Source organism: Aythya fuligula, chromosome Z (assembly GCF_009819795.1).
Source record: "Aythya fuligula isolate bAytFul2 chromosome Z, bAytFul2.pri, whole genome shotgun sequence".
NCBI classification, from domain to species: domain Eukaryota; kingdom Metazoa; phylum Chordata; class Aves; order Anseriformes; family Anatidae; genus Aythya; species Aythya fuligula.
In genome coordinates this window covers 73,813,325-73,884,575 of record NC_045593.1, presented here as the reverse complement: position 1 = coordinate 73,884,575, position 71,251 = coordinate 73,813,325, and the positions used below count along the sequence as shown (strand labels likewise).

Below are 71,251 nucleotides of genomic sequence, written 5' to 3'. Positions count from 1 at the left end.
TATCCACACTGGGAAATGTAGGTTATGCCGCTGGCTGGGGGCTGAACAGGCTGCTGAAGTCTGGGTGTACTGCAGAAAGGGCTGCACATATCCTGAATAACAGCAAAATGGATGCACAAGCAGAACAACAGGCAAGGGAAAAGTGAAGAGGCATTTTCACTTTATTATTTTATTTTATTTTATTTTATTTTATTTTATTTTATTTTATTTTATTTTATTTTATTTTATTTTATTTATTTTATTTTATTTTATTTTATTTTATTTTATTTTATTTTATTTTATTTTATTTTATTTTATTTTATTTTATTTTATTTCATTTTATTTTTATTTGTTTTGTTTTGTTTTTCAGAGAAGAGAGGAACAAAAAGCCCTCATATGGAGGGCTGGTCAGAGCCTTTGAAACACCGTGAGTATGCTAAATCTGAGGTAGAGAATAAGAATCCTGTTCTTCATGGAAACAAACTATAACTAACAAACCAACCTTCCAAAGAATTAATTAACTCATGGAGTAACCGTAGAGGGAAGGGACTTCTTGCTGTCCAACCCCCTGCACGCAGCTGGTCCTGTTAGAACAGGTTGCTCCATGCCGTGAACAGTCAAACGTTGAATATTTCCAAGGTTGGAGATCCTAAAGTCTCTCCAAGCCCCTCTTCCAGTGAGACTAACCACCCTCATGGTGAAAAACTTTTCTTAAGAGCTAAACTTTTCTTAAGAGGCTGAAGCAGCCCTGCACCTTCTGTCTTCCTTCATATTTCCCATGCTCCAGCCCCAACCATTGCAAGGACCTCCTGCCATCACCGGGCAGAACATACGCCCTGCCCTTTGCTTACTCTTTATATAGTTCTGCTGTATCCAGTTTTTCATCAAGAATCCACCGAATCACAAGAAGGCATCCCCGAAAGGATGTATCCTCAAAGTCCCCAGGAGCAAAGTTCTTTGCAAAGGCTGTAAAAATACACCTTTTATAAGCTTGAAGGAGTCCAGAGCCTCTCTGTGAATTTCAGAGGTGCCTCCACCAGGGCCTCAGTTTTCACACAACTGTTCCATTACCTAAGCTAAATGACATTCAAAATGCCTTGGCCACGGAGTCAGCAGCACGTACAAGGATGTTCAAGCATGTTTTTGGTTTATTAGTTCTGCTGCAGACGCGCGAGCAGATGAATGTAAGAGGAGAAACTGGCTTTATAGTAAAGAGAAAAGAGACCTACAGCAGTGACAAATTAATTTCCATCCTGTCATGACTCATGAGACAGCGCTACAGTAACATTAACAAAACGTCAGTTAAAGCGGTAGTAATTATTTCCATTGCTAATACTGACTCTGGCTTAACAACATTTACAGGCTTTGTTACACTGTCATAAAATAAACACCAATATAGAAACAAACCAGATTATCCGCTTGTGAAAGAAGGGACTTTTTTTTTCCTGCCTGTGCCCATGACAGAATCGTGCCTTGTGAGGGAAGTCAGGGAGGGAGGCAGGCTTTGAAAGCAGCTCGTGAAGAGACTTTCAGCAGCAGTATTGGGTTCAGAGTCAGAAAGGCCGTGCTCCTGCTTTGCCCAGCAGACTGCAGGCAGCGATGGCAGGAGCAGGACCCCGACAAGTCCCATCCACTCCAAGTCAACCCGGTGACTTTCCTCAGATGGCCGCGTGTGCCTTTATGTGGCAGATTGGCAGGAACTGGTGGACCAGCAGTTGAAATTCTTGTTCTGCTGTTGCACGTCTTGAGTTGCCTTCACTTCTCACAGTGCTACCAAGTGTGTCCTGGTTCTTCAGCCGCTAGGAAGAGCATCATCTGCAGCATCCTGAGAACACGGGATCATGCAGCAAGACGTTAAACAGAACGTGCCCTGACAAAGAAGGTGTCGTAGGAAAACATATTTTTCTTTAGGAAACTTTACACTAGTGACCAATTCTGACACCAAATATACTCACACCAATATTTTAATAGTTATGATTTAATTTGTGTGTCCCAAGACACCCGATATTATCCAGTTTCCAGGAGGTGGTTTCTAGGCAGTGCTTTTGGGCAGAGAATTGGACCTTCAGTGTGGGACTACTGCAGGGTATTGAGACAGTTTGTTCAAAACCTAGATTTGTATCACCCTCTAGACTGTGTAATTTCACATCATGGAAAAATATTTCTTAAGGGCTGCGATCATCAACAGAGGGCAAAACTATGACCAAGCCCCAGCCTTCCCCCATGAAGTGTCTTGAGGAAGCTCAGGCTTGACTCTTTTGGAAATGGGTGTCTTGTTCTCTGGGAGTACAATGAATGCTGAACATTAATCAGTGACTAACCCTACTATTTTAACGAAGGGTATGTTCGAACAAAGTGGTTTATTCCGCATCTATGTCTTCAGTCCATGCAGGGGCACAGACAGGAACTCAAGCGGTAATGATTTTTTTGGGTGCAGACAGATTTTTCCTTCTAAAATGACCCTATTGCACAATTTAACTGCTCACATAACTTAGACTTGGTGACAACCCCCCAAAACTAATCCTCAGCTTTTCTTAAAATGGCATTTAGCTCAGTGACTTGTGCTTCCTCAACACACGGCTTTTGTGGGCTGCTTGTGCCTGCGTCCCTAGAAATGCAGATACCATGAACCACAAAAATGCCTTGCTGAAAGAGGTGGGACACAGTATTTCAGATGTGTGCCTGAAATGCTGCCTTGTTGTGGTGCTCAGAGTGAGTCACTTCAGTGCTGAACTTCAGTTCACACTCGCCACTGCCAGGGATTAAATTTTAGAACCAAACCGCAAGGCATGCTGCGTTTTATACCAAGCAAGGGTATTATTCATATCAGCAAATGGACACTGTGCCGCAGAATCCCATTCTTCTTGCATTTCCTCAGACCTGAAACCCCAATGCAGATGCCTGAGTAGTCCAAACGCAGCTAGAGTTGTACTACCATGACTCAGGCTGTAATTAAATCAAAGGAAGATTATCTGTGGACTATGCCTATGAATTATCACTAAGTTGAATCTGACAGAGTTTTTGTGTGCCAAAAATCTCCTGGGAATTAGTCCCAGACTGTATTTTTCTTTTTAAGGCCTTACTTATTCTTCCTAGTGTTTAGGAGAATTTAACTTGGCAATGCTTAATGATCCTTACTATCTGACTTAGAAAAAGTAATGGCTTTTATATCAGATCAAACACTTCACACAGTATTAAGGAAAGACTCTCTGAAGCCTGGACAAGGATCCAACTGAAAACCAGGAGACTTTCCTTATATTTTCATTGACTGCCAATTCCCTGTGTGAAGATCTACGGGACCAATATTCAGTGCATAGAAATATTTCTGTAGGAAAACACTTCTCTAAATGACTTTCAGTGGTAATTCAAAGCCTCCTGATGTTAATGCATATCTCTGAAAAAGAAGTGGAGGAGATCTGCGTAATTCACTTTTAAAAAACTTATCATTTTTGATAACATTTATTACTTAACTTTTTGAATATGCTTATAATGCATGACTTCATCAGAATCAAGGTACTTCTCCAAAACAAGAATTTTGGTGTCCTGGCAGCTCCTTTAGGTCTATCCAGAAATTCATCCCCTTGTCCAAGTGCCAGGGTTTGCTCACTGTGAGTCCTACTTTGTCTGCAGTACAGCTCCTCCCATCCTGGGCAGCACCGCAGGGCTTCGTACCCCTGTGGCCACACTGCTGGTGGGAAGCACGGCCCCTGGAAAATCACACAGGAGGAACAAGCCATCCAGGCTGGCTCCTGGGTCACTGGGTAGCTGCAACAGGGTTAAAATCTGTGAGACCTGCTCAGTCCTGCTCTATCCTCTTGTTTGGCATCACTGTGAGGGTTTTATGGTGAGGTTTCTAGCTCCCTGCCTTCTGTCCAGCACTAAAACGGCTGCTTGCAACATGACTTACGCGACTGCAGCTAACAAATGGGGAAGCTGTTACTCTGGCAAGATTTAGTCACTGCCTCTTTGACTGGCTGCACAGTCACTCGTCTGCTGCCAGTGCCGAGTGGTGGATATGGATGCAAACAGATGAGGGATTCCATAGCTGAGCAAGGGTTTGTAGAGCATTACTGCACTTCCCAGCTGCAGGAGAAGGGGACCGTCAGACTGCTGGCACAAGGCAGGTGAGAAAGGCACAACAGTTACTGTAGTTTGTGCTGTAGCTGACTTTCCACTGATTTCAGGTGCCCCTGCTTAGCCCTTGCTTTCTCAGCCTGAGATGCCTGTGTTATGCTTTTAAGCGTGTGGGTAGCAAACAAAAGAATTTTTCTCATCTCCTGCTGAACTTTTGCTGAGAAGAGATTAAACTGTTATTTTTGCTCTGTAGTGTTCAGCATGAATTTCTTATCTTTCCCCGTGCAGGCAGCACTGGAAATGTGAGGTGTGAAACCACCCGGTGCTTTTTGTAGCATGGCAGGCAGGTGACATGCCCTGGTGTGGCCAGGTAGCAGGACCACTTGCTCAGCCAGACATCACCAAGCACTGATCCCCTCCACTAGCACGATCCTCTTTGGTCCATGAGACCTACTTCCAACCTGCTAAGTGGCTTCATCTCTCAGTTCTGTCTTCTGCTGATCCCCAATCCCCTGGCTGAGTGCAGGTCTTCTAGAACTGCCCCTTCTTCATCTCCTACAGCTAAGCTTCTTGTTCCATTGCTTTTTTCACTGCTGCATGTGCTGACCATGTAGGGCTTGTAAGCTATGCCACTGGAGGTTGTGATGGTGTACTCTCACACCCAACTTAATGTCTAGTTACAAGGTCCTGATCCTGTCCCCCAACACCAATGCTGGGGTCAAGAAGTTAGAGGATGGAAGCTAAAGAGTGTTTGCTGCCCTGAATGGCTGTCACTAAAGTCTGTGCATTGCAGCTACAGAAAGCATCGGGATCATTGCCTCAATAATGTATGTGAGAACCCAAGTCCTGCTATGTCAGAGGACAGGGTTGATGGACATAAGGTCTTGGCTGGCACGCAAGAAGAGCCACAAATCTTTTACCAGGCCTCCCAGGAACTCGGACTGGGACAAAGCCTGTGTCCTTTGAGCTCACACGAGGATGAGGAAAGTCTAGACATTACCACGGTTGCTCAAGTATCAGCCACACAGAAGAGATTGTGTAATTTCGTGCTTCTGACAAGCAGGGAGCAGCAGACTGGGACAGCTTCAGCACAGAGTGCTGTACTGGCAGCACGTTTGCTTTTAAGGGCAAAGTCTGATGGTGAAGAAGTGCACCCCTTTTCTTGGAAAATGGGTATGTCGCTCCATCTTTTGTAACAGGGTTGTGGCCAGATGCAGCATCACTTGGTGAAGGAATGAAGTGCACTTTCTGGAAACATTGATGCACACGTTCTGAAAAACATCCTGTAAGTTTTTCAGGAAAAAAAAAAAAAAAAAGAAAAAAAAGAAAAAAAATGTGACATATGGTAATTAACTGAGAGTGGGTGGATCTGAGGGGGTAAATGAAAGGTCTGGCAGAAGATCACAGCTGCCTGTGTTCCAGGTAAAGAGACATGTGGGTGAACATGATGTTCAGGGTACGTCAGTATTTCTCCAGCATGGAATTGTTGTCAAATACAGAATCGTCCCCAGACAGATATGGGGACTGTTTCTCCCCACACAAAATGCACAGTGACATCCTCAAAGACTAGGAACGTGTCCCAGGTCCATCATCAGCATCATGGTGAAGAACCAGGGCTCCCACGTTGTCTCCCATACCCAGGGGCTGGTTGGTGGGGAGAGCTCTGATCCGTGCTAGGGGAGGCTGGGCAGCAGCAAGGGTGAGTGGTGGAAGTGTCAGAGACTGTTTTTTTGGTTTTGAACTACATTTTTTTTTTTCAAGAGGTAAAGTTGTTAGTAAATAAATAAATGCTGAACGTTGTCTTACACATGAAGGTCACCACAGTGTGATACACAGGGGAGAAGATTTAGAGGAACGGGGTGCATTTATTGAAACACAGTGGGACTCATCTCAGCAGGTCCTCTGAAGCTCCTCACTTTGTGCTCGTTAATTTGTCACTGCAGAAGCCTGCCCCTCAGGGCAAACTTCTCTTCTCTTATTCAGAGAGGCTTTTTCCATTGACTGGAACAGGGCTGCCATGTGCCAGCTCATTTCTGACAGCCACCATCTGGAAACTGCAGTCTGGGACAATTATGGCCGTGAGTCACCGCACCAGAGCAGGCTGCTCCTGGATGTGGGCTCTTGAACCAGGTCCCAAACCTGATACTGCTCGATATTGCCAGCACTACACAAGTTAGGTTTTTGCTCCAGCGTTTCCAACTGTTGGGATTTTATCACATGATCTGAAGTTCTGCTTAATGCCTCAGCCCCTGGGGCTATAAGATTATGTAAGAATCTCTGCTTTTATTACAAAATAAAGTTCATTTTCTAGTTTTTCCAGAAGAACTTATAAACATGACCCTTAATAGTGCAGTCAACGTAAGGTTACTAGCACCTCCCCCCAAACTATTATATTTGAGCCAAAGATTTTTTATTTTTTAAGACCTGACTCATGATTTTTGAATGCCTGAGGGACACTGTAGTGTACTTTCAAAAACACGGCTATTGTTCAGCTTTCGAGCCTGATTTTTTATTTCCCTATCCTGACAGCATTGCCTAACTCAGGGATTTTTGTTTCCCTGGATGTTTTGAGCGCTGCAGCTCTGTCATGCGTTTCTGACATTCCAGAAGTGAGCCCCCGGGAGCTCTGTCATGCATCTGCTGTTGGAGGTGCTGTAACAAATGTCCTACAGCACGTTTACAGTTTCAAAATCATGCTTGTCTGAAAAAAAAAAAAAAAAAAAAAAAAAAAGTGTGGTTATATATATATCCCTTCTGGCACCATTTTCTAGATGAAACTTTGTTTAGGATGCAAATTCCATTAGTGCTGGGGGGGGGGAGATCTTTCTTATTCCAGCACCTGAAAGGACAGGCACATGGGCTGTGAGGCACCCACATGTGTATTTTCACCCTGTGTACAGCCATCCTGCGTGCTTTTTTACGGGCACAGTCAATCCATCCTTTTCCTGGCACAGTCTCTTGGGGGAGGAAATTCTCCTACTGCCCAGGGAGCATCTCCTGCTTGCTCTGAGGTGGCTCCTGCAAGAAAAACTGTGGCCCCTGGTCTGGCCCCTGGTGATATGGGCCACTTGTAATCGCTGATGGCCTGTGCAATGCTTCTGAAAGGCACACTGGTGTGAACGAGGGCTAAGGGGATGTGGCTGGATGCTACGTCCCTGTAGATTGCAGAGCAGCTGGAAATGCTCCTCACACCAGAAAGAGCTTCCTGGGCCGTGGTTTACAAGTTCTTTGACATTGTTTTGGGTCAGTTATATGAATTTTCAGGGGTGGTTTCATGGTCAGTAGGGGTCCTTGCCTTGGTCAGGAAGCAGACCGCCTCATCCAGGGAACCAAAGAGTTCAGCAGTGGCAGTGTGGGCTGGTGCTGACCTTCTGCCTACAGTGATGTTTGGTGTTACAGACAGAGCCTTCTCACTTTGTCAGGGCTGCTGTGGCCTGGTGAAGAGAAATGGCATTTTTCTCACAGGTGGGATTATCGTGGCACAACAGATTCAGACTTTTACCAGAAAGTTCACATTCAAATTGCAGAGTCTGGCTTCCCAGTGTGACTTGTTATACACCTGGGAGGATACACCCACCAAAGCTGTAATTCAGGTGCTACACAGCCTGTGGGGTACAAACCTTCATGGAGCCTTTGTTTAAAATGACCCTATGGTCTAAAACACTTCTTCTTCAGCTGGAGAAAAGGCACGGGAGAGCAGAGAGGTATACAAACCATAACAGCTGCACAGTGTGGGTGAGACAAGCAGCTGAAGTCTCGGTGATGTTCAGCAAGTCTTAAGCACAGACGCAATTCTCGACTGAGGGCAAACTGGCAGAGATCCACTATTGCCAAGGGAATCATAACAATTTACAGCAGCTGGAAGTCTGCAGATGTTTTGTGGAAACGAGAGTCCATCCTGCTTTTTCTGTCTTGCATCCTCAACAAGCTGACTGACAGCAGTAGGAATTTGTCTCCCACTACCAGCAGAAGTAGGGAATGGGAAATCAAGCCCCAGTGTATGTCTGCTGCAGCCAGAGGAGACATCTCAGGGATGGTTTTGGTCCAGCGCACTTTTTATTCATCCAAACACTCCGGAGCTGTAGCTGGTATGGAAAAAAGGCAAGTATTATGAAAACACTCTAGCCACAGCTTGCCGTGGAAGCTGACATTTACAAACAACTGATCTCAAGCTGTTTTGGGGGCTGGAGTTCAGTGGTGCTCGCCAAGTGTGACGGCTGGGACAGGGTGGCTGCTGCTGCTGCAGAGATGCTCAGCACCTTTCCATGCATTGGGAACGTCTGCTTTGCTAAAGCAGCGTGGGTTTCTATCACTCTCCTGGAGACTACCCACCTGCCGCTGGTAGGGAGAGGAGGTCCAGGCTGGGAATGTGCTGACGTGGTGTCCAGAGAGCCCCTCTCCAGCTGGGAGGGATGGAGGAGGTGGCAGGGAGGAAGGACCCTCACCCGTGCGATGTCCTCAGGGGACAGCACGTCAGGGATGCACCAGGGCAGCTGTGGTGGCTCTCCGAACAGGCTGAAAGCCATCTTATGGGTCTCAGCCTCTCGTGATGCTATCAAGGGTGGCTTCTGCGCTGCACAGTTTTTGAACAAAAGTATTTTGTTTTATGACCATCCTTTCAGGGCATAAAGAAAGCTCTCTCCTTTACCACTCCCTCACCAATAGATGGGTGTTGCGTTGAGAAACAGGCACAAAACAATCTCAGTTTAGGTTTGCTAGAACTCCTTGCCCCCATCTGTCTCACCTCCTGATGAGCTCTGCTGCTGCTCCACTATTCACAAGTCATTCACAGTGCATTAATCGCCACAAGGACACCATCGTGACCAACCTCTTGGGCTGCAGTGCCAGGCCCACAGACCACGGACACTGCCCTTGCTTCAAACAGAGGTATGTCCACAACAGGCCCTGATGGGAGCCTCAGGCCAAATTCATGCAAGTAGAAGGGACTAATCCTATGGGTTTTCTGGAGTTTTCAGTGAGATTTTATGTGCCCTAGGTCTTTTTCAGAAACAAACCAACTCCCGTGGAAAAAGCACTGACCAAGGGGATGTATCCACACATAGAGCTGTGTCCATACTGGTGCTTCCAAGTGATAAACACCAGCATTGAAACGACAGCCAGTGAGATACCGGTAGCAGCTAGACATTGGGCTGGTCCAAAACCCTATGGCCAAGCACTGGGTGAAGTTCAAACCGGGACCTGATCTCTGCAGTTCAAGCCTCCTTCCCATAGAAATGACTGGGATGTCACCACGGATTATGGCTTCAAACGAGCAGCAGGTGAACTCCTGAGAAATGAAGATCAGAGGCAACCTTCTGCTCTCAGTTACACTCCATTGACGTCAGTGGGGTTGCCTGGGGTTAACTGGGAGCAGAATTTAGTGGCTTGTATGCAGTGCGTGCAGTGGAAGCCCCCCAGAACGCTTTTCAGCAAGGCTGCGGTATGGCACGCCACCAGCTTCTGCTGGAAGAGCTCTCTTCCTATCCAAGTCACAGAAAAAAAAAGCAGCTTGTCCAGAGAAAGCGTGAGGAGCTCTTCCTCAGGGAAAGGAAAGGGGATAGGGCAGCTGTGGGACTGGTGCGCTGCACACCTCCTGTCAGGACACAGCAGCTCCATCGCAGGGCTCCTGTTCCAAGCTGCTGCATGGCTGCAGGCCTGTCCGAAACCTGAGTGCTTCCTCTCATCATGCCCATGTGCCATAACACCTCCCAGATCCCGCACGGCTGCGGAGAGCTGCTACAGTGTTCCAGAGATGCTGTAGTGGTGGGTGGGAGACATATCTGCAGGCCTCTGGGTACAAGTTGCTGGGAAAAAATAATTTCTATGCTGTGCTCCTCTGTCTTTCACTCAAAGCCAGTTGTGCTAGGGACTGCATGCTTTATTTTATTTTATTTTATTTTATTTTATTTTATTTTATTTTATTTTATTTTATTTTATTTTATTTTATTTTATTTTATTTTATTTTATTTTATTAAGTGAGTCACAAGAAAAACTCAATTTGGACCATAGATATATATATCTCTCTATATATACTCCTGCTTCTTAGGTTTGGCTCCTCTGCACTCCAAAATAGCAAGCAAGACCAACAAGCGGTAACAGAAAAAAAGTGAAAAACGTTTTTCAATCTGACATGAGGCATCGTTGTACGTAAATTTGTCTCATTGTGCTTTTCCTTGGTACTAGTTTTGATTATTTTAAAGAGGTGGGGAGTGACAGGGGAGTGACATGGCAGGAGAGTGAGGCCTGGGGGGCTGGAGGCAGAGCCCCACCGGGGAGGGGTGGCAGGGGCTGTGATCACACCACTGGATGCAATGCGTGGGCTGTTCTGCACCACAAATGGTCCAAGGATAACGAGCTAATTTCTCTCTTTTACCTTGTCGTGGAACTGAAGGATATGGAAATGCTTGCACCAGCTGATGAAATGTAATTTCCTGATACAGGCCTCATGGCATTGAGGTGTCACAGATGGCTGTGGAGGAAGACTTTTCGCCTCCGTGGGGGCTGATCATGAACCCCAGCCACACCAGAGGTCATCATGATGGGTGACAACATTATTACAAGAGTGATATTGCAGTCCATGTAACAGATATGTTGGACAGTGATGGAATAATCTTACGTTCATTATAATCAATCCAAAATGACATTGTTTCACTCTGTGCACCACCCGTGACGACAAATTGCAATTGCAGGGAAGAATTTCCTCACTCTCCATGCCATACGTACTGGTGCATAGTTAGCTAGCTGCATCACAACATGTCTTACCCTTTCATAACAATATTTACACTATTTCAGTGCAGCAATTACACTGCATTAAGCTACATAATTTTGCCCCTCTGCAAGATGTGAGAACAGATTAGATTGGCCTTTGTCAGTACCAGCAGATCCTCTGAGCTGAAAAATTCCAACAAAAAAAATAAAAAAAAAATTAAGCACAGCTATTGCAAGAAATTAAATCAAATTTTAGATTTCCCAATTCCCCAACATTTCAAGAGAAGAAAGGAAGAATATATTAGATTCAGGCATCAGAACTCAGTAAGTGTGGAAATATTAGGATGATCAGAGGATGGTCCAGATGTCTGAGAGCAGAGGCCAAGTCAAATGCTCCTGAAATCCTGCAACTGAAACGTGAGCTGCTAGGATGGGGCTGTGTTTCTTAAAGAACTTCGAAGGAAAGTCATTCATTTGGACAATTCAGAGGAAAACAAATTGGTGCAGGGGTGGAAAACTGACCTGAGTAGCTTACTTGCAGGCTGCAGTGCTACACGTGGCAGAAGTACACCCTCCAGTGTACAGGCCTCCAGGCACCACCCCGCCTGTAAACCCAACTTAAACTGCAGTGTCTTCAAAAAACTGGGAATTTTGCTCAGCTCTACGATGAACACCTCCACAGCACAGAAAAATCACCTGTGTCAGACTTCTCCCCAAGCCACTCAGTGCCTCCTAGCCGTCGTTTTCCATTTCCATTGTAGGTAGCATTGCCCATGTCAGCCTCTGTTCTTTTTTTCTCTGGTTTTCCAGTGAGACCATGGCTCTGGCTTTCCTCATGGTGACATACAGTGGTAGTTTGCTCTGCTGGTCACAGCAGCAGCTTTTAATCAATGAACTGCCAGGGCAGCAGAGGGAAAAACAGAATCCGCAGTGTGGGAGCTTGCTTCCATACACAGTTATGTTATATATTCCTTATTCAGGTATTTGTGTTAGGAAGGAACCTGTTACATAACTGCTGTCTCAATCTCAACCGAAGGAGAACATCTGCTTTCAGGTGTTTTCCTCTGCATAGTACTGCTCATTACTTACATATCAGACCATATAAGAGTTACTATTTTATTTTATTTTATTTTATTTTATTTTATTTTATTTTATTTTATTTTATTTTATTTTATTTTATTTTATTTTATTTTATTTTATTTTATTTTATTTTATTTTATTTTATTTATTTCATAAAAATGAGACAAAGAAAAGTAAGGCCATTTGACTTCGCATCAAAATGCAGACATGATAAACTGGCTTAGTGCTGACTGTGTTTGTTAAAAACAACTTGCAGAGGCAGAAAAAGATGAATGAATATTACAACTAGATGAATGAATATTACAACACACCTGGTCTTTGTGTTCTGAACTTCATGTGTGGACTTCCTGTGGAGTCCTCTGCAGTGCAGAGAGCTCAGCTGATGGGTCTTTGTGGGAATAAAGCTTGGACTGCAGTATCTGCAAACCAGGGACTGCTTTTCATTAGGGGCTGTGCAGAACCTCATCTCAGCAGAAGCTTACCAGCATGACTGAAGACAACAACAACAATTAGCCATATACTGAATGTATCTTAGCTTTGTTAGGGGAAAAAAAAAAAAAAAAAAAAAAAAAAAAAAAAAAAAAAAAAAAAAAAAAAAAAAACAACAAAAAAAAAAAAAAAAAAAAAAAAAAAAAAAAAAAACAAAAAACACCACACAAACAAGGCAAAGCAAAACAAAACATCACACTAATAACTACTCTGAGTAAAAATTTAAAGAACATTTTACTTTGATAAGCTAAGCCTGAAAAAATTCTTGGATGCAAAGGAAGTTTGGTGTCCCCAGTGTTTCAGTTCCCCTGATTTCACTCTATTCAGTCTCATCTCCCCTTGCATGGAAAGAAGAAACTTCTTTCCTTGATGGACCCGGACGAAAACCAGCTTGCAGTATGTATTATCCACCAGCCATCCAGCTCGTGCAGCTGGAGAAGAAAATAACTCCACCCTGCACAAGTGTATCCTCTCTGCTCACATTTACAGTGTAAATGCAAACCCTTTCAGCTTAGAGCAGCTCAGCTCTCTGGAGTCCTTTATAAAAAAAATAAAAAGCAGAGGAAATGAGAGGTTAGAAGCAATTTGTATCAATATGTAACAGCCACCGCTGCCAATGTCATTTCTAAATGCTGTAATTAGCCAGCAAAAGGCAAAGACTAATTCTTGGACTTGTACAGGACGGTGAAGTTTCAAAGTTCTTGCAACACAGCCCAGTGGGAATCGGTGATGTAGAGGTCCTTGGTCAATTCCCTCCATGGAGAAAACTTTGCCATGTAAGAAAAAAAATATAAATAAAAACTTGCATTTCTACAGAGCAGATGAATTGGATGTGACTGAACTTAAAGAAAGTGAAAGAAATGTTTTTAAGTTCAGCCATAAGTCAGGATTCCTCTGTTTTCTGGGTAGGATTGTTGTTGTTTCATTGTTGTCTTGTTGTTTTGCTTTGTTGTTGTTGCTAGCTCCAGATTTTCTGGAAGACCTGTAACATATGAACATATGGTTCTGCTTTTATTCAAGCTCAGAGGTGCACTTGTCTGGGGATCCTTGTTCTTAATCAGCCACTGCATGCCCTTGAGTTAATGTTGCCATTATCATGTAATATCGAACTGCTGGGATTCGCGCACCTTTAGCTCTTGCCAGCCTTACTCATTTGCTCCTCACAGGGGACACCCCTGAGCTGTGCATGCTCTTTGCAGAAATGACTGCTAGTAGGTGGCTGAAACAGAGGGGTTCATCAAGTAAAGGAAATTCCACAGATCTCAGAGCACCTTTTACTGTGATATGACTGCACATTCCCTTTCCTCAGATGAGGCCTTTTAGTGCTTTGCAGAGCCAAGCTCACATCCGCTCTGCTGATAACATGATGAAAAGTATCTGGAGTCATGTTCCCAGGGCATCATCATCAATTAGATTCTCCCTAGCTAATTATTCATCTTTTTTTTCTTCTCCTGATGCAGATGTTGCCCCCACATCAGCCTTTCTACATGGATAAGACTGATTGCAAATGCTGCTCATATAAATATTTACAGAGTAAAAAGATGGACCACAAAAGACATTTTTTAAAAAGACCATATGATGCATATGGGATAGGAACAGGCAAGACTGAGTCAGTGAGGAGATCTCCTCAAGACTAATGCTCCTTTAAACCCTCCTAGAAAATAAGCTCTGACTCTCAGTCTTTCACTTAAAACGGAGATGGATGCAAAGGTATTTCTGACGGATTAACAACACCAGTAGCCAACTTGTGTATTTTCTTCCAGCATTGCCTCTGCCTGTGCCCAAATCCCCTAGGAAGCTGCTGATGTTGAAGTGGAATACTCCTTTCCTCTCAGGGTACAAATGCCACTCCTTCTGTGGCTATTCCCTTGTTTTAGTCTGTTTCAGAACAAGGATCTGCTTCCCCAGTGCTCTGCAGCAGCTCCCAAATGGGGACAACTGCCTTGGCAAAGGAGGGCTCTTACAGCTCCCCAATGCCAACCGCTCCCGCTGCAGTGAAGATATTTGTTAAGAAAAGAAATGCCATCAGCAGGGCAACAGGTGGTATATATTGCAGCAAATCATGAAAGGGTTATAATAAGACAGTGTGAGAGAGAGGAGGAAAAAGTGAGAAAGAGGGGGCAAAGCCGAAGGAAGACCCTGTGGCAAGCAATTTTTCAGCCACAGCGTTTACTTGGTGCTGAATGAAAAGCCTGCTAGTTTTACAGCGCTGGGGTCATGTATGGCCCTGGAAATGTGCTCGCCCATTGTACTCCTCACTGTTTGCTTAGAAGGAATTCAGAAGGGATTTGCTTTCTCTTGTTTCACGAGCCCCACATTTCCACGCTGCCCGAAGTGGATACGCACCAGCTGGCCACGTCCATCACCACTGCCGGGACAGAGAATTCCTGATTATACTTAGAGTCACAGACTCGGCTCCGTCATTAGCGGGGGAGCACAGCTCGCACACTGCCATCCGAAATGCAGCTGGGGAGCTCCACTCACCTGGCCTGACAGCGCCAGACACTCTCCGGACCAAGGATGAAAGACCTGCTGGTGGTGCCCCTTGGGCACGTCCTCACCCTGGCAGCCCTCAGCCTGGCCGAGACACTTCAGAAAGGTTTGCTGGGAGGGTTTACACCCTGCTCTGCTCCTGCTGAGGGAGGTTTTGCAAAGGGGAAGGCATCTCTGTCAACGGTGGGGTGGGTAGTGTTCCCCCAAATGGGCAAAAATGTACTGGTTTTGTCTCTGTCTGGTGGTCACTTTGATGCTTTTTGGATAGCAGGGAGAAAAATTCATGTCTCTCACTGATTGCTGAGGAATAGCAGCGAGACCTATTGCATTGGGCAGTGGAGAGCTTTGGGTTCAGCGCGGGTGGGATGGACATGTCCTGTGTGGGCTCACACTGCTGGCGGGATGCAGTGCTGCTGAGACCAGGGCTGGTGCTGTCCCGCCTGCCTATGTCTGCCTGTGGGGTACACAGCTTGAAGATGACGCTTTAAGGTCTGTATAGGGCGTACGTATAAATACAAATAAGCAGCTTGTCTGTTGCATGCAGCAGGGTGTTACTACACCTAGTTTCTCTCCTGCACAGACATGCACACACATACCTTTAGCCAATGCATGAACTGAAAAATAATACGCTCAGAAAAGTCCCTGAGGTACAAAGGGGAACACTGTTTTTCTGGATTTGCCGTCTGGTAATGCTGTGGACAAAGGGATTGATTGCACACTGTCAGGAGACATTCTCAGCATGCCAGAAAATGCGCAGCTTCAGTAAAAAAAGGCAAAAAAACCCTACCTGAAGGAGGATATTGGTAGTCACCAGGTAGGCCCACATTGCTGCTCTCATCCAGGTGTACGGATGAGAAAACATAAATACAAACAACAAAGCTGGAAGTCAGGTTGGCCTAAAAATGGGGAAAAAAAAATATTTCCTTTTAATAAAAGCTTTTGAAATCAATATGTCAGCTTCTTTCCAAGGCAGTAACATACGTTGGCGTACCCCGCCGTTGTTCCAAGTGGTGATAGCGTGGGACCGGAGGGACAAGAAAACCAAAGAGGGAGGTGATTGCTTCCCACCCTGGCGGCACAGTGCAGTGAGGAGATAGGCATCTGTTCCTAAAACATCACGGGCAGCTGCATTGCCACGTCCCTGGAGAGAGGCTGTGTGTGCGAGTGCAGCCCAGGGGTACCCCACAGAGGCCCTGCTGGAAGCACCCCTGAGCATGGTTGTAGGCCAGAGGAGCCTGTGACGCTGCAGGGGAGGCTTTGTTGCCTCGGCGTCTCTTGTTTTAAAAGTGTGAATTCAGACACCAAACCAAATAACCTGGTGGCTTCTGGTGGGTGGGGGGCGGTGTGGGATTTGGCTTTCCCACAGGCCCCGTGACTGCCCTTTGGTTCATTTTGCTATCTTGGGTAACTACAGCTGACATCCAGAAAAATGGCACCAGAGCGGCTTTGCAGATGTATAGCTTAATTGATTTTCGGTGTTATCTAATCCCACATGGCTACCTAAAAATGTCAGAGAGCCCCAACGCACGCACACGGAAAGGTCAGGGGCCACTTCTATATACCGATAAATATATATTGTACTGTTTTGGTTTTATTTCCCTGCGTTAAAATCTGGTCGTAAAGGCGTCGTAAGTTTTGACTGCTCTCCTGAGAAGACTGAGAGCGACGCCAGTACCTGAGCTTTTCTGACGCCTCTTGTAAGGAGGCAGCACCTCGGCCATTTTGGGGCTCCCTTGCTGCAGGTTGACAAAATGGCGGTGCGCTCCACCGCTCCCTACGCCCTGAAGATACACCACGCCACACAACTTTTGGGTTTCTGTCCCACTCCCATCGCACAAAGTGAAAGGAGTACTGCCTTCGCCTTCCCTGCTGGCCCCACATTTTAATTTTAGGATAGGAAATGAAAAAGATGAAATGAGAAGATTGCACACTGCTGTTGTTATCACGGTCATTCTTCGAGGCCGTAGAGTTTAGGGTGGTAGGTGTAAAACAATGTTCCTTTTCTGTTTTTTACTACAGGTGATAAAGGGTTGTGAACAGTGCAAATCTAACTTTTTTATTCAAGTGGCCGTTCTCATTGTGACAATGCAATTATAAAACTGGTTGCTTTGAATTTTAGTTAATGTAAGAATTTACATTTCTCAGGGTTAAAAAAGCATCATTCCTAAGATCAAGGCATGTGGACAACAGCAATAAAAACATACAATATAAAATTAGATCATAAAACTCCATTTCAGTCAGGCTTAATTCCACCAAAACCTCATAAAGTCTGTCATGAAATAACAACATCTCCTTTGAAGTAGACAGGATAACCATCGGTGCAAGTTATTCTCCTAAAACAGCTGCCAGTTACAGGAAAATTTAGGCTTTCTGAAAATTTTCCACTTGGTTTTGCTAGAGTGGGATTCATCCGGGATGACATATAGATACTACTTCTATCTAGTGTGACCTAAAATGACCCAATAAATTGCAGCCTGTTACAATTTGAGACAGTGATCTCAAATAGTGAATCTGACAGAGATGTGTTTTAATTAACATTTAGATAGTATAATCATTAGTGCTACGTTAACTGTAGCTTTAAGATCTTTCTGTATAAGTACAGCAATTACCTGCTTTGCAATCTGAAGTCATATAATCTAGAAATGATTATTGAGACATGTTTGTTCTGATGACAGTTCAAAAGTGTCAGGACTTTTGCATAAACCTATTACTGGAAGTCCATAATTTTTTGCCCTAGCTTCATTCCAAATGAACACCAATGACAATCTAATTTTACCCCCATGATAATTAAAAAAGAATTAAGGTAAATGCTTTCTATTATTATCATTCACTTATACTGGAATTCCTTTTATTTAACCATTTTTTTAAAGAGGAAGGTTAAATTCGGTATTTTTTTTTTTCCTGTACCTAAATCTTGTTTTACTGAGGACAGTCAGCAGATACAGTATCGGAAGGATTTTCCTGTGAAAAAACAGACTGTATGCCAGATACTGCTACAGGAAGAAAGGAACAGGAAGATTCTTGCATCCGCTGAGCATTTGCAAGGTGGTGTTTCAGGGACATGATATGAAACTAGTTCATGTCAGCACAGCTGTCAATGAAATTCAGCCCAACAAATATTGGATGCATGTCCCTTGCAGCCATACATTAGAAGTCATTCATGTGTCTTGGGATGCAAAGGCTGCAATGCATACCATGAGCAGGGAGAGTGATTCACTAGGCATACCCTTTGATCCTTTGCAGTCCTGCTTGGAGACTTTTACCAGGGTGATGGAAAATGTTTCTAAAGATACATTCAAATAATGCATGATGACAGGTCTGCGATAATAAGTGTCAGACACAGCTATTGCACTTTTAACCCTGGTGCTACTTGGTTAGAAAAGGTGAGAAAAAGACAGGGTGTGCAGTAGTCATGCCATATATCTGGAAGAACTGATGGGCCTTTAAGAGTCTGGTTTTGGAAAAACTCCCATCTTGTATACCAGGGTGTCTTGTACCCTGTGGGGAAAGCAGAGGGGAAAATGCAAAGCATGCGGTCAATGACAGCAGACTGCAGGTAGCAAAGGCAGGCGGACCTCAGTTACAGCAAGCATGTGAAGGCTGCATGAAGCAAGGAGCCATCTGGTGACCTGCAGGGACACCTCTGACTTGGACACCTCCCTCTGGGGTCAGTGGGAGGTTTTCATATTTTCTTCTCCTTTGTGCAGCCCCCTTTATCAGCACTCCCCTGGAAACTGTGGACGCGCTGGTGGAGGACGTCGCCAAGTTCGTGTGCGTGGTGGAGTCGTACCCAGAGCCAGAGATCACATGGACACGCAACAGCATTCCCATCAGGTAGGGGGCCGCCTGGCCTGCTCCAGGGTCTCCTTCCGAAACATGTGGTGCTTTTTTTTCATGACAAAGGTGGCATTTGGAGGTGGGTCTGCGGTGGGGGAAGAGGTCTGTAATTATTAGTGAATCTGTGTTTCTTAAGGAGTGATAAGAGCACTCTGGGGACTGCTCAGGCATGTGGTTGGCAATAACAGAATGAGAAATCTGCTGTCAGTACTCAGGGCAGGGAGCCTGAGCTCTTGCTGTGCTATGTGCTTTCTTAAAGTGAATGTGAAAAGCCATTTTCTTGGCCACGTGGGCTTGTTTTCAGTGTATCTGTGTCGATAACAGTATTATGTGGCCTTGAATTTTCTCTGAATCTCAGCTCTGGTTATGTTTGAAGTATCTGTCCTTTGCAGCTTCACACTTTGAGTTGGAGACAGTCGGTTTCTGCTGTGAGTAATGCAAGGAATTTGTTCTTCAGCTGCTCATGGTGCAATTCTCTCTCTGTTCCTCAGTTTGCTCCTTTACAAAGGATGCCGTATAATATTTAAACGGAGCATCGTTGCCAGACTTGCTGCCTGAGTGTCTGCAGTGCGCTTGGAAACTGCACAAGAGGGGTTGTATCATGCCATTCTTTGCTTCTGCATCTCTGTGTTGTGAACTGCCAGATGTTAATGTCCAGGCATTGAAGTGCCTCTGAAAAAGGCAGCCTTGGAAACATGTTATGGAAGTTACTACCATTGCTGTAGCCCCGTTGCTGAAGACAGGCTCAAGCAAAGCAAACTGCACCCAGTCTTCCAACTCTGAAACCAATTCATTTTTTTTGAATTGCCAGATGGCTTCACATCAGTTTCTTCTTCTTGACTGCTGTTAGTGACTGTCTCTGTAATGGAAAATTACAGAATGATCTCTACATAACGCAGTTCTGTTCTCCAAGGCTGATCTCCATGTAATGCAGATAGTCACCTTCAGTATGGTTCCCCCTGTTGGGGTTGCAGACCAAGAGCACCCTTCAGCACAGTTCAGGAGACTCCAAACAAGCCATCAGCAGGAAGAAGTTTTGCTGCTAGGAAGCCCATTTTAGAATAGGAAAAGAAAAAAAAAAAAAAAAAAAAAAAAGATTTCTGCATGTATTGCCTTCAGAAATCTGATTTATTGCCTGCAACAGAACCTCATCAAAGCCCTGTTCCTAACACTTTTGATGTAGGGTGGAGGTCCAAGTTTCCACAGATGTTATTTCCACATTAGGTCACATTCCTCCAAATTCCTTTTCCATTCATGACACCATGCCTGAAAATCCAAACTGGCAGAGGAAGCCATTCATGCAGGACCATGGAGATGACAGGCCTTTTTAACCCCATGACCTTTAAAATTTCACTCTTCTGTTGTAGGATCATATGAAAAAATGTTAATTTTTGCCCCAGTCTGCACTTCCAGAAGCCCAACACACCTTTCTAAATCCATCCCATTTTCTCTGAGACACAACGGCTCAATAGCAAAATACCAATCAAAAAGCTCTCCTGGAGAGCCCAGCTGCTTCATTGCTTTCCCACATTTGAGACACCATTCTGAAGCAACATGAATAGCAACAACTACATCACTTTCCCAAATCAGTGCTGGCATTAATAGTTGGTGCTAGTGAATACACAAGCTTGGGCCAAAGACAAGGCAATATCTATCTTTGTTATTTTCCAAAAACGTGGATGAAAGTATTTCACAATAGCAAAAGATCAGATCAGTGGACTTTTTTCTTTTTTTTTCTGGAAAAAAGTATAAATATATTTATGTGTGTGTATCTGTCAGACTTCAAAGGGGCCAACTACAGCAAGCAATAAATAACTGATAGTTATTTTACTTATGACATTTTCTTCTGTTGCCAAGGTCCAAGCACCCCGAACAGACAGCTCAGCTAACCTTCAAAACAATGCAGTGTGTAAACATTCGGCTTCAACGGGAGTAGTGCCAGGACAGAGGCTATTGTCAGCACTATTTTTCTGGAAGCTCCTTTACATGTTCCTTTTGGTGTCAAAACTTGTGCAAGTAGCCTGGTGTGTCCTGGGCTGACCTCAGCCTGTAACACGGCGAGTGGCACACGCAGACTATGCAGTAGCTGGTGTTTATGTTTTTCAGCAGTGAAAGATGAAAGGGGACATACTTAGGCTTCAGGTATTTTATTTGTGACAGCTTGGGAGACAGTCCTCTAGTGATTTTGCTACTACTTGTTGGAGTGAATTGCATGAAAGTCCTTCCAAAAAACAGTGACGGTGTGAAAGTCAAACATGGAGGAACTTATGAAATATTATGCAGATTTTCTTCCTCTAAGGTTTTACTGTATTTTTCCAGTTTTGCAACGAAAATCAGAGAGCAGTCCTCTGCTTTCTCACCATCTGTGCTTCTCTCTCTCTCTCTCCCTAACATGCACATGCACACACAGCATATTCTCATTTAGAATTTGTCTTTGATCTGTAGATTTCTCTGCAAAATCCCGTACCTTTGCTGATCAGACTTCAAGGCTTTTCTGGACTTCTCAGAAGTCCCCAGGTTAAATCCTGCTGTCATTAAATTATAGCTATCCTTACATCTTCTAATCTTTAGATGGATTATTTTCTTCAGTACATTTCTTTCTTTCTCTCTCTCTCTCTTTTTTTTTTTTTTTTTTTTTTCCTCCATAACAACAACACTTCTATAGTTTCAAACAAATAAGCAAAAATGCTCCCAGACACAAAATAGACGGAGATAAAAATGCTTGGGTTTTGGTTGCTGTCTTTTCTTTTTCACAAACAATCAAAATATTGCCAGAAAATCATACCTTTCACGGAAAACAAAAATTCTGAAGAAAGTTTCTTTAAAAAGCTTCAGCCACAGCCATTTCCTGCACAGGCAGTCCTTCCTTGCACTGGGTGATTGTACCTAAAACAGGACCCACCTGGATTAAGGTTACTTGTGCCAGATAGGGTGCCAGAGAGTGAGCCCTCCTTGCTTTCCCAGACATCTGCTGGAGGCAGCATCGACACCATGCTGGTGTCCATCAGGAGCTGCATGGCCGAGCGAGGACCAAACCAATTATTAAGCCCCGTCTTGATGTTCTCAGTGCTTTTATTTGTCTGTATTTGTCTGCAAATTATTTTTATTTGTCTGTAAATGGGAGGTACAACTTTGTGGTGCCACCGGTCTGTGGACACAGGTGCAGTGCCCTCTCCAACCACCCATGCTGTGCCCCGCAGGCTGTTCGACACCCGGTACAGCATACAGAGGAACGGGCAGCTCCTGACCATCCTCAGCGTGGAGGACAGCGACGATGGGGTGTATTGCTGCACGGCAGACAACGGGGTCGGCGTGGCCGCCCAGAGCTGTGGGGCTCTGCAAGTGAAGATGCGTAAGTGGGAAGGCAGCGGAGCTGACAGCAATATCTCCTCGCCAGGATTATCTGACTGTGGTGCTCGGCCTCTGGTTTGGGGGAAAAATTGCAGTTCTTGTGCCTTAAAATATAAATTCACCTAAAGATGAGGATGAGACAGCTGGCAGCAGGGGAAGGCACAGTGTGAGGGTGCAGCTGAGAGCCCGAGCAGAGCTCAGGGTGACCCACCTTCCACGAAGGGCTGTGCATGAGCCTGGCCAGCTGCAGGCCCCTGGGGAAAGACATGGCATGTCACACCATGTCTTTGGGACGTGCCATCCGTGGCACTTTGAATGGCACCAGAACTGTTTGTGTAGCAGGGGATTAAAAAAAAAAATAATTCTTTGTTGAACGCCTGTTGAACAAAACTTGTAAAAGCAGCACAGCTTGATAGATTGGCCCTTTGTTGCAACACTGCTTAAATCCCCTGTGAATTTTAGACACCAGATGTCACCAATCAGATCTGTGGCTAAGGATGGTAAAAGCGAGTACACACTGTTCAGATGTTCTTAAGTGAAGTCTTGAAAGGTCTGGAGCATCATTGTGTAAATCTCATCATCCCCTTTGGGGAGCAGGGGCCTGGTTTTTGCCAAAGGCCATGCACGCTTTGGGCCTGGTCAAGCTGAACTCACGTGACTGTGTTCATTTACACAAATGATGAACCCTCCACAGAGGAGGGCTGAAACACCTGTTTGTATAAAAGGGCTTGTTTGTGCTTGTGAGCCTGATGCTCTGGATTGGGCGGTCCTGAGGCTCTCAGCCCCCAGTCGCCTGCAGGCAGGTATTGCTCTTTGAAATATGATTTTCTGCTGGTATGGTAGTGCTCCAGAGAAGCAAAACTCAGATCTCCCAAAATGCTGAGGTGGAGATCTTTTTTACTGTAAACACAGTCTCTTTGGGTAAAAGAAATTTAAATTTGCCCCACGTTAACTTAAAGGGAGTTTTATTTTTTTTTTTTCCTCTCTGTAAGGATCCTTTCTGCTTTTTACTGGCATGGTCATTAATTCTTCAGTTAGCAACATTGAGTTTACATGCCCTTCTTGGTGACCTAGAGACAATGTCAAATTAAAACCATTTCAAAACCAATTCACCCCATATATGAGCTTTCACACAAGGCATTGTTTATGCTGAAAAAATGTCAAAACCTGGAATGCAAACATTCTTCAATATTGGAAATACTTTTATCTGGATCTGGATTTCAGCCCAGACCCTAATTCAAATGACTGTCAAACTCCACTCCTGAAAACAAATGACCCATGCAAGATAGGTGCTTTTGAGTCCATATACTGACACTCTGAATGCTCCACTTAAGAAAGCTTTTGCTTGTCAAAGCAGCTCATGCCCTACCAAGGCCTGTCTGTCCTTTAGCTACAGCAATATACAGAGAAAGCAATAAGAGATTTTGTTGACATTTCTGAATTTGACCTATTCTTGTATCTCTTACCTTCAGTTCAAGTTTAATTTTTGCCTTTTCAAATTTTAGGACCAAAAATAACCCGGCCACCTCTGAATGTGGAAATCATAGAAGGGTTAAAGGCTGTTCTTCCATGCACAACAATGGGAAATCCAAAACCTTCTGTTTCATGGATCAAAGGAGAAACCGTTGTAAAGGTGAATAGAGAATGAAATTTCAGTATTGCTGGCTATTTGCTAAAGGTACTGTGATAAAATATTATCATAACTTGCAGCTTTTCCAAATTCTACTTGCTGGGAAGAAAGCATTTGGAAAATACTTGGCTCATCTCATAAATGCCAGCATTCACCATAATTCTGTCTATAAACAAAATATTTTCAGCGTCTATATTTTACATTACTTTTATTACTACTAAGCATGGCCAAATGCTGCAAAATACATTTGTGAGTATTTTCATAAATAAGATCTAGGGAGCAGCTTGGCTAAGATTGAGGGCCCTATGAAAGCTGTAATTTACTGGTCTGCAAAAATAAGCACGGGCCAGTATATTGTAACAGTGCTGAGCGGGAAGAACTGTCCCCAAATTCTTCAGTTGCAGGGCAGCACAAATCATTTTTATGCACACAAGCCCAACCTTTGCAAGTGGACATTTGGTGCTGTTTGTGGACAGGATGTACGTAAAGCCCTCACCTCGGTCCCTTCTTCCTCTGCCAGGAGAATGCTCGCATTGCTGTTCTGGACTCGGGGAATTTAAGGATCCACAATGTTCAGAGAGAAGATGCGGGGCAGTATCGGTGTGTAGCCAAAAACAGCCTCGGCACAGCCTATTCGAAACCTGCGACAGTGGTCGTGGAAGGTGAGTAGAGCTTGCACCGGGATCCAGCTCTTTGCACTGACCTTGCAAGCATACACAATTAACTTGTATGAAGCTGAAGTACCAGCTTGATGTGGACAAAATCACCCTAGGGTGACTCAAGAGGCAGAAGAAGGGAAAGGAAAGGAAATTACAGTGAGAAACAGGAAGTTTGTCCATTGCTGGTGGATGGTGAAAGAGTCATTGGCTATGGCTGCTGTGGCTCTGGTGGGAAATTTGCCTGAGTAGGGACTCCAAAATCTGTCTACTGATTTTCCCTTTGGACTGAAGCTTTCCAAGAGGGCAGCTTGTTTCTTGTTTGGAAGGTCTCACCAGAACTGTCATGGGTTATACACTATGGCTTGTGGATTGAACTAGTAGGAAGCTGATGGCTCTGGAAACTGGCTGCAAGGAACCTGGTTGGAGTCAGCTGCAGCTCCAAACGGTGCAGCTTTATGTGTGTGTCCCTTCCATTTCCCTCTGATTTTCCATCTGAATTGGTTGATTCTTCACCTAAACAGAGCTGTTCTTTTTGAGGACTTACACATTTTCTGCCCGCTAAACTGAACACCAGATTGATTTTTCAGTTTCTGGTCTTTATGTGCTCAGTATCCTTATTTTGTTTACGGAAGATGTTTGCTCTCTGGTATAAATCATAGCCAGTTTCATAGTGCTGAGACCAATGGATGGCAGGGGCAACCAAATGTAGGCAATGAAGCATTCATGGTTCCTGGATCCTGAAAGAGAAGTTGGGTTAAGCAAAGTTTTGCAGAGTGGGAAGAGGAATGACCAAGTCAGTAGATGAACTCTTTTTTGTTTCATTTTCAGAATGAAATAATGCAAAAAGTGAAGAGAAGGTCTGTTTGCCTAACAAGCTTCAAAAGATTGTTATGGTTACATTTGGCCCGAGACTATCAGAGGTTATTCAGGGCACAATCCCGTTTCTAAAAGGACCATTGACATTCTTCTGGAAGGAGGGTCAGGTGTATTAGATCTGTCTACAAATTACTGTAGACTTGCTGTTTTCCTAAAGAATGCATTCATTTTCCTTTCTTTTTCTAATATTTACATGTACAGACTTCAAGTATGTTCGAAATTCCTTAAATAGCTAAATACAGGAAGGTAGCTGTTCCTAATCTAGATTCAGGACTGTGTTTCTTCCCAGCTCAGAGTGATGAGGCAGGCAGACGGTACTCAGGTGTGGCTCAGTACAGCCTTGGACCTAGGTTCTGATTTGGCTCCACTGCTGAGGGAGTGGCCGAAAACTAATCAAGAAATGACTAAGGAAATTGCTCATTGCCATGCTGGTAGGCCCCCCAGTTCCATGCAGAAGAGCCACAGGCACTAGGGCTTTATTGCTTGGATCTGCTAGACTGGGTAAGGGAATCTTAAAGTGGGCTGGAACTGCACCGAAATATGGCCTGTGAAGGTTGATACCTTGTTTTGTCCCTGTCTCCAGAATTATACAGACGAATGTTAATTCAAGGAAAGGTAAATTAATCCCCCAAATATCCTACTTGCAAAGGAGAGTCTGTGTGTGCTCTTTTTAAAAGGAAAAAGATTAGTTCTTAATTAATCAATGGCATCTCAGTGCTCCCGTACAACCTATCCCTTCATGTTCCCTCCATGTGTTGTGTTCACAAAGCAATGCTGTTCTCTGGGCTCGCCTTGGTTTTTCTGGTAGGGCACCCATATAATACACCTTGTTTCAGGCTACCACCCAAACTAGACTGATGCATGTTTGTTTTACTTTTTTGGCTCCCAAAATCCAAAGGTAATAATCCTGACTACAGCTTACTGTGTACACAGATCTCTTCCCCTCACGGTATTTTGGATCAACTCTCATGAATATTTAAAATACAGACCTACTCACATAACCGTGTATGCATGCGTGTGCACACACACATGCTCAACCCCTTGCACACCTCTTTTATAGGCTGGCTCACCCAGGTTATCATTATTTTTAGTATTCCTTCCTTTATACCCCCTTAGCATCAGCATGTTAAAATAGATCCATGTCAATAATAAATTAAAACAACTCAATGCAGGAAAATCACAGTTCAGTTGGCCTTCTCTGAGCATTCATTAGGGCCCTGTTTTCATAAAACTTAGGAAAACACACTGTTTTCTGCTTCTCTGTAATAGCGCTACAACACTTTTCCTTAAAACTTGCTGTTACCACTCACTGGAGTTACCACCCTGCATAGTGTGGCTTAATATTAAAATAAAATGACTTACATGGCTTGTTAACTATGACTATTTAATCCTGAAGCAAATGCCCATTCAAAGAACTGCGCAAATATTTACACCTAGCTAAATCAAGATCAGGCGGGCCCTGATTTCTGAAAGAAGTTTCTAATTTTCTGTTGTGAGCTTCCATTTTAATGAGTTCAGCTCTAGTCCTGCAATTAGTTCAAAGTGTGGAGGCATCCAGCTTTGGCAAGGCACCCTCTGTGATCACAGGTACACTCTGACATGCTTTTAAACGACTTGGTGAAGCAGTGCCCAGAAACAGCAGCGAGTCTCACATATATGAGACCCTCTGCGCTGGGTCCACCAGCTCAAACAGCTGATGACAGCCTTGGCCCCCGTGTTTGCACTGGTGAGGTGCCTTGCAGTCCTGCTTCTTGGCTGGTTTCTGCAGCCCAGGGCAAAACAGCATGAAAAATGCTACTGTTTTGATTTCCCAGATTGTTCTTCTCTCCATGAGGTTTTTCCTCAACCTTTGCAGTACTGGCTTCTATTTATTACTTTTAAAGCAAAGTGGAAATACTTTGAAAGCTTTGTTATTTTCAAAGTGAAGTGTAAATAACTTGAGCAATGGTTTTAGGGGAAATTTCTGGTGTGGCTCTGGTCACAAAATGGAAGGCAGTGAAGGGTTTTCTTAGGGGAACTGATCTTTTGGTTGCTTCTGATGTCAGCCAGGGACTGGGAGGGAGGCGAGGGTCCTCTGCACTCTTCCTGATCCCAGCAGCCTGCTCCCTCTCCTGGAGTGGGCTTCGGGCCCCTACATTCATGTGACGAACCAGTGAACTCTCATCATTTAATGAGCCTTCATACCCAGAACTGGGTCAGGATTTTAATTGAAAGGGTTGAAAAAGCCTGTCCATTCAGACTTTTTTTTTTTTTTTTTTTTTTTTTTTTTCTTTTTCCCTCCTTTTGCTCCAAGTTCAGGGCAAACCCATGTGCATTTGGACAAGTGATGGTGAAATGTTTTCTCTCCTTAAAAGGCAAAATCCATTAGGGGCAGAAACATGAGGACAACAGAGGTGGCTGCTGACAGCAGTGAGTGGGCAGGGGAGGAGGGGACCATGGAAGCCTTCTCCACAGCACTCTGCAAAGCAAAAGAAATGAACAATGGCCTGTTTGCTGGCCCTGTTAAAATTGGCATGTGAGGATGAATTCCTGTTGCTCACGTACATTTGGTGGTGGCTACAAGAGGTAACATGTCCACTGAGATAGAGGAGCGATATTATCATCTCGGCCGCTTGCCAAGAAATGTGTTTTTAATTTCCTGGAGACAGCATTTCTGGCCAGCAGTTTTGTATTCATTTTCTAACTTAATCATTTTTCTAACTAGCAGTTTAATCGCTGCATTATCTGTTTTGATAACGAGCACTTCTGCTAACCCTGGAGTAGAAGAGCATTTATATACTGCAGTATATAAATGAAGTAGTAGCTTGCCAAAGGACAGGTCAATATTTATACAAATTTCCTGTTGATTGCTGTACCAATGAATAAAATGATTCTGTGGCCGAAAGGTTGCTGGATGAATTCAGGATTCAGGGCTGTGGTAGTACAGAAGTTTTCACTTGCTTATGTGACTCGCAGTTCCTTCACATATTCAGAGGATGAACCTTATTGACAAGATGTTGGCTGAAATAGCTAAGGGGTTTTATCCAGCTTTACCAAACGATCTCTGCTGTGGAAATAAATAGGAGAACAGCTATTGCCTTCAGCAACGTTGAGAGTTGTCCTCAAGTGCAGAAATTCCCACTGATGTCAATGAAAGCTAAAGGCAGGGTGCAGTCTTAGGCTGTGCCAAGAATGTATTTCTTGGCCCTTGTTGGAGCATTTGACATCTGTGGGGTCTGCATGGTAGGCAACATTAGTGAGACGTCCATGGTTTTTCCCTTCATGTACTGCACAGCTGTAACACACGCTGCAGAGCAGGAGGAATTTTCAGTTTTCATTGGTATTTGCTGTGACATTGATCCAGGCCATAAATAGGACCAGTCCAACAAAAGCTATGTGAGGGCTCATCAGGTTCAGCTTCTGGGCTTACTGCCTAAAACTGCACACCCTCTGCAGTCCACATGGCTTGCCATGTGTAACAATGATATTCTCCATACCCATTGTGGATAAATTGCATGTCACTGAAAGGATAAATTTAAAGCTACAAGCTCTTGACCAGTGAGAGGCATGAGATTATTTCCATTTGGGCACACTTGTCAAACAGAGAGGGAAGCTGCATTTTTTCACTTTTATTTTTATTTTTATTTATTTATTTATTTTTTATTTTATTAACACATGGAATAAATTCCTCCAAATGGTTTTGCTTTACTGTCTTGCAGTCTTTTTCAGCTGTGGTGCTTATAACCATTATTCAAAGTATATATAATTCCTGCATCAATTAAGAAGCCTGTATGGCAGAACAGCAGGGAAACTATACATTTTGTGATGAGTTACAGGCCAGTTGATCTGGCTCTGTGTTCTGGCAGTTTTTTGCTCTGTTTGGGAGAATGCTTACTGTTCTCCTTGGGAGAAGCAAAGTGTCACTTCATGAATAGGTAGAGAGGACTTCTCTCCTGCATGGTCTCCATTCTTAAAAGCAAAAGTTTCAAAACAAAATTGAAAAGTTGACCATGAATTATGTGCAGTTTAGAAGGAACAACTGTTTTTAGAAAAGGTGTAAAAATATAAACCAGATGCTTCTGTAACAGGCTAATTTATTTCTACAGCACCAACTGTGGAAAGAGCATCTTCTGGAAGCGAATGGTGTCACTGACTTTAAAATGTGCAAAGGCTTGTGGTGGATTATATACTGACTGAATTCAAGGTTGAGTGCTCTGTGGAGAGGTGTCCATCCATTCGTACAGCAGCATGCATGTGGAACTCAGGTCTTGTAGGAAGGTGATATTGGTTCAGTTAGTTTTTTATCCTGGCATAGTGTTTTTTTTTTGTTTTTTTTTTTTTTTTTTTTTTTTTGTGTGTGTGTGTGTGTGCATAATTTCTGAAAAAAAAAAAAAAGAAAAAGAAAAAGAAAAAATGTTTTAAGGTTTTTCTTCTCCTGAAGGTGAGCAAACCTTCCTTACCTTCCTGTAGTGCCTCTCTAGGTGTTGTACCCAGCTACTGAAACCTCCGTTATTCCCAGTTTGCTCAGTGATGCCTTTTCAGTTTGATACCCTGAATAGAAAGGAAAAAGGTCATAAATTCATGGACTGTCATGTAAAAGGAAAGATCACATGGGTGGCTCTGGTGGTTGTATACTGAGTTAGATGTACCTCCATCTTGTGATTTGTGTGAAGTTGATGTTGATCTCCAGCCTGTGGCACCAGAGAGTCATGGATTTTTGGAGTTTTGGAGTATACTGTGTGATGAGGTTTAGTTTTTGAAGTCATCACTGCACAAAGGCAAGTCTAGAAATCAACAACCTTAAATCTATCAAGAGAGAAAGGAAGAAAGAAACAACAAAAAATAGCTAGAACAAGTGCAAGAATATCCAGTGTGCTTGTCAGGAAACTAACTGTATCCTCCAGAGTCTTCATGATATTTTTGGATCTAATCTTTACAGCTTCCAGTTGGCATTGATTGAGGGCTACCGATCCTTTATCCAGGCAGTCTCCTTCATCCCTCTTTTGAAATGTTCCTACACAAAATGAAATGAATCAAGAGCAGAAGCGATGCTCCTCAGGCTACCCTGACTTAGATATTTGTTTTTGTGTTCTAGCTCTGGTAGATAGAAGTCTTTTCCTGCCCGCAGCTTATTGCTTATTACTAGCTACTAAAATAATACTCTGCCACAGGCCACAAAAATGTTCCCCTATAAGCCACTTGTGAGAGCTGCCTGAGCCTTAAAAATAGGAAGGTCTTCCTTGGAGAATCATCCCTTCAAAGGGAAGGATCTACTAGAGCATGTGTAGACTCAGTCTAGATTTTTTTTTTTTAATTGTTTAATTATTGGGCACAGTGAGGGGACAGCAGTGTATGTGCCAGCAGAAAGCAGTTCCTTGGCTATATATTTAACAGGCTGCCCTCAGTAAGTGTAACACACTAGATTCCTTTAGCTGTTTTGTGCATCTCTTCTGTAGCCTTGGGACAAATTTGCATCACCTGTAAATCAGCAGATGAAAAAGTTACATCGTATTTCACGTCACAGGAACGAAAATGTGCATTTAGTCTAAAGGACCCCTCAATTCAGAGGGACCACAGTCTGGAGATGGGTTTGATTTTAGATGAGAACTGACTCTGGATGTGCTGTCCAGAAAGCTTTCTACACTTTTGTGTCGACACTTCTGCGCTTGGGTCAGAGGAGACAGAAAAGGGAGGTACCAAGATATGACCTCAGCAGCCGGCTGGGACATTTCAGGTGAGGTGGAAGTCGACCCATTGCCAAGAAGCAGACTGACAGTGCAGAGCTGACATTTTGTACTTCAACACTGGGCTCAGTTTCCCCAGGGAAGCTCTGATACTGATAGGGAGAAGGAGCAGGCAGGGTCCCGTGGCAGTAAATGGGGAATACTGCAGGTCATTGTTAGCACTGCGAAGGGTCTGGGGGGAGGGAGCACTGCAGGGAAAGAAAACAGAACCCAGCTGGCCTCTAATTGCACCAGAGTAATTGTCTGGCCTCAGCGGGGTAGCGTGGGTGTAACTGAAAGCCCAGAATATCCCATTAAACCTCCTCCTGCCTGCTGCAGTCACCGTCGTCATCCTGAGGTTCTCAGATGCTGCAGATACGACCATAGCCCTAATTACAGGGTAACGGGGCAAGCCACAGGAGAAAGAAAACAGCCACAGACCTTCTGGAAAGGAACACGCAAGCACGAACCATTCAGCGTGCTCCTACTCTGGTGTGGTGTGGGCTCAAGGTGTCTCCCACCTGCCTCCCAGTACCTTCCAGTACCTCCCAGTGACTGTCAGTGGCCTCCTCCGTGGAGGAGATGCAAGGCAGGCTTCCTAGGAGCATTTGGTTTTAACAAGTAATGTACCAGCAATCCTTCTTTAATGGGCTGTTTCCTTCTGCAAAAACCTCTCTCTCCTAACAGCAGACCTCTGAAGGACACTTTAAAGATACATCAGTTTCTCATATAATGGCATGAATTGTGTTTTAATGAAAAAAATTAAAAAAAAAAAATCCCTCTATTCTGCAGGCTGTGTTGGGTAGCTGGGAAGCACGCGCTTCCTGCACAACAAGGAGAGTCAAGGACAGAGAATATCCACAGCTGCCAGGTAAAGGGGGGCAGAGCAAACAGAGACGATTGTCCTGAAGTGACTGTCTTTTCAAAATGAGATAACAAAACACAGCTGAAGATACAGAAAGGAAGGTTTTCCAGGCAGTATGGAAATTTTGTAGGATCTAGTTAAATATCTACTTCTGATAACGTGCCTGTGGGCCAGTATCCCTTTTACTCAAGGCTGTTGCCCCCTGTCTCCCAAGGACCTCTCCCACCTTTCTCATTCAGGGAGCCTTGTGGGAGATGAACGCACTAACTTTTTTTTTCCCACTATAACTGACTCTTCCAGATAGTGCAGCACTAGATTTTGGTCCTAGCCAATTCTAGAGTGTTCTAGTTTTATTTTTAGGGTGCCTAGGGTATGAAACAGTGTGCCGGCTGTTGTACTGCTGTGCAGAAATGGTCCCTGCACATCCCCCAGACTGAATGCAGTTCCTTCTGGAAAGGACATCTCAGACTCAAAGATAAGGAACAAGGATAGATCTCTGTATTTGGAGGATCCATTAGAGTTTTCAGCATTGAAACCCAAACAGATGTGAGAGGGAGAGTGCTAGGATCATAAACACCACGGATGAGGTGAGCAGGCCATTTGCTGCTACCCGCAAACAAGAAGCATCCTAGCAGCCAGCATGAGCAGCACTTTAAGACAGACAAAAGGAAGTACTTTTCACATGGCATGCAATTAAATTTATGGCACTGCTGTTACCCGCCGGTGGAGACCAGATGTCAGGACGCTGCAGGGCTTATCTCAGCTTTGGGTATCCCAGCAGTGCCTGTCATTGCCTGCTGCAGGAAGACTTTTTTGTTTTGCCATGGAACTGCCCGAGGTGATCCCACTAGTTGTTCCGGAAAGGCAAGCACCTCTTTCCCTCTCTGGACTGGTGTCCAACACAAATGGGTGGACAGAAGAGCTGCTGTCTGATTCAGGAGACCAGCAACTTCTGTTCTGGTCTTGCAGGCGGCAGCGGGTAACGGCAGAGTTAAATGGCGCGTGGTGTGTCTCGATATGGTGGAAAGCCAGATCATGGAGAGATCTGGAAGGGTCTTTCCTTCAGAGAAACCAAACACATCTATAAGACGAGTACTGACATGAAAAGAATTTCCTCATTCATTTCCTTGGGAAGTAATTTGAACACATTATCCCCGCTTGTCCTTGAATCTGGTGTTTGCTCTGTATATAGAAAAGAACACTTGTACAGAACAGGTTTTATATAGTTACACAGGATATAAGCTATCTATTTACATTTTACTCCTCGTTATTATAGCTTTGCATATTTGAATGGTCTGCTTCTAGGATTCCAGAGACATCCACATGCGATGCAAAGTCTTTCAGAGATGAGAAGTTCCTGTGCCGGCCAGTGCATTTAACGTTCAGTGAGTCCTTCTGCTGATGCAAATTGTCCCACTATCCATAAATCTTGGCGCTCACCCTAGAATAAGGTTACCTTGGAAAGCTATTGCCTTGCTAAGAAAAACTTGCTTTGATATTAGATACCAGAGCTGAGAGTCTGAAGGCATATGCTTCAGGATGGAGATGTGGTGGTTTCCTCCACCTCCCTGCCATGCACATCTCAAATTGTCCTGGCCGTCCACCTCATGGGGTTGTTGTACAGCCTCAGGCCCAAGGTTGCACGTCTGTACATTGCTGTGCTGCCTGGCCTGTGTTGCACGAGGTCCTAGAGCTACTGCAAGCCCCAAACCTCCCAAATCACACATCAGGAGCCAGAACAGCTTGGAGATTTCAAGATTTTGTAGAAAGTGTTGAAATTTCAAATGCATTGGTATTCCTGTCCCAGATTAGCATGATAACCAGCTGAAGGGCAGCAGTACAAATGGGGCGGGCTGATGAAGCACTGCTTGCTTATGGCTCTATGCAGGCTCTTGTGTAGGGCCAATGCTTAATAGTGCTGTTGCTTTAGAAATAATATAGGGGTTGTATGCATTTCATACAGCATTCGTTCTTTTTTTTTTTTTTTTTTCTTTTTTCCCCTTGGATAATTTCTATGCACATGGTTCTCTGGCAATAAGCATATTTGGATGAGGATTAAATAGAAAAAGGTAAGAAATTTGATAGAGATAAGTGGAAGTGTCTCATATCAGCTTTGCCTGTGGTGATTTGTTCCTCTTTGTAATTACTTGGTAGGCTTGCAACAAGATAAACTTTGCAGGGTTTGATGAGAATTTCTCAGAGATCAAAGCGAAACTGACCTCACAGTTATCTTGGGGTTTAATCATCAACCTCTCAGCTTCGGTCGGGGGTGGGAGGGTGGCAGCAGGCTGTGAGCAGCAGCCAAGATACACCATGAGCTGTTCCTGTACAGAGGTGTGTGGTGAGCCGTGCGTGGAGCCCGCCTCTGGAGCCGCTGCTGGTGCCTGCTGAAAAATTTGTTTGTTCTCTGAGCTGGGATCCAGCCCCACCGTGTCAGCTAGCAAGACTGTGCCTGGCTTGTTCAGCCCGGTGCCTGATGTGCCACAGGCTGCAGCACACAGAGTTCATCAATGAATGCAACGTGCAGTGGGTTTTCAGGCCTGGTATCTCAGGAATTGTTGGGATTTTGCAGGGACTAATTTGAAATGTCAGAAAATACAAATGCTGCGGCTTTCTGTGTATTTATAAACATATTTTCAGACATCCCCTTATCTCTCGAGAGCGGGAAGGAAACCGTAGCCCCTCTGCTTAGTCCTGCTCCTTGGCTGTCTGGCTTAGGTTTGTCAGGAGGAGTGAATGGATATGAAAGGAAGGAATCTGGATGGAGATTTAGACAACTGGCTTTCTTACTGGCACAGGCTCCAAGCATGTTGGCACAAGCTTACGGTCCTGCAGAGCACATGGGTGGCAAGCACAGACGATTTCATGCAGATTAGCAAGCAAAGTTCCAGCCTGGAGAGCCCCTCTGCAGGGAAGGAGCTGTTTCAATCTGTCATGCTCCAGGTATGAAACAACTACAGGAACATTGGCAAACAGAAACGAAAAAGTGCTTACAGACTAGTTACCAGGTGTTTACATGTGAACAGTGCGGAGGACAAAGGATTAGTGTGAGGGAAGTTCCCAAGGTGATGTATACCACACCAGTTCTCCCAGCAGCATGGACCAGAGGAGAACGCTTTTAGCTCATGGGAGCTGCCTTAACCCGCGGCATCGTGCAGCACAGCTGGCAAGACTTTTCAGCATGTGGCTTCCGTAACCACCGCTCCCAAGGAGTGAATTCATGCCCGTATTTACAGGCTGGGTTAATTCACGTAGGTTGGCAAATACTGATTGTGTTCTCCTGGAAGCCAAGGCTCAACCAACACCGGCGGAGGCATGAGGAAAGCACCACCACCTCCAGCCCCTGTGCTTGGCGGGGCCTGGTGCATCACAGCCAGCATCAGGGCCTGCAAAACCCACCCACGGTGGGTGTCCTCCCACGTTGGGCCTGGGGGTGAGGGTTTCGGTGGGCTGGGGGCTGTGGGCATGGCTGGGCCCTTTCCCAAAGGCGTCTGCCAGGCCTCAGCCCACCCGTGCTGCTGCTGGGGTGCCAGTGGCCCGATCCAGCCTGCTTTAATGGAAAAACAGGCCTGACCCAGGCAGGCGGCGGCATCTGCCAGGACTGCTGGATGGGGCTGAAATCCCCTGGAAATGAAAGACAGCTCTGCCAAAGGCAGAGGGAGGGCGAAGTCACCTGGAAAGAGTTAGCTGCCCAAAGCGGGGGGACCCTGCTTTCATCTTTTTATAGCACCAAAAATTTCGTGACTGGGTTAAAGCCCTACTGTTTGGACTGGATGCTGTTACCTAATTCTCAGAAACGAGAGCAGCTGGCCAGGGTACAGATACCTCCTAGCAAGCCCCATAGCATGCAGCACATCATTTAGCAGGGCTGTAAAAGAAAGGACATTTATTAGGGGGCTTGGGAGTGAAACTGAGCGTGCTGGCTGGGCTTTTAGCTGGCCGTGTTTCATTTCCAGCTCCTCTGAGTGAGGCGCTCTGTTTCACTTTCTGCTAAAATAAGTAAGTAAATAAATGGAGCACTCTCCTCCTGTCCTTCCCACCCCTGTTTTGGCATACCCTTGTGTAAATCCCATGCCCAGACCCTGGGAGTCTCCACATGGATGCTGTTAACCTTGTGGTGATGCTGCTCAGTGGGCGAAGGTCCGGGCGAAACCCACATTCAGGAGGATCCGAACAAGGCAGGCTTGTAGCCGAGGTGTAAGAAGTCATCTGATTGCTGGGGATTTTCACTCTGAGGCACAGTGAGAACAAAATGGTGCCCCGAGCCCAGCAAATAATGTGAATTTTACAAGCATTTATTGCCATCCCCTGTTCCTTCCTCTTCCTGCCTTTCATCCGCCTATGCCTCCTTAGGTTGCTTAGCCTGGCACCACCAGGGTCCCCACTTCTTCCTCTCCTTTGCCTGACTTCCTCCATTTATCTACAGGACAGATTTTGTCACTGGTGCAGATGCCACGATGGACCTCGAGCTTGTTCTGGTGGCCGTGCTCTGCTCCTGGTGGAGTGTGACACGGGCTGCTCACACTCAGCCCACCCTGTTTTCCCATGGCACCTGTGATGGGGCTGCAAAATATGGTCAAGGGTCCCACCACATCCCCTGGCTGTCAGCGCAAAGCAGTGGACGCAGAGGGAAGGAGGAAAATGCTCAAGGCTTTTGTTTTTTTCTTGGTGGCTTCCCAAAGACAGAGACCTTTAGAAAACGTTTCCCTGCGTGTGCCTGTCAGTGGTGCTGGAAAGGCTGTCAGGACCTGAGGAGCACAGCCCTTGCCCTGGGGAATCTCTGATGAATAAAATAATGTAATTTTCTTTTTTTACAGTACTTCTGTTAAATATCTAAACCTTAAGTAAAACACTTTAAAAAAGCAAGTAAATATAAATACGTTAAGTGCTAAATTATGGAATTTATAAATTGTTGTAACTACAGAAATGCACACAACAGTGCTGAGGGAGCTTCCAGCCTTCCAAGCCGTGGAGATCAGCCTGTTCCTCTGTCAGCCTGCCTGCAGTCAGTCAGCCCAAAAGCCATCCTCCCCGTGCTGGGCAAGACACCTCTGGTTCTTGTACGTACCACAACAGAGGCAAAGGGCCAGAGGCCCTTTCCAAGCCATCGAGGTGCCCAAGAGTGGCCTGGGGGAGAAAACCCATCCAGGGGGAAAACACATCTTTAACAACAAGTCTGCTTGATGTGCCTTAGCATAGATGAAGCTGACACTAGAAACACATTAATATATATCTTCTGTTGCGATTTTTTCCCCCCATATTTGTTCCTTTAGGTTGTAATGGTGTCATGCTTTGCCTCCCCTATGCTCAAGCCACCAGTGCCTTGACTGCTGAGACAAGTACTGTCCTCAGTGCATGCCTGGGAACCAGAGGAGCAGGATCCAGATTTTTGCCATCCCCCCCTGATGGGGACCACACTTGATCTTGCTGTGGCTTTGCTCCCCATCCATAAACCTTCCATGTCTGTTGAAAGGTGCCTATTTTTTTTACTGTCTGACAACTCCATGCAGATTTTGGGAGAGCAGCAGGTACAGGGGATAGCACACATGCCAGCATCAGATAATGGCTAATGGAGTGCTGGTAACTTTGGCATTAACGAGGCTGGATCAGAGCAGCAGGATCAGAGCAGGCAGGGTGCTGGTGACATGCTGTGTGTGTAACAGCAGCATGAGAGGAGCACGCAGGGCCATATTCTGGCTTTGGGATTTGATGTGCTGGCTTCAGCAGGAGCCATGTGCACGTAGCCGCTGCCAGAGGACTGGCCAAAAGTTTAGTGTTTCTCCAAATGAAGTATAAAAGTAATTATGAGCTTGGCCCACAGCGCTCGGGGTGGAATTCACAACCATCTGGTGCTAATGGCCTGGAGCGAAACCTTGGGAAAAGGCTTCATTTCACTTGTTATTCTTCAGAGGAGTTCCTGGCCATGCACCAGGTAAGTGGCACCTGTGGGGCAGTGTGCAGGGGGAATCAGGGAGCTGAGATCAACACGTGTCCTCCTGCCCTTTCACTTCACCGATGCTGAATTCAGTCTTCCCAAAACAGCCCTGCCCACTGACTGAATGGCTGTGCTTCCACAGAGGCAAAGTTTCTAGGCTGACATGTATTCCTGGTGTTGCCCATCCACTAAAAGAAGCTGGCTTTAGGAGCTCTGTTAACACAGAGCTCAGCTTTGCACAGGCCGAGGCAGGATGGAAGGAGTGTGTAGAAAGTGAATGCTTTTTTCATCCCATCTGACATTTTGCAGAAGAAGCCTTCCCTGCTGTTGATAGAAGACATCCCAAAGGCAGGGACAGACTTTCAGTCTGCCAGGGGACCCTCACTTGTCCCCTCACTGCTCTGCTTTGTAGATTGGGCAAACAGAGACACAAAAGAGTGTGATGTGGCCAGGTATTTTGGTGAAAGGAGCCATACAGGTCGCAGAAGTGGCAAACAGAATATAATGCTTGCCTCAGAACTCCAGGAGAACCTCCCTTACTAAAATCTCTGATGGAGATTTTTAGTCATTGCTGTGCTTCCCAGAAGGTAGGGAGAGATCATTACTCACTAAGCATGAGAAACTGGAGTAAGAAATGGCACAGAGCTATTCAGCCTGCTCAGTCTATACAGACTTTCAGGCATCTCTATGAAAAATTTTGGGTCAAAACTCAGATGTTCCACATGGGAAATGCCTCTCTTCTCTGCTTTCCTCTATGTGGTCCAAATAGTGCATCTGAAATACAGCTTGTGGAGGCCATAAGAGCTGTGTTTCTGGATTAAAACACATTTGCAGCAAAAATACTTAAGGTCTTCTCCTCAGAAAAATAAAAATAATTAAAAAATAATAATTTTATTTTCTGGGGAGGGGAAAGCCTTGTCTTCAGACTCTCCAGTAACCATATAGCCATAAAAGAAGCAGTGGAGGTGCAAAGTGACTTTAAAAACCTTATTCCTCCCTGCAGTCTCAGCTTCCCAAAGCCTTTGCAGGTTGTGCCCCCATATGATGGATGCTCTCCCCCCAGGACAGGCACTCATGGCATGGAAAATGCCAGGGTTTGTGGGTATCCACCGTCAGTCCTACTTGCCACGACCATACGGAGGAGCATGTCTGACCCCCAGCCTTCACATTAAGTGGCCACCCTGGTGGTCACCCTGGGTGCTTTCGAATCGTAACTCACCTCATATTCAGCTTTCCCCTTGGTTTCTGCACAATGGGACTGTGTATAGATTTCCAGAGGTAAAGTTTTGTCTGTAACGTGTGGAATACAGCCACATTGCCCTCTTTCTTTCTCTACCTCATCCCCCTCCCAAGACTGTCGCTTGCTGGGAAGCCTGTGCTCTGCTCCGCTTTTATTCGCAGGGATTTGGCCTACTTCAAGGCCTGCTGGGGATGAAACACCCCCACATCAGAACACCCTCAGCCGTTCAACTTGGTGCCTTTGTCTTCTCCCGCAGTTTTTGCCAGAATACTGAAGGCTCCCGAATCCCAAAATGTCACCTTTGGCTCCGTGGTGATGCTGCGGTGCACGGCGGCAGGCGCTCCAGTGCCCACCATCACTTGGCTGGAAAACGGGAAAGCTGTAAGTCCTCCTTTTTTTTGGCCCTCGTTTCTGCTCCTGCCTTTCTCAACACTTGCTGTGTGATCATGCCAAGGCTGCCTTGTCTGCTCTCTGCAGTGTTCTCGCCTGCGAAATGCTCTCCCTCGTACCCAAATGTTGCACAGGTTGATTCACTGGGATCTGGAAAGCCAGAGATGAAGGATGCTTGAGATGCTTGCAAGCTCCTCCTGGGATGGGTGTCCCAGAGGACTTCATAGTGGGATTAAGTTTTTCTGCAGCCACCTTTCCTGGCCTTTCTCCTAACGTGCTAACAATAGCATGACAAAATGCCTTATTTGACAAAATCACATAAACCAAGGCAGTGAAGTAGAGATAACTTCTCTTGAGCATACTGCCTTTGGCCTGTATGTGCCCACTGCTTCTTACAGGGAACTGATCCGTGGATTAATTACCCTGACCATTTAATGTGGGTGCCTGCTTCGAATTTGCCTGGCTTCAATGTCCATGTGTAGGCCACTTGGCACCTGGTATTGCCCCCCCAGGAGTGCAGCTGCCCACCACCCTCACAGCAGCTCTCCAGCAGGAGGACACTGGACTCCTTCCAAGCCCCTCTTTGCCATGAATTTCCTCTAGTCCTCACATGATTTTGGTGGTTGTGCTTTATATTCTCCACGTTCCTCCAACAGCGTTTTTAAAGCTGTGTGGCCCTGAGGCACAGTGCTGCAGAGGCAGCTGTGTGCCAACCAGTGATTTACCTCCGCTCTTTCTCACTGCTCTCCCCACAGCCCTGGATCCTTCTGGCCACCAGCTGGCCATGGCCATTCCTGGTGGCTTGCTTGTCCAACAGGACCAATGAATCCTCTCATGGAAGTTCTTTCCCTCAGGAGGGTACCTCCATCCTGTCCCATCTCTCCATGTATGAAGACATGTTATTAAGGAGCCTGGTTTACTATGCAGACTCTCTCACCTTCTTCATCTCCACTAAACCTTATTGTATCTTCCACTCTTATTAGGGGTCATTTTCTGTATTTTAGCTATTGTAATATAGCTAGATAATATTCTGTATTATATTCTGTGCTCAGACTTGCAGGCAGGTCCCTTCCCCTGCATCCATCCTCCAGATATCCTTACTCTCCACTGCCATAGTCCTCTGGATTGACTACACATGTCCTTGAGACCCTTTTTAGCTGCCAACGACTATGCCAAAGGACATGCTTCTGTTTGTAGTCTTCACAGTTGCCGAGAGAACAAGAAAGTTGAAGAATTCAGTGGTCTCTTTCTGGAAAGCTGGTGAAGGTCTTCTACCCTTTCTCTAAAAGGGCCTGAATGCATTGAGGACCTGTGTTTTGGGACAGCTTGTTTTCCTGGGGTTCTGGTGGGGTCTGTAGAAGAAAAGCATATTGGATGAAGGGGGAGGAATCATTTCAGACCACACCAGGCACTGCTCAGTGCTGGCGAGGTTCTGGGGAGAAAAAAAAAGTAAAAATAAATCTGAGCAACACTACAATTAAAACAAACAAACAAACAAACAAACAAACAAACAAAAACATTCTGAGTTCTCATCCACCTGAATTGACTTGACATAATTGGCATAATTGGCATAATGTAATGTGTAATGCGAAAAAATATACCTAGTCCCCGCATTTGCACGGTGACCAGCATACCACCCATCTCTGATGCCATATTTACAATAATGATGTTGGTCTGTTGATTAAGGGATTTCTTCCCATGCATGTTCCCTCACCCCACATCTTTGAGTAAAGCTTGATTGAGGCAGAACAAATGCATTACTTTATTAATATGTGTATTTTTGGAGACAAACCAATGTGCTTCCTAAAGACATGACACAACACTGCTACATCCTTTCTTACTTTTCAGTTATCGCCACTAATACCTTTGGAAGCAGATACAGATACCATTGAAATAATTTCTACTAGCTTCCAGGAAGGTCAGGTTAATCTGTCTCGTCTCTCAGCTAGATGTGTCAGTAGAGTGCTTTGCTAGGATGGATCCAGTGATGCAAATCTCAAGTGTCCTTAGGGCCAAATTGCACCAGCAGCATCCATGGATGACCACATCTCCTTTCAGTTATTCCTGCTGCTTCCTACTGGTGTGAAGAATAGAGCAGGCAATGCTGCTTGGTGCTACTGTATTTGCAAGGCAGAGTCTTTGTGTGCCCTGTCCTCTGATTTAATTTGTGCCAAATGAGCATGAAGGACTTGAGGATAATACCAAGTCTGTCTAGCCAAAGTCAGCAGGCTCCAAGCTCATTCATGTAGGAAAAGAGCTGGCCAATGTCACCACATCTGCAGCCCGTTCCACATTTCCAGGTGTGAGATCAGAAAATCTGTTGGGTATCTGCTGGAGTGTGGGAGCCAGATCATTTGCTTGGCACACCACTGCTCTGGAGGTGTGGCCGTGGTTGCGTTAATCCAGAATTAATGTCTTCAAGACTATTTTCTTCTCTCCATCCGTAGACCCAGCCACAAAGCCATGTTGTGTCCTTCCTTGCTAAGGCATGAGTAGGCAAACAATCTGCTAGCAGAGATCCTGCAGTAAGTAGCCACAAAAATCTGAGACCTTCGGAACTGAAAATTAATTGCAAAAGCATTGTTGAAGCGTGGACTAGGTGAGGTCGTCAACATTTGCTTTTGTCTGCGAAAGCTATGAAGGCAGCAAAATGGTGCCTTCTGGTTCAGCTCTCTGCCACTTCCATCTGCTGGCTGCGTCTTCCTCAGTCAACCTCCGTGCTTGGGGGTGGGTCCCTTGGGTGTTCGCTTGGTTTGCTTGTCTGCCTTTGAGGGAAACACCACCGCAGGGGGGCTTTTTACTCTCCTAGGTTTCCGCAGGGTCTATAGTGGAGAGCGTCAAGGACAGAGTGGTTGACTCCCGGCTGCAGGTGTACGTCACCCGACCTGGGCTGTTCACTTGCCTCGCCACCAACAAGCACAGCAAAACCTTCGGTGCTGCGAAAGCCGCCGCAACCGTCAGCATTTCAGGTGTGCTGGGAGGGTGGGGGTCCTCCACAACTTTTCCATTGCCCTAGGCTCTCCTGCTGGGGGCAAGCAGAAGGGGCGGGAGGTGGAGGCAGAGGGTACGTCTTGGTGAGCTAATGGCTCGCAGGGGGGGCTAAATTTGAGTACCAGTGCCTCCCCCCCCGGGCTATTTCCTCATATATTCTTACACCCCGGGAGACTGGCACAGCTGTCGCTTCCTGAGTGCTCGGTGCCGCCCCGTACGCCGTGTCCCAGAGGCGCTCGGTAAGCCCATCCATGGGGAGGAAGCCATGGCCGCGGCCCAGCGTCGGTGTCGCCTAACAGCAAGGTGAAAATAGCTTTCCCAAGAGGTCCTTAGCTCCTCAGGGGGGGTTGCATCCCTCCCGCTGTCCCCACACAGCTGCCGTGCCCAGGTAACCTCTGCTGCTGGGACATCTCCTGATGGGGAAAAGGATGAGCAGGGGGAGAAGCCCCAGCCACCCAGCCCCGCATGGGAGCCCACTTAAAGACAGAACAAGGCCTCCCAGGCATGCAGAGCCTAAGGTATAAGGTGAAGGTACAGGATAAGGGTGCAGAAACCTGCCTCAGCAAGGTCTGCAGTCAGTGGGGCACCTCCTCACCTCCTCTCCCCACTGCCTTTCTCTTCTTCCCTACAAGAAGATGCAAAACACGTGAGCTGCGCCCTTTCCAGACAGCTTACAGCTCTCAGACAGATTTCCTGCCATGGAAATCTTAGTTACCGCAGAGGGTGCAATGAGATGTCACTGATGATTTTGCCATTTCTTCTTTCTCCTGGCTCGTCACCATTGCTGGATCCGGTGCCCCCCTGGCAGAGTGGAGGTAAGGATGGTTTGTGTGGATCCCTAGGGGGTTTCTGTGGGCCGGGGAGAGGAATGATGTTGAAACAAGGCTATTTGGTGAATATTTTGCTCAAATAAAGGGAGTTGGTTTCTGGATGCCAGGCATGAGGCTCACCTGAAGGCAATACTGAGCTCTTTATACAGCATGCTCAGAGCCCACGCCCATGAGATCAGGACGCCTCAGGGCCAAGCCAGCTGTGGATCACACATCAGTAGATTGCTTAAAATACGGCAGTGTGCAGAACACTCTGGGGTGAGTTCTGTCCACAGTCAGGCTTCATCAACCTCACAAATTCACAGGAGCAAGCTAAGCTCCTGTCTGCACAGAGCCAATAAGTGTGCTTTGGTACAGTGATCACAATATTAGGGCAAGGGGGGTTTAGGTATTTCTTCGAAGCAAAGTTGTGGATGGGTAAAGCTACTTCTCCGTGATCAGAGGTGCACTTTTGCCAGATATTTTCTGGAGTGCTGAACAATTAGGCTGGCTTTCTATTTCTGGAGCCCTAGCATATTTCTGCATGTGGCACGGGCAGATCAGCCTGGAGGGAAAACGCGAGGGCTCGCCTGAATCTGGCGGTGCTCAGAGCAAAGAGCAAGGCTTAAGGAAATCTGAGCAAACGGCTCTGCTGTGCTGCTGGCACGGGCTGCCTGTGAAAGCTTGCCTCCTTCAGAGCGGCGTGTGAGATCCTTGCAGGGTGTTTGCAAGGGATTTTGTGGCTCTGGCGCTGACTGCAGACCTCGGCGTCACGCCATCACCCGTGTCCATGTGAGGGGCGTGGGTGCAGTGCTCCTGATGCTCCTCTTTTGCAGTTGTTCTCGACAGCTGCTACACAAAATCCCCTCTCTGTGGCCGGGCCTTGTGAGAAACATCTCAGCGCTGCTTCTCCCACCCGTGTCACTCTGCAGATAGTAAAAAAAAAACAAGGAAACACACGACGCCAGCACTGGTTGTGCTGGTAACGTCGGCATCCTGCCAGGCTGCTGCTGCAGCTCCCCAAAACCAGCAGCACAGCTCTCCCACGTGTGCCCGTGCACTCTTCTGGCTCTCGGGGCATGGCGAGGATGCACCTTGCACAGGAGGCACAATGGGTGCTGTGCAGGATGCTGGGCACCATGGGCTGTGTGGGACCAGCGGGGAAGCAGCCTGGTGCCAAAAACAGCTGAGAAAAGGAATTAAAAAAAAAATCAATTGAACCTAAAGCAGTGCAGCTAAACTGGGGTCAGGGAGTGTCACCTGCTGAGTGCTGCATCAACAGCAGAGATATAAGCATCCTCTGAACTCCCTTGCCCATGTAAGTCCAGCTTTCCTAAGAAAAACAGTGAGAACCCCCCAGGGCATTGACAACGGGGGATTATTTGGGCAGAGCAGTAAAAGGCAGGGATACAAATAGCTCTGCTGGCTGCTCCAAATGGTTGGCATGTTGAGAACTGAACTCCCTGACCCCAGTTATGCGGGCGGGCTGAGCAATGGGGACAGCTGCACCCCCAGCTCCTCCCGCTCGCTTTGGGGCAGTTTTCCCAGGTGTGCCCCAGTTTCCCCGGGCTGGGGAGCATCCTTTGACCCTGTGCTGGGAGCTGACCCCCCTCTGGTGGAGGAGGGATGACAGCCACACCAGGCTGCATGCAGAAAGCACAGGAGGGATAAATGATCGGCCCCAGAAGGAGCCAAGCCTGCTGTGCTCTGAGTGGTGCTAGCTCTTCTCAGCTCCTGTATCCACACACCCACTTCTCCTGGCCTTTAGTCTTACACCTGGCTACCTAGGTGTAAGTTGCAGCTGTGTGAGGCTGCAGGTTAACCCCGTGTGTCTGCTCTTGTTCCCGACAGCAAGCTGTACAAGGGCGATGCAGGCTACTGCAGCACCTACAGAGGCGAGGTGTGCAGCGCCATCCTGGCGAGCAACGCCCTGGTTTTCTTCAACTCCTCCTACTCTGACCCTGAGGAGACCCAAGAGCTGCTCGTGCACACTGCCTGGACTGAGCTGAAAATGGTGAGTGCCTTCTGCCGACCGGCCGCCGAGTCCCTGCTGTGCAACTACATCTTCCAGGAGTGCAAGCCCTCGGGAGCTGGGCCAGCCCCCAAGCCTGTGTGCAGGTAAAGAAACAAGAAATGTTCCCCTTTCACTTTTGTTTTGCGGGGATGGATGCACAGGAGGCTGGAAATAGCAAGAATTTAGCTGGCTTTGCAGTTGCACTGAGGGGAAGTGGGCTCCCTGGGCTTGTATGAGCTTTTCCTTTCCTCTGCACTCTGTATACACCCCTTGGACCTGACACAGCTCTCCTTGTGCTCAGCGGTGGGGTTCAGAGTGGCTTTCAGGGGTCTGTGTTATATCAGGCTTTCGGTGGCAGGTGTTGAAAAGGAATATCCCTTTGAATGACATGACTGATCTAAGTAATTAACACATTGTTATCAGTTAAATCTTGCTAGGCCAGTGTGCACTCACTGCTGCTATCAGAAAGTCATTGCTGGTTTGGAATTTTAACTAAATATGGGCACAGAAACGTGTGGCTGATGTGGCCAAGGTAGGACACTAATCACTCAGCACTTCCCACCACCGCAATGATGGGATAGAAAAAGACTGTGCTGGAGACACTGCCAGCGTAACTGCACCTGCTGAACCACACCAACCTCCCTGCTGGCACACGTGTCCTCGCACAGCCAGAGCAATGTGCAGCCAAACGGGGCTGGCAGGGAGCAGAGCATCCCGTGCTGCAGCTAATCCCCTGCTGACAGGTGCCTGTGCGGCACGTCCCAGGCACAGGGGCCGTGCAACCCACCGGGCAGCCCTCCCTCATCGCACCCTGTCCTCCCCTGTGGCCAAGGAGAAGAGCTTCCTCGCTCACAGCAAGATTTTACGAAGCCTTCCCCAGCTTCTAAGCCTGGAATAAGCCAGCTTTCTCCAAGCTCTCCCCATAGGTCTTGCTTTTCAGCACCGGAGTAAACCCCTTGTAAACCTTGTAGGGTGATGCTTTCTTTTTCTGGAACCATAATCCTGAAACAGATTATTCAGATCGGGGTTTGCTAGGAGAGAGGCCCCAATTCTGGTGCCTCGACTGAAACAATTGTTCTGTCTGCAGAACATGGCAGCGCTACCCCAGCTGGACATGGGCCAGATGTAGTCTACTGGAAATTATTTTTCCAGTTATGCAGGGGCTTTTTAGGACAGTCAACAGCATGTTGTCTCCACAATCAGGGCCTTTCTGATCATTCCTCCTTCCATAGCTCCAAAACAAAGGCACAGAGGAAAACCCCGGGCGTGAAGGTTGACAGCGGGTTGGGTTCTCCACTGGGAGCCTGTGCTGCTCAGCGCTGCGTAGCCAGCACAGCCGGGACATATATCCTGAGAAAGAAGTGTGTGTGCAAATACCCACAAATAACCCTGCAGACAAGTGCTGAAACTTGCCTTTTGTTGGCAGGCTCCTCCCCACTGCCTCGCTGCGCTGCTCTTTGTCATTGTGCCCTTTAGCGCACGGTCTCCCTGCCTATTTTCAAGATGTGTGACAGTATTTATATCGCAGCCACACATGCACGGCCCATTTATCAGGGAAAGACTTTGCACAGCGCTCCACATGACCTATCAGTAAGGACTGGGTACAGGGCTGGCTTCATTTCCCCCCCCTGCTCACAAGTGGGCCTGCAGGACCATAACCGGATTTGTGAATGGAGATCTGCTCTCCCTGGGCGCTTCTGAGTGGTATAACTCATCATGCTCTCTGCACCCACATAAGACATTTAGCTAGCAGGCAGAGCCTTGGCAAATATGCCTAAATCCTAATGGACCACTCTGGCACCATCCCTCAAACCCATGAGCCAATCTGCAGATACATCCATTTTCTTTTCCCTTTAATGATTTTTTTCCCAGCGATTTTACCATGGATTTAAATGTGTCTTTTTTCACAAGATCCCTGGGATGGTGTCCCTCCAGTTTCCTGTCCCCATAACTCATCATCCCAAAGCCTAGCTCCATGCCCCGTTTGGTAACTCAGGCATCTAGTACGTCCTTCTGAACAGCTGAGACCCCAGGGGGCTCTTGAACACATTTTGCACAGTCTTGGTGGCTTTCCAATTATCTTATCTGCTTTCTACTGACAGCTTTATACCTCTCTGCTGAAATTGGCTAGGCAACACCAGTTTTCAGCTGAAATGCTTCATGAGTAAGAATTTAATTATCCCAGAGTCTGTAGAAATCTCCTGTTTTTTTCATGAACAGACTTCCCTTGTTATGTTTCTATGTGTTTTTGTCTTGTTTACTTACTCACTGCAACATTTCTTCTCTCCCATGAAATTTTGGTTTGAAAGCTAGTTAGCTAGAACAAAAACTGAAAAACAAGCTGTGCAGAACTTTTATAAAAACAATTAGTGGGCAAAACAAGATAAAGTGGAATGGCGGAGAAGAACATGGTAAAAACTTCACATAAGTTAAGATGCAATTTGATTAGAATTAGAACTTTCCTGTTTTTAAGGGAAAGTGATGTCTCATCTCATAATTCTTGATTGCTCCTGGCTTTTGACACAGGCTGCGTTTGTGATAGCAAGGGACAATCCTTCTGCTTCTCTTCTGACCACTACTGTTACGAAGCGTCTAGCTCCAGGGAAGAGTCTTGTGTTGGAACCCTTTGTTCTGTGTACATCCACCTCCTCTTCAACAGTGCAGACACCTGTCCTCCTCGGCTGCTCCTGATCTTTGTCTCCCCGTCACTTACATTACATACAATTTCTAATAATACCCTGAAGTAATCTTTGCATATGATCTCACCCAGCCCTTGCTGCTGGGGATTAAGGGCTATAACAATGGCATGACCTCAGCTGCAGCAGACTGACTCTCCCTCCCTCCAGCAGCCTCGCCATGCTCCCCTACCAGCAGTGGTGGCTGGTGGGTGAAGACAACCTGCCTTTAATGCTGTAGCTTGCTGAGGAACGTTTTTTTGGCTTTTTTGTAGTTGCACACTTAATGTGGGGTGTGTTCAAGGATGCTCAGGCTCCGGGAGTGAAGGCAGCTAATGCAATCCAGGTCTCCCAAGTGTTGGACAGTGGAGGCAAGGTTTTCCCATTTCCCTAGCTAAACATTTCTTACTTCAGAAAGTCATTCCTGCTCCACATGTTGTTTAACGTAAAATTAAAATATTACACCATCTGGATACATTCTGGCTGTCATGGAAGTGAGGAAGGAGCAAACCAGCATGGGCTAAAACCACAAGCAGGGCAGCTGAGCCTTCAATGGCTTCAGCCTGCTGCTGTGGAGAGCATTCATTGCCATTGCAAAGAGCTGCTGCCCTGGTAAAATTCCTGGTGGCCTCCATCCTTCAGGTGCTGCAGAAGGTTTGTAGTGTTGGTGGCCATCACTGAAGCTTGTGGTCATCTGCTCTTGCCAAAGCTGTTGGTAGACAACAAGTAAAGAGATTGCATCAGCCCACCAGGTGGTGAAATTGGCTAAAGCCTTTACCACGGATGCCAGGAGTGTTTTCCTGCATTGCTGTGTTGTTCTGTGGTGGTCAGGAAGGACATGCATCCTCAAAGGACTGCAGCTGAGTTCAGCAAAAATCATCTCTGCACATGACCTCAAAGCTGGTTTTGCAACTCAGGCTCTCAAAAATGAATGATTGAAAAAATAAATGAATCACTGACAAATTAAGAAATAGCAAACACTCAAAGTTTCCAGTATGGTACAGTCTTAATTTTAATTTTTTATTTTCCAGAGCAGATATTTCTGTTTAGGCCTTATTCACAAAACGGCTTCAGATCTAAAGAATGTTTAAACATCCACAGCACCTCTTGACAGTGAATGTTTCACATTGTTAGGGAGGCCATATATTAGGTAGGAGGCAGTTTGGTTTCTTATTTCATCAGGCACTGTAAAGGTTTTGCTGCAGATTGCTAGCAGATTAAAAAAAAAGGAGAGAAAGGTGAGCTTCTTTTCTCTATTGAGAAGAGAAAAAAATGCATGGCTGATTCTGTGAGTTTAAAGATGTAGGCAAATATTTAGCTTAGAAAAGTTAAGAATTTTTGCTCGCCTGCTTTGAATAGATGGTACATTTAAGTAATATTTATGGAAGACATGTAAGATTTTAGAGTATACCAAAAATGCTAAGATAACTCCCAGACATGTTATTATTAGAAGATGGCAGTGAATGTGTAGGAAAAGATGGGAGTATACTCACAGACAGCGATGTGTGCTGTGTCTTGCGCATAAACCTGCTTCATTAAAAATGTAGCTTTGTGGGTTTCCTAGAGGAAGCTGTTACATTTTATGCGGAGTTTCCTTTATGGTTTATGAGCCAGACAGACTGGCTTAAAGAAGCGTAGCCCCGTTAATGGTTTTCTGTCAGCCTGCATAACCCCTGCACATCACTGCTAAGTGCAGCAGCTGTTATCAAGCCATTGACCCCTGTATTTCACTGTTTTTTGCAAAATGATGTAGAGAGAATTGCCTTGCTGTAAAGGATCTCTACTGCTTTAAGGAATGGCTCTCAATGGAGGAAAACTCTCAGAGGGGGATCTACAAGCCAGGGCTGATGCTGCTCGCCCTTCCCGAGTGCAACAGGCTCCCCAGCCTGCACCAGGACCCCAGTGCCTGCACCCGCATCCCTTTCTTTGGTAAGAGGCTGTTTGCAGAGCTGCTTTCTTGGCGAGGGAGGGGGGCAGGATGCCACCCACGACCTGCAGCAGAAGCAAAGGCTGCGATGTGGGCACCGTCCTGCCTGCGCCCCTGCGCTGGTGTGTTCCCACGGCCACGCTCCCAAGTTGGCACCCAGCTGTATCACGACCCTTCCTCATGTCTTGTCTTGTCTTTTTACAGATTTTAAGAAGGAGAATATAACCAGTAAGTAGACTTCTCCAGGCTCTGTGGTTCCAGAGGCTGGGCATGGTATTTTTGTTGAGGATGCAGCTTGCACAGCGCTTCTGCGTTTTGCTCTGGTCCTTGCTGGCTGTATTTGGGTTGTTAACAGAGGATGTATGAGCTTCCACATCCACAGCATAGGGAAACACATTTGCAGCTGTACAGAATTTAGGGAGAGGGAGAACATAGACTGGTAACTTTTGAAAGTGGTTAGATAGGGATGGTACTTTTAGGTGGTACACTCCCCTCCAGCTCTTCCCTCATCTTTCTGCCCATTCCTTCTCCTTTTGCTGTACCCGTCTTTGATATTTCTGATACTGATAGCAAAGCTGTCCGACCCTTACATGCTGTTACTGGTATGGTTACCCACATCCAGCTGCCCTTGCAAGACCTTGTTCCCCAAACAGCCCCAGCACTTCCCTTCAGCTGTCCTTGAAGCCTTGACATTTCTCTTGTAACCCGCCCCGAACCACCCATGAGACCCAGCTGTCCCTCATGGTGACTTCTGCCAGCCCCTTGCCCTCACTGGGGGACAGAGCAGAACCAGGGGGTGCCAGCAGTGTGGTGTATTCATGAGCTGGTTTCAGCCTCCTCTTGGATGCTCGCTAGTCCCCAAAGCCTTGTGTAAATGTGCCACCCTTTTGTTTGGCTTCCACAGGATGTCACCAGGGTGGCGTTGCTCAGATGTGTACTGCACAGTCATGAATTGGGGAGACATAATGGTAACAATTTATTGAGATTGTCCCCTCTTTTTGCCTTCAGAGGCCCTGCTGGATGTGCTAAGCTTTGAGGAAAACAAGCCAAACCATTTTCTATCTTGCCAGCTGAGTTATAAGACCATTATGAGAGCATCTGCATTTTCCAGCCCCTCAGGGGCACAGGGATGCTTCCCTAGGGTTGCCTTTGTGCCTAAAATTCTCCACATCTCTCCTCGAAGATGTCACACTGATACTTGTTTCAGCCCATGCAAAAGGTGTTTTTCGTCTTGCAGGTATAAGTGATAATATCAGCCAAAGTACTTCAAGTCAGAGCATTTTACCTTGCAGTTGTGATGGACCAAGTGTACTCACGGAGCCCATGACCATTCATTCGTAAGCTAAGGAGCTTCCACACCTCAGGCTACAATGGGCTTGATCCATGTTTGAGCTCACCCACCAGGAGCAGACATCATCATGGCTGTTTTTCTGCCTACAGCTTGGTACCTGGTGAACATGCAAAAAGCACGTTAAGGGTCTGTAAAAGACATAACAGCCAAAATGTGTGGAGTGGGTGATGCAAGAAGAAAAGAGCAGGCCAGCATCATGATGGGTTTGGATTTGTTCTAGAATTGCTCTTTACACGGGTGCTTACTGGAGTGCTCAGGTGCTCTAAGTGAATATCTCATTAAAAGTACATCCCTACAAAAAAACAAAAACAAAAACAAAAACTAATAATCTATATTTCTCCTACAGGAGAAATAGAACAATCTGCTAGGATAAATTAAAATGCATAATTTTTGTCTCAAACTTGGGTCAAACCTTACACAAATCTTTCGTGAAGTGGAAAAGGATTTGCTTAAAAATACTTTGTTTTAGAAAAAGTCAAGTTTCGTCTTTTTTTATATACATATATATATATATATATATATATATATATATTTTTTTTTTTTTCTGAGCTGTCAGTTTAGTGCAGGAGAAGAAAAGTTATGATGACAGTTTTTGCTGACTTACTGATTTATCTAATAAGGTTAATAATGCAGCACCTAATAAGCGAACCCTAACGCATGCCATCACCAAAATGCTCGTCCATGGTCAGCAGAGCTTCCACACAAATAGCTGGCAGATATGATGTGTGTAAGGCTGCATCTCCTCTGCTGTCCCTCCTGCTTCCTGGGCTGTACCGGCACGCATTAAATTCTCCTGTGGGGAGAGGTGGTGTCCACATTTTTGTCTTGAGAACTTATTCTGGGAGTGAAAATCTCCTCAAGATTTCCCGCTTGCTTTTTCTTTTTTTTTTTTCCTTCTGCAGTCAGAGTAGGCCCTATGTGTGTAAAGTGAACTGCACATTTTGTTGCGAATAACAGTGTTTTATGCTGATCTGCTGCTTCAGTTCTTCGGTTCCCTTCGGTGTGTGTCTTCCACGTGTGCTGGGAGCTGCAGTCTGTGTCCGAGAACCCGCTGCGAGGCAACGGGCCCTGTGCAGGCCCCTCACAGGGCCTTGCTGGCCACGCTCTTTTCTAAGGACATGACCTTTACTCTTGTCAGTCCCTGCTCCAGGGCATGGTTTGAGGTGCCTTGTCCACACCTATTTATTTGTTTTTTCTTTTAACTCCCCAGGGACTTGCTACAGCGGCAATGGCCAGTTTTACCAGGGCTGGGTCAATGTCACGGCCTCCGGCATCCCCTGCCAGAAGTGGAGTGAGCAGGTAGGCAGCAGTGTGAGACCCCCCAAACAGGGAGCTGCTCTCAAGGTCTGCGTCTCCGCTGGGCTTCCCAGAGCCAGGCAGCTCTGTCCCATTGAAGGGCTGACAGCCTGCCTTCATTCTTGAGTCCACTGCTGTTTCACAGCCTCTTTGTATTTCAATCTGCAAGTCCATCCTTCCTGCCTTCCTTCCTTCCTTCCTTGCTTCCTTCCTTCCCTCCCTGCCATTTTCCTTTGTTTTGCTTCATTTTGTTAATTCCAGCAGCAAAAATTCTACTCAAGCACTAACCCAATCTCTTTCCTGCTCCAAGGCTCCCCACTTGCACAGAAGGACTCCTCAGGTCTTCCCCGAGCTGGCTGATGCTGAGAACTACTGCCGCAACCCAGGAGGTGAAAACGAGCGTCCCTGGTGCTACACAAAAGACCCGTCTGTGACTTGGGAATATTGCAGCGTGTCTCCCTGTGGAGATGGTAGGTGACTGAATTTATGATTTCTGCCACTGGGTTTGTTTTGGGAACATGTAAGGTATTTGCATCCTGAGCATCATATTGTGGCTCCTGCAGCTCCACCAGTCTGTTTTGTCTTCTTGATTCAGCCAGCACCAGTTCTTCTCATAGATGCATTCAGCATCTTTAATCTGAACATGCTATAAACACTTTAATGATGGGAAAATGTGGACAGACATATTAAGGACCTTGCTCCAGATTATAGTAAGACCAAAAGATGAAATCAAATTTCCCGTGGTATTATGAGGAATGAATTGGCCACACTGTGGTCTGAGGAGAAAGTAGGTCTTACGGCATATTTTCTGAAGCTGTTTTGCTTCTGGTGATATTTTTTCAATAATAAAGAACAGTTATATCTAAAAATGATTCTGAATAAGATGGAAACATTTTTGCTTTGTGGAGTTGCAACTAAGTTGTGGAGGAGTTGCTGTGTTTTTTTTTTTTTGTTTTGTTTTGTTTTGTTTTGTTTTTGTTTTTGTTTTTGTTTTTTTTTCTCCGAAGAGTATGTTGAGAAGTATTTCATCAAAGCTACAATTTTTTAATAAACATATTTTTTTAGAATCTCAGGTCTTGGAAACAAGACAATTCCACTTGCAGAGAGAATAAAGGCACTGGGAGCATATAGGGGAATACAATTTAGTATCTGTTTCACTGGTCTTAAAAACTAGTTTATATTTCTTTCTGTTCTCAATCATTGTATATATGCACATACAGATTAACATCTTTTAGAATGGCTCAAAAAGTACTTGGCAGGGGGCTACTTGATTCCCCCCCCCCCAAAAAAAAAAAAAAAAGAGCTAAATATGTTTTACACTAGTTTACTGTATTAGACCCATAAAGACACTGATATGCAAGCTGTTGGAGGCAAGGTATCCAGGAAGGTATCAATGTGTACTTGCCTTGGTCTTACACTCCTCTCTGCAGATTTGTTCTAGGATGTGTGATATATTGTGGCCCACAGTGTGGACCTTTGCTCCTTCCCAACGCAGACTTCAGCTTATTTGAACACTTAGACACCACCAGTGCATCTCCCATCTGTAATTCTTTCTAAGTGTCTGATTCCTTACTAAAATTGGGTTCCCAGCTCAATGGGAACTGTATCTAGGCCTTTATTAGGTCCTGGACTGGACTTTAACATCTGGTAAGCAGTAATGTGCTTTGCTTCCTGTAAACCAAAGTTCCCTAGTATGATATACAGTCATACTGCTGTATCCATGATGTCAGCAGAACTCCACAAGTACCTCTTAAGGGAAAGCCCCAACCCTATAAAACTGTCATAATCTTCTGATTTTGCTTACATTACAGCGTCCTTATCACTAGGAACAAGAAAACCAAATGGAGAGATTCCAGACCTCCCCCCTCCTCCATCCTTTTCCCCTACATACTCCATGACTGTTATCATCTCGATCATCTCCAGCTTTGCCCTTATCGTGATCCTCGGCATTGTCACCCTCGTTTGCTGCCGTCGACGAAAGCAATGGAAAAACAAAAAAAGGTAAAACTCAGGACTTAATTCAAGGCAACAAATGCTGCTTTGAAACACGGCTTGCCTGCTTCTGAGAGCACAGTCCTGCAAATGCCTGTTGGAGGGAGAAGCCCTCCCTATGTCTGTGGCTGCACCAGTGCAGGCTCTGAGGAGTGCCTGTGTCAGAGCAGAAGGTGGCCTGGTGGCTATTTTGGGGAAATGATTTGAGACCCTGCTGCAAGGCTCTTTCAGCAGCCCTGCCGTACCTCCTTTTTCCATCCTGGAAGAAACCCTCCCTGGAGGTGCAGATGTTGATCTCCTGGTCGGGGGCCATGCACACTCTGACCAGCAACTGCTCCGTTGTTTCAGAGAGTCAGAAACACCAACGCTCACCACTCTGCCCTCCGAACTCCTCCTGGATCGGCTGCACCCCAACCCCATGTACCAGCGGATGCCCCTTCTCCTTAATCCGAAACTGCTCAGCCTGGAGTATCCAAGGAACAATATTGAATACGTGAGAGATATTGGGGAAGGAGCATTCGGGAGAGTCTTCCAAGCAAGGTAAGCAGCCCATATGTGAGTCCTCTCTATCTGAAGGTATCTGGGAAAAATCAGCATTGGGGCATCCATTTGTCTGGACGCAGAAATCCTTTTTTCATTTACTCAAACCAAAATTGGTAGAAGGGCCCAACAGTTTAACTGAGGCTTGAATAATTGTTTGTCTTGTCCACTGCTTTCCACTCTTATCTGTTCACCTTTGTCAAGAATGAGTCTCCTGTTCTTCTCTCTTAATTCTCTCTTAATTCTCTTCTCTCTTAAGAGAGAAGAACATACCAAAGTCTGGTGTGATAGCTTAGCTAAATTTATCATCCCTATTTTTTCTTCCCCAAAGAGTATTGCCTGTGACATGTGACTTATTATGAAATGCTTGCACTTCCCAGTATGTGCAAATTGTCAGTGTGTAGTGTCCTCCGTTACAAACTCAACACCGGCCAGTAGTTACCACAGAGGGCAATGCGTCATGCTGCAGTTAGGTCCTGACCCAGTTTACGTTTGATTTAGAGGCAAAACCAAACCAAGCCAAACCAAAAATCCCCTAAAAACCCAACCTACTTAAGCCAACATCCTTTGTGTGTGTGTGTGTATGTCCTTTGCTTATTCAGACTTCATTCTTGGAAATCACAGCCATTGTTGCCTGTTTAAATTTAAGGCATTAGATGAGCCATAGATTCTGTTGAACCTCCTGGGAGGTGAGGTCATGCTCTTCTTCACATGTGAAAAACATTTCATGGAGAACCCAGAGATGAACCCAAACCTGCTTAGACTGTGGTGGATGGAAGGCGTCTTGTTACCCTTGACAGTCTGCAATGCCTGCAGGACAGCATTTGGCCTGTTTGCCCTTCTTGGAAAATCCCAGCCCAAACTCCTTGAAAGAAGGCAGACGGAGTGTATCGTTCCATTTTGCTCAGGATGGGTTTTGTTAGTCCTTTACAGTTAATGTCTCTGGGATGTAGCTCATTTTGTCACTGTATCTGGAGTCGTGTGCGATGACAAAAAATGCCAGGGACTGTTAGAGTCCTGATGTGCACCATGGCCTGCCTGGTGAACTGCTCCCATGGACTTCACAACTGAAGGACTCTCCGTGCAAAAAGCAGCCATTAGTGCAGGTACTTTCAACATTTATAGTTATGCTGTGGATGTATCCACTGGGAAATTAGTTATGGGCAGGTTAAAATGCTGGTAGAACAGGGAAACCACTTCAATAGGTGTGACGGGTTTTTTTCCTAATGAAGGGATGTGGAAGAAATGCAGGCGTACTTTTATTTAACATAGAGGGAGCTAAAAATAACAAAGTTTAAAGGGCGCAGAGTGGGAAAATCACAGATGCTTAGCCTGTGATTGATTGTTAGCCTGGATGGCTGAGCCAAACGCATCCGAACCTGAGTTGAGGGCAAAGTTGCAGTGACTGAGTCACAGCTGGTGCAGGCGAGCTGGTGCAGGTGCCCGGTGCTCAGGGCATCCCACAGACTGCAGCCTTTTGTGGAGCATCGCCTGCACCAGCACCTCCAGATAGCCTCCGTGCTGCCCAGAGCCTCCTCAGCTGGAGGTGTCTCTTCCCCACCTTGAGCAGGACCTCTCGAAGGGCACTCAAATGTCACTGAGGTGCCAGGTCAAGCAAGTGTTAAAGTGGTGTAGAGAGCTTCCACGTGGATTTCGTCCACCCCAGCGCTGTAATCCCTTTTAGTTAAACCTTTTTGCTATTGTCAGTGGAAAATGGAAGAAAAAGGAAAAGAATAATAATAAAAAAAACACACCACAACAACAAAAAAGCAAGCAAGCAATACAATCTTCTTAGCCAGCTTTTGCAGCATGCAGAGTACCATACCCTCAGAAACACACGGTGGGAAGGAGCCCCAGAAATATTGTTTCTGAGAGGCAAATTTTTTATTAAAAAATATCTCAGCCAGAAACCACTCTGAGGCGTTATATTCCCAGGGAAAATTCCATCCCCTGACATTCCTGTGCACCACTGGCAGACCATCAGAGACTGCTGCGCTGACGTCCAGTAGCACCAGCTGCGCATCCCTCCAGGTGACGGACACCATCCCAGCTCAAATCTTTGCCTTCCCGTCGCAGATGGATAACATGTACTTGTCTTCATGTGTTAAATGGACATCTCAGGCTAAGTTTAGCAACCCTTTTACTTCTCCTGGTCTCATGTTTCTCCCTCTCCTGTAAACACAGCTCTGCGCACGGTGCCAGTGATGCCTTTGCCAGTTGGCTTGCTGCGAGTCCTGATTCAGTGTTTACTCACTCCTGGGTCAAGCAACATGTTAGGACAGGAAGTGTCTGGCTATCATTTACCAGCTCCTCCTGAAAGGCTGCCATGTCCGCTTGGGGCTCGTTCACACGGGAAGGGGTGAGGAAGTGGCCAGTTACCTCAACAGATGTCTTCAAAACGAGATCTGGGACCTGGCTCAGGTCTGTCCTAACCAGGCCGTGGGGACCAGTTCAGGATCTCCTGCACCTGGGAGGACCATGTTGACATCTGCACACCTCCAGAGCACCACTCCTCTGCAGGACGATGTAGGTGAGCGTGCAGATTACTCCCAGAGGTGGAGCTGCATGCCCCAGGCTAAGCTTGAAGGCCAGGGTTGCCCAGTGCCCTGGGTGTGGGGTCTTTGGCAGCAACGAAGGCTCGTGGACCCCCACTGCAAAAGCTTGTGGGTCAGCTTGTCATCTCTGAGGAGAGAAGGCTGCCCCAGGAACCAGGCTAGAGCTGTGGGCAAGAGCTCAGAGATCGAGGTGGCAGGAGTTTCTCCATCACACGTATCCTCATATTCTTTCAAGTTGTTGAAAAACTTTCAGAAAGTTAAAGTTTCATTTGGTTAAAGAAACCAAACGAAACAGTCCCCTGCCCGTTCTGAACGCTGTGCTGCCCCGTCCCCCCCCCAAATTTCCCTCCAAAGGAGAGGGCAAAGGTAGTTCTCCACCTGCCTCATTAGATATTAATGGCACCAATTAACGGCCTAACAAGCTGCCCAGCTGTGATGCTGAGGAAGATGTGGGACAGGACTCAATCTCAAATACAGATTCAATCTGCTCCTCTTTTATTTATTTATTTATTTATTTATTTTATTTTATTTATTTTTTTTGACAGTTATTGTTCTGGAAAGGTCTGTCTACAAACCTAAAATCAGGCATCCTCTGTAGGTAGACCGGGGGCAAAATCTCTGTTTGCCTTGCTGGGTGGTCCTTTAAACTGCAGGTACCTAAAATGTTGCCAGTGTTGCACAGATCCTTTGGTGGTTAAGAAACTGAGGACAGCTGCTGTCCATCCTGTGCACAGTATCTCACCTATTGAGGGAGTCACTAGAGGGGAAACCCAAGGTAATTTCTGTTGATGCTCCCTATGTCTAGAAGAAAATTACCAGTTTTCTATTAAACACTCCCTATTCTCTCCTCAAGCCCGAATTGTCCTGTTTAATTACAGAAGTCACAGCTGTCCACTGATCACGTGCACCCATCCCTTTCTCCTAACAGTGTCTTCTGGGCACCAAGGATTTCAGCTTCAGCAGCTCCCTGCCACGACTGCACACGGAGTCTCTCCCTCTTCCCACTCAGCACAATTTCCCCAGATCTGCCAGAAGTGGGCCGAAGGAGTTAACACGAGTTATTGAGAGGAGCCGCTGAGGGTGGAGCTACGTGCTGTAGCCTGAATGCCCAGCAAAAGGCTCCCTGCAACTTAATCTCACTTGGGTCGCATTTAGGTTAGTTTACACTACAGGATTTCAGCGGAGGGCGGGTAGATGGGTCTGCTTCAGGCTTTGGCCCGGGGTGAATGTCTCTCTCCAAAGCACGCAATATGAAGCTGTTGGCACTGAGCTATGTCTGCTAGCCTGTCGTGAGTGGGAATCTGCAGCGAAGTTGCTTGGATGAGATACATGCCCTCCTCTCTTTACTTTTAATTCTTCTGCTGGCTTCTTCAGGGCATTGCTGCTACTTTCTCAGGCAGGGAGGCTAGGCAGAAGCAGTGGGTGTGTGAGAAGACATCTTCTCTCCTGCTAGACTGGAACCTTGCTGCCAGCACAGGGTGAGAAAAGGAGGACATTTTGCAGTAGCGGAGGCAGCAGCAGACAAATGCGGAGCCTGCTCCTCCACCCTGGCATGCTGGACCTCCTCACCCGAGCCCTTCAGCTGCGATCTGGCTGCCTGTGAAATTCCTCTCTAGATGGGCATCCTGCCACCATCTGACATTTGACATTTATAGCATCCGAGCGCATCTGTTGCAAGTGCCATATGTCTGGAGTAGATGACAAGGAAACTGGAAGTTTGCTTTGGAAATTGGAACCTCCTCCTGGGGCTACTGAGCAGGAAAGTAACCTGGCATTTGAGCAGCAGGAGGGCAGTCAGGCAGGAGCACGGGACATGACGGGGTGCCGCTCTCCACGGGCTCTGTAGGCTTTTAAGGAGTGCATCTCCACTGTGGGACCCCTGGGCAGAGCAGGAGCGGGCAAGGAAATGTGTATCCGAGGTTTGACCTGGGTCTGAAGTGCAGAATGTTGCTGTGCTTTGGGAACAGCTACCCCTGCATCTTTGGCAAGCCTGCCTAATCAAACTCGGTGAGGGCAGAGTGACCTGAGGATAAGAAGACCAGATGAGCCTGTGCTTGTTCCAAGCCAGGAAGCTCTGTTTCCTGACTTGTGTCTCTTAAGCTGAAGATTCACCAGTGTTCAGCATGTATTGGTGTGTGAGCTCGTTCTTCAGACACGACACGTCTATTCTTTCTCCCTTCTGTCTCATCACCTGTTTCCACAAAACTTGCAGGAGCATAACTATGTGCTAATATATCAGCTCCACCCTGTTAAATTCAGCTGAAATTAGCTAATGGGTTCAAAACTTGCTAAATTACAGGTGTACTCCACCCATCCTGCTCCTCCTGAACAGTGGCAAAAGGTTATTTTCCTTACAAAACCTGGGGAACGTACTATAACTACTATTTATTCTCTGATAGTAACCAGATATGCCAATGCCACCACCGTGCTGCGTGTGGGAAAGGAGGCTCTTTCAACATTTTCATATAAAATATCTTTATTTTTCACTCCTGGTGAGATCAATCCTTCGGTCAGTGCCGAATGCTTCCACCTTGTTTTTGTCTCCATCATTTCACACCAGAAACAGAGCCTGCATTTGGTGTGCTTGCACCTTTTACCTGTGTTTTCCTCTCTCTCAGGGCCCCGGGGCTGCTGCCGTACGAGCCTTTCACCATGGTGGCAGTGAAGATGCTGAAGGAGGAAGCATCCGCGGACATGCAGGCCGACTTCCAGAGGGAGGCAGCCCTCATGGCTGAATTTGACAACCCGAACATTGTCAAGCTTTTAGGTATCTGAACGAGGTGCCTGTGTATGGGGTAACCCATCCTGCAGATATGCTGGGGTTTCTCTAGGGCCACAGGGGCAAAGACACGTGCATGACCAGCCCAGAATGCAAGGGATCTCTTCTGCAAGAGGAAATGCCTCTTGCAAAAGGGGTGAGCTTTTCTGTGAGCCGCTGCATGCTCTGCTAAATTCTCCACCAGAGCAAGTCTCAAAATGTAGGTCTGACCCTGCTGCTTTTGCAGGGTGGTGTGTTGTAACAAACCCTCTTCGTCCTGTGCTAGAGCATGCTGCTGACCATCGTGCTGCGTATCTCTGCTTCCAGCTTCGTAACATCAGGGCAGATGTCTTACAGGGAAGACGTGAGCTTCCTGGATCTGTGATTTATTTTGCGGGTATTTAAAAACAACAACAACAACAACAAAAACAGGAACAAGTCTTATTAGTTTTATGGGTCCCACTTACTATTGTCATGTCTGAACACTCACCAGCATTGAAAAAACAAAGTGAAGCAAACAAACAGAAAAGCCAACCACAAAAACAGTCTCTTCCTTCCCCTCCCTTCTCGGCTGAAAGGAAACTCTGGTTTATTGGGCTTTTTAGAAAACCTTGGTGCCACAGCTTGGCCAATAGTGCATTCCTCTGTAAAGAAAGCTGCTGACCAGATTCTATTTCAATAAATTTTCAGTTTCTGAATGAAGTGGATGTTGCCAGCCACCTTCATCTGGCAGTCCTACTTGGGGTTCAAAGGGTTTATCCCTGTCAACAAGCAGCTGAGATCTTAATTTATTTCAACAGGAAGCTCCACAAAATTTGGAAATGTAAAAACCCCAGGTTTAGGAAAGCTGGGTTGATTAGAAGTACTTTGGAAATGGAAAAGAGCATCAGGAAATGCCCCAAATGCAAATAAACATCGTGTTTATTGTCAACACACTGTAGGTGAGGAAGCGGCGAAGGTACAGGAACAAACTAGTCTCACATCAAGTGGGCGTGGGGAAAAGAGCCGCATTGTTGAGCACAGCTCAGATTATAAAGCTCTCACATACGCTCCTCGTGCTTGTCAGATCCCGATTTTATCATGCTGGGAACAGATATCTGTTTTTTCTCAAAGATTCAAGTGTTAGGTCATCAACAAGAACTTCGGATTTCGCAATAAGTTGGATCACCAATTACTAAGTGAATGACCCTCAGGAAGCAAATCACATACACTTCAAATGCTGGCTTTTGCTAGTTGGCGAGTTACTAGCAGGCACACAAATATTTTTGCCTACCTCTAAAACTGACTTTATGTCCATAAAACTGGTTAAAAGGTTGGATTTGGAAATTTGTACATTAAGCTGTTGATCTTTGCACACACTGGTTCTTCATCTGTTAGATGTGGCAGATCTCTGCAGATCTCTTCTTTCTGATGTCTGCCTTTTCTTTGTCTTTTTTTTTTTTTTCCATATATGTGTCAGTCATGCCAAAAGTAATTTCTGCAAACAACATTTTTTGCATGTGCAGTTTTCAAACAAACAAACAAACCAAAAACAACAACAGAAGAGTATGGAGCGGGAGTGTTTTTTTTTTTGTTTGTTTGTTTCTTTTTTAAGGTATCCCAATGAACTCTTGAACATGTCCCTGAAAATGCTGTTTTGTGACTACCTCTGAAGTCTAACTATATATGTGTGGCCTTTACACAAACACTAGTATAAATGCAATAACTAAAACAAACAAACAAAAAAATAACCTGTAATTTAACTTATAAAATTTACTCTTGAACTATAAAATTTATTCTTGAAAGTATGTCCTTCCAGTTGCAGCCGGGAAGAGGCAATGCTCCAGTTAATGCCAGTTTAACCAGGTTCAGGTTCTTAATTAAACATAGCTCCAAATATGTATCCTCCTCCTTGGATGCCCAGAGAAAGCAGGCAGCTGCATGACTTGTTAGCATCCCCCACGGAGCTCAGCATTAGATCCCTGATGAAGGAGCTTCAAAGACACGAAGGGACCTGATGCAACCGGGCAGTATTCGCATGCTTCACCTTTCCCTCTGTCCCCACGTGCATACTTGAAAATACTTACTTTGTGTAAGTATTTTTGGATGTATACTTTTTTTGGGGGGGGGATGTTTTGCCACAGCAGAACCTTTCTTTGCTCCCCGAGTGACCCGCCTCTCCTCTTGCAGGCGTGTGCGCTGTCGGGAAGCCCATGTGCCTGCTGTTCGAGTACATGGCCTACGGGGACCTCAACGAGTACCTGCGCGACCGCTCGCCCCGCAACCTCTGCAGCCTGGCTCAGCAGGGCGGCCTGGAGGCGCGGGTCTGCCTGCCCGGCCCCCTGGCGCTGTGCTGCACCAGCCAGCTCTGCATCGCCAAGCAGGTGGCCGCGGGCATGGCCTACCTCTCCGAGCGCAAGTTCGTCCACCGGGACTTGGCCACCAGGAACTGCCTGGTGGGGGAGAACATGGTGGTGAAGATCGCCGACTTCGGCCTCTCCAGGAACATGTACTCGGCCGACTACTACAAGGCCAACGAGAACGACGCCATCCCCATCCGCTGGATGCCCCCCGAGTCCATTTTCTACAACCGGTACACCACGGAGTCCGACGTCTGGGCCTACGGGGTGGTGCTGTGGGAGATCTTCTCCTACGGCATGCAGCCCTACTACGGGATGGCCCACGAGGAGGTCATCTACTACGTGAGGGACGGGAACGTCCTCTCCTGCCCAGACAATTGCCCTCTGGAGCTCTACAACCTGATGCGCCTCTGCTGGAGCAAGCTGCCCTCCGACCGGCCAAGCTTTGCCAGCATCCACCGCATCTTGGAGCGCATGTACGAAAGGGCTGTGGCCTCCCTGCAGGTCTGAGGGGTGTCCCCCACCTCCACACACCTGGGTGGATGTGGGCAGGCCTGAAAGCTCCACTCGAAGCTGTGTTGTAGAGGAGAAGAAACACCTTGTTCCTCTGCCAAGCAAGAACCGTGTACTGCACCCCGCTGGGGTGGACTATGTGTCACAAAGTATGGGGATATCTCCCAGCCACAAGGCTGGGGCTCTTTGGGTTGGTGGCCGTGCTGGCCGTGCTAGCTCAGGACCTGTGTTAGGCATTTCCAGGAGCACAGGGCTCCACAGGCAAAGCAAACCAACCTCTCGCTGGCGGCACTTCCCTTCCTAACAGTTCCCTCCACGTTCTCCTGCGTTTGTGCACTTGGCTGTTACCTTTTTCTTCCCTTCCCTTCATGTTTTCAACCACTACCTGAAAGAAATATATATATTGCAGAAATCAACTCTATTTTGGATTCTCTTTGCATTTTATTTCACTTCCTTTCGAAGAAAAAGGACATTTCTGAAACCACAGTCCACTTCCTTTCAACTTCCACCTTCTCTTTGACACCCACAAACACAACATGGACACAGTGAAACCAGGAGCCTGCAGGACCACCATCAGTAACCAGTATGTCATGTTACAGAGACCAGCAAGTTCCTAAGCAACACCACAGCTCCTCTTTTCCAAAAGAGGGAAGTCTGCAGGGAGGGCCATTTGATCTTTCCTAAGGTCTCACCCAAAATTTTGTCTCAGGCATAGCAGCCAGTCTTCCCACCTTCTCCCACAATAAAGCCATTGGGTGCTAAGGCACAAATTATTCCTGAAGGCACCTGGCTGGTCTCTCAGGTGTGTTCATTTCCCTCTGCTGTGCAGTGCTCCCTGTGCTGAGAGCAGGGAGAAACGCAGCCCCTGTGCCCAAAACATGACCTGATGTCACGCTGGCTGTCACACTCGTGTCTCTGGGTAGGAAAACATACTCCCCTGCAGAAACATGGCAGGTTGTGTTATGTATTTCTCTTTCTGTCTTTGCCCCATTTCTGGTTTTCCTTTCCCGACAGCACCTCCTGAGCCCTGCAAGCCCTCCATCAGCATTTGCTGGCCACCATCTCTTGTGCTGTCACAGAATTAATTCGGTGGGATGTGTGCTGTCTGTGGTCTTCATTGACATCCTGGTGGCGAGGGGAACATGTTAAAAAGGGTAAAAGGGGAGCTCACCCTCCGACACAAAAAGAGTTGCAGACTGCCCATCCGCAGGGCAGAAATGAGACTGCCTTGGTTACACAAGGTCCTCAGCCCACTTGCAAACAGCAAAGATAATTTGTCTTCTAAAAGTTGTCTCCATCATAGTGCATGCCTCACTGCCAGAGAAAAAACACAAACTCCTGCCCAGGAGGAGCAGGTAAGATTAAGACTATGCCAACCACCACAAAGACCAAAACTGGGAAGTTTTCATCTCCTTCATCTCCTTCTTTCCTGTAATGTCAGTTAATCTCTGTTACGCCATGACCACATATTCTTTTCATTTGTTTATTTGTTTTTAAATAACCGTAGCTGTGGCCATGGGTGCACAGTTTAGTATTTTCATACCTCTCATGTGTGTTTCGCTCAAGTGAAAGAGCTCACAGCTAACCAAGACAGTGGGAAGAAAGAAAAGGAGCCCTCCTTGGGCTGCAAAATGTTGAAAATATTGCTGAGCCAATGCTTGGATACCTGCACAGACAGGAGAAAACGAACAGTGCTGTCTTACCCATCTAGCAGTCCTGCCATCATGCTATTTTGTCAGAGGTTTACAGAGGTCTGGATGCTAAGACACGAAAAGAAGAGCAAAACAAAGACTCCTGGCCCCTCTTTCCAAATATTTACAATAATTACCAGAGATTCTTGCGTAGCTCCTGGCACTACTCCACGACCACCTCTCAGCAGCCCTCAGCACCGAGTTGTGCTAGGCTTTGTCACCTGGCAGATGCTCCGTCTGCCCTGCACATCACACCAGGGGGAGGAGGTGATGCTTGGGGATGGTGGTGAGCAGCAGAGAGCGCAAATTCGGGCAGTGCTCCGGGCAGCAGGGGTTTGGCCATGCTCCTTACAGAGGGCAGGACCAGGCCTTGGATGTGGGCAGCGGTGTGGTTCCTACACAAGTTCGGCAGGGAAAATATCACCTCCTCCCAGCAGGAGAAGTATCTTACACCAAACAAAGGTCGTAAGAACAGGTTGGTGTGAAACCTTCACCGGCTTCTAGCCTGAGCAGATGCACCCACCTGCACACCAGAGGGCAGCCCTTTTCGCTGCCTTTCCCTAGCCAAAACTCTCTCTTCCTGACACCAGTTCTGGCCCCGTGCAGCCTGCGTGGGCCCTGCTGACATACCAGTGGAAAATCTGTTTCTCCCTGCCCGGCATTCCAGCTTCTGCCTTGCAGGCCTGCGCTGAAAGTGGGGTAGTTAGCGACTGCAGGTCAGGATGGAAAATACTTCCCCTGTTGTGAGGGGAAAGATCTTTTCAAGATCGCCTCGTTGAGAAGCTCTCTGCAGCACGCTCTCCAAGCATGATAATCGCTTCTGCATCACGATCCAGCAGGAGGGCTTAGCGCCTAAACGGCGATGTCCTTTGAGGATTACATGGTAGACAGACCTTCTGCTGCCTTGGCATATGGCTGGATTTTGTCCTGAGAGTTTCCTCCTGTTGTACATTTTTCAGCTTGCTGAAAGCTGGAAGCTGAATTGCTTTCAGGATTTGCTTTCTTACACTGCTTTTTTTTTTTTTTTTTTTTTTCCTCCTCCTTTTGTTTAAGAGTTTTTCTTTCTTCGATGGATGTTATACAGTGTGCTACTCCAGAGATTTGTAGGTTGTTTTTTATAGCTATCACTAAACTCGAATTATTTTGAATGGGAGTAAGCAGTGGGCTTGTGAGAGAGCAGAGAAAGGAAATATATTAATCAAAAAATTGCTTGGAAGCAAAAATATTTTGCAGTCTCTAGTTTGGATTTACATATCCATGCAGAGAAAGAAGTTGAACCAAAACCAATTAATTTAGGTGCTCAAGTCCCCGTTCCCACTGATGGCAGAGGGGGCCTTGCAGTCAGTGGCTTGGGACAGTAACCCTACAGAGAAGAGGATTTGCAGCATGCTTGGTGTACCCACTGCCTACAAGTGTGCATATGCAAAATGCATGCAGCTTCATCCAGGGTGACGTCCCAAGACAGCAATGCTCTCCTGTTCTTTAAAAGGTGTATTTGAAATGCATTGTAATGCATGAATCCCACAATTGATCGGACACTGCCTGCAACATGATCAAATTTGTTTTGATCATGTAGATCAAAAGATCATGAAGAAGCTGCTCTCAATCATGCTGTGTACTAAACTCAGCTCTCTGGTCGCAGCTGTCTAAGTATATACAGTAATTATCTGTTCTCTGTTACACATTACAGAAATGATGGCTTTGAATAACGTCCCAAACAGAGATCTACATTTCTGACTATCCTTACCCATGTAGCTCCTGTGCGTAATATTTAAAAAAATAAAGAGATATCAGAAATTAATTCTGTTCTCTCTGTTCTCTTCATTCTCCAGCACCAGGTTTATTACTGGAAATGGGTGCATTTTGTCTTATTAGTATAATTTTACTACAGCTTTATTATCACTATGGTTATACTGTTGGCAATTATAGCAGAAGTTTGCACAGGCTTTTCAGATCAAGGTATGCAGCAAAATCAGCATATTATGTGTGCATGTATTTTTGTACATTGATGGCATAAATTGCATGCTTTAAGGAAACAATAAGGCACTCTGGGTGGAACAAGGCACTTGAGACGAAGCTCTTGGGGTTGCTCTGTAGGAGGCTGTTTTGCAGGATGGCGTTCAGGTGGGAGCAGGAGAGCACTGGGCTTTCAGCTTGACAGGTCCCTGTCCTGAGACTAATGATGTGAGGAGGACAGGAAGGAGGATGTCACCACAGCAGTGTGGGATGGAGTTTCTTGAACACTTTCCCTTGACACAGCAATGTCCAGGATGCCTCGTGTGGATGGAAATGACATCTGCTTCCTCCCCAATTTCTGCTGGTATTTGTGCCTGGACTCTGACCCCACACCAAGACAAGTTGGGAATAAAAGTGCTGTACAAAGTCAAAAGGCAATCGACTTTGCTGTCTGTGGAAGACAGATGAGAAAATAGCTTGTCACTGATGGGTTTATCTAAAAAAAGTCACAGCTCCTTTTTCTGCATATGATTCTTGAACATGAACTTGTTCGCTAGGTCCTCCACAAAGTCCACTGGCATTTTAACTGTTTTAAAACTCACTGCAAACACTTGACAATCCGAACTGGAAAGTAAAACTGAACTTTACAACTAGCAAGGGAAGAAATTCTTTCTTTTAATCTTCTTTCATTTTCTTTCACCCTCTTTGTGCAAATTCCCCATTGCATCTGTCAAAACCTTCACTTTGCTCACTTCAGTCCTGTTTAAAGCTTCTTATCCTCAGCCAGGCGTTAGCAACTCATGTTATTGCAGAGTCTTGCTGTATGTGGCAAAGAGCCATTCCCTAGAGGCAGCTCTCTGTTGGTGGTGTCCAGTCATAACTGTGCAAAGGACAGGCTCTGAGGAGCTTGAAGCTGCCCATCTAACCACTGCCTACAGCTTTCTGTGCTGCAGGACGTGCTCGCTTGAAGGGCAGGTGATGCTTTTTACTGCTGACATATCTCTGTGCTAACATGGTATCTTCCACTGCCCTGCAAATTTAGGATTAAGCACATAAAAGTTTAATTGTTGACAGATCAGGTGTTATGCAACAGGTTTGGACCAACAGGCAGCCAATTAATTAATTGAGAAAAATTATCGTATATTAAATGAATAATAATTTATTGAAAAAATACTATTTTCTGTCCAGTGGGATGCTTTAAATCTCATGCCATTTATAGGCCCAGGTGTTGACTTTGCCTCTGAGATACTACGACACATCTCTGCTGGGCAGCCATGAACATGTTGGGGCACTTGCATGCTTACTGCCCTACCCCACGGCCCTTATCTTAAAGAGATGTTACAGCTTGGGAGCTTATATGGACGAGCACACATTCACGTAAGCAAACAGCTTAATGGACAAGGGGGGCTGTGCTGAAACGCGAGGCGCTGGGTGAATGAATGGGGGTTATTCACTCTCCTGCCCACTGAGCTCATGCCGTGCTAAATTTAACTTCTTATTTAAAGCAGCATTAACCTCGTGGCAGCGACATGGGAGAACAGGCGGGCATTGGTGGCGGTGGGGACGGGGACTTCTTGTGCCTCGTGGTGTGATGCGGAGACACTCGTGGTCCGGGTGTTACTGCTCGGCCTGATGAGGCTGCCCAGAAGGATCTGCGAGCCGCGAGGCTGCTGCTGGGCTCCACGTCAAGAGGAACCGTCCTGATTTACAGCTTGGCGCCAGCCGTACCTGGCAGTCCCGCAGGGCTGGCCGGGGAACTTGGTATCGGTATGTCTTGTATGCGAGATCTTCAAGGCAATAGCGAGGCATGCTAATGGTCTGTCCTCTCATTAATCTAGGGCGTGAAAAATTGCAAAATACTCCCTGGCACCCGGTGGCACCTCTTGAGACAGGACCATAGAGGTTTTGGCCAACCTACTTTACTGTGTGACACGCCATGTGTGGACATGATGCTATAAAGCTTGCACACCGTGCTGAACAAAGAAACCAAGTTTTGGTCTCTTTTGCAGACCAGGTGCGCTCTCCCTGAGTGTGCAGGGCAATGGAGTATTGGGTTCAGCTTGCGTGAGATAAATCCTGTCAATGAAAAGGACACGCTGCTGTGAGGAAACTTATACTGACTCAGCAAGACTTGTACAAATATTTTCCTTGGACAGCTACCATACAGTCAAGTAGCTGCTACTACACATTTGCCCTTTTATGCCACTCCAGACAAAGGATTATCTGTTAGCAAGAAGATTTTAAAAATAACTTGAGAAAACTGTTAGATTAAAATCTTACACACAAGATAAAAGTATCTCTGTCTTTGTGAAAAAAAAAAAAAAAAATGCACAATTCATCCTGGGGAGTCTGGGATCCTCTCTGGCTTCATTGGCAATCCTTCTAATTTTATTCAGAAGTTAGTGGGGCTGATAATCATTCATTGCTTTGCCCTACACAGGGATGAAGTGACCTCCAGGGAAGTCAACAGCAAACAAGGAAAAATTTTACACAGGGCAGAGTTATATGCACCGGAGGCTGCAGAAACAATGCCATGAACAAATTTAAAGGAAAAAAGATCAGAAAAATTCTCATGGGTGGGGCCTGCCTATTGGTATTAAACTTGATGGTCTGAATGCCTTACAGTGTTGTTTTCCAGAAGCATGAGAAACACAGGGCAAAAAAACAACCAACCAACCAAACAGCAACAACAACAACAAACTTTATAGCATAGGTAAGACTTATACTGTCTCTTTTCTTAAAATATCTGCTGGCTGCTGTTGGAGCGAGGATATCAAATGTCTGACCTTCTGATGCCTTATTTACTATTTACCTTGTGAGATTTGTCTGCAAAGGGCCTGGGTTGTAAAACTGAGGCTCAGATCAGAGACGCCTCCAACCTGAAGGACATTTGGTTGGTCTGAGCCTGCCTTAGGGCATGTTAGGGAGAGTTACGTGTCTCTTGGATAAAGCTTTGATACCTTTAGAGCCAGCACTCCCATGGGTGCTTGCCCTGCATGGGTCTGCAGGCCCACGAGGCCAGCGGGAGGAGCACTCGCTGCTCACCTGCACCCTCCCAGGGTGAGGTGAGACGAATCACCAGTGACCAAAAACTCTTCCTGACGTATCTTGAAACGTGCCTTGAACCCACGGGTTTGTGTTAATGACTTTTGAAGCCTTCACTGTGTTTTCAGCTGTCAAAGATGCAACGGTGCTAAAAACTAGGGCTCAGTCTGGTAGCAGCAAAGTGCTCAAAGCTGACTGCACAGCCCCAAACAGCTTCTGGAGTCTGGTCCCTCTGTGAGGCGGCCTGCTGCACAGACATGTCGGGATGAGGCCATTTTCCCCCTGCAGCTTCGGCAGTGCTGCTATTTTGTGCTCTTAGCAAGTGCTTTTCCCACTCAGTCACTCTCAGCGATCAGTCCCAACACTTCCAGTCTCGGTGGCCAAACACGATCCTTTCGCTTCCAGGCCCTGAAACCGTCGACCTCAGCAGCTGGCTGCCTCCCCTCCCTGGGGCAGGCCTTCTTCCAAGGAACGCCATGATTCATCTGCAGATGGCTCCCTGGATCCGAAGGCATCTCCACCCACAGCCAGGAGCACCGGTGATCCACGTGTGCCCAGAACACAAACCCAGTGCCCACAGCGTCCTCGCGCTGGTGGCCTCGTGTCTCACGTTCACCCTGGTCTCAGCGGTGGGAAGGACACTTGGCCTTGTGGGCATGTCAGGGGATGAGGGAGCAGGTCACAGGGAGTAATGGCTCCACACCACATCTCTGCTCCCTATGCTGACTCGAGATGAAACCACGCCACCAAGAAATGCTGTGATACTACAGCAGTATGTCCACGGGGCATCCCAGGGTGTGTGTGACTGCTTTGGGATGGCCTTTCTGTCTGTCCCAGAAAGACAACTCATCCTGGCCGAACAGCAGCCCGCGTGTGGATGCTATTAGCATGTAATAGACATCGTGGGATACAGCAGGGATCACATCCTGATCTGCTCTGCTTTCTGGGGAAGAAAAAGGGCAGAAGTGTGTGGAGGCAGTGTCCCTCGCCCTTTCATCCTTCCCCTGTGCAGCCAGCACTGCTTGCCCACCCTCCAAGCCGATCTTGAGGCTGGCAGAAGCTGGCTTGCTCAGAGCACGCTTGAAAATGCCACCCTCCCCGTCAGCAGCGAGGTTTCTGTAATGTCAGTAGTTATGCAAGGCAAAGATTTACAGCGTCCACGCCGACACGAATCCCGACGGTTCTGATCATGTACGGAGGCTTTTTGGAGTTGCTGCGTTTTCGGGCTGCAGTTATATAAGCGTGACCCAGCCCTGACCTTCCCTGGCAACTTCCCCCACGTAATTAGAGATCTCCTGGCGACAAATTTGTGCTGGGATCCAAACAGTTTGGCAAATTCCAGATACTCATTTTTGGCAAGCTGGGGCTCCCAGCAGCCCGCCACCGCCTCTGGAGTGTCCTCCCTGGGGAGGCACGAGCTCTGGGTTGGCAGAGGGAGAAGGAAGATTTCCCATCCCCATCTCTCCCTTTCCCCTAGAGGTACTTCCATAA

The 71,251-nt window shown here is 46.3% G+C and overlaps 1 protein-coding gene across 3 annotated transcripts; it reads left to right on the top strand.

Moving 5' to 3' along the window:
• The first annotated feature begins 14,850 nt into the window (after positions 1–14,850).
• MUSK (muscle associated receptor tyrosine kinase) lies at positions 14,851–63,065 on the top strand. Of its 3 annotated transcripts, XM_032206139.1 has the most exons (15): positions 14,851–14,929; positions 18,531–18,657; positions 21,861–22,012; positions 23,517–23,644; positions 24,162–24,303; positions 39,175–39,299; positions 42,118–42,277; positions 43,108–43,114; positions 44,960–45,226; positions 49,551–49,726; positions 49,929–49,952; positions 54,183–54,372; positions 54,712–54,903; positions 60,077–60,225; positions 62,386–63,065. In XM_032206139.1, exons 1-15 carry the CDS (start codon positions 14,851–14,853, stop codon positions 63,063–63,065), a joined length of 2,598 nt encoding a protein of 865 aa, XP_032062030.1. The 3 variants fall into 3 exon arrangements, with proteins under 3 accessions (XP_032062030.1, XP_032062031.1, XP_032062032.1); XM_032206140.1 differs by lacking the exon at positions 49,929–49,952; XM_032206141.1 differs by lacking the exons at positions 44,960–45,226; positions 49,929–49,952.
• The last annotated feature ends 8,186 nt before the right edge of the window (positions 63,066–71,251 follow it).

Bases quoted from the DNA above. Each gene is read 5' to 3' on its own strand.
- MUSK (XM_032206139.1), top strand. From the start codon at position 14,851: ATGAAAGACCTGCTGGTGGTGCCCCTTGGGCACGTCCTCACCCTGGCA. The intron at 14,930-18,530 runs GTTTGCTGGGAG...TCCTTTGTGCAG, and splicing joins GGCCGAGACACTTCAGAAAG to CCCCCTTTATCAGCACTCCC. The intron at 60,226-62,385 runs GTATCTGAACGA...CTCCTCTTGCAG, and splicing joins GAACATTGTCAAGCTTTTAG to GCGTGTGCGCTGTCGGGAAG.